General features: G+C 37.1%; 1 long non-coding RNA gene and 1 other non-coding gene across 2 annotated transcripts; one reads left to right on the top strand and one right to left on the bottom strand.

Moving 5' to 3' along the window:
- The first annotated feature begins 27232 nt into the window (after positions 1 to 27232).
- LOC117096661 lies at positions 27233 to 57804 on the top strand. The gene is made up of 5 exons (XR_004442573.1): positions 27233 to 27396; positions 40553 to 40654; positions 40752 to 40866; positions 52579 to 52729; positions 57160 to 57804. It is a non-coding gene; the product is annotated as an uncharacterized LOC117096661 (long non-coding RNA).
- Positions 51690 to 51796, bottom strand: LOC117096828. Its single transcript, XR_004442663.1, has one exon. It is a non-coding gene; the product is annotated as a U6 spliceosomal RNA (small nuclear RNA).
- Positions 57805 to 72089: the final 14285 nt, after the last annotated feature.

Genomic DNA, 72089 nt, shown 5'->3' with positions numbered 1-72089 from the left:
ACAGTCTCCTTTAGAGCTGCACTCCTAATTATACTGCTATTACTACAGCAAGGGGAAAGAGAAGGAATTATCTTGTTAATTTGACAGCTAAGAACTTGTATGCATTTGAGCATTAAAAGAAAATTCACAGTGTCATACGAAAACTGTTTAAATCTGTTTGTGGTAACATTCCAAACAAAAATCTTCATTTAATATGCTAAACTGGGAAGTGGTTTAAAAAGCAGCCTCTGTGTACTTTGCAAAGGCTAAATTCTGCCGATGATTAACAGTCGTCACTGTGATCACTACCATAAAATAACGTGATGAGGCCTGGTGCTGGGTCTTTTAACATTCCTGATCTCAGTTAACAATAGCAGGTTTCAGGCCGAGGAATAGCATGGGTGGGGCTGGGATCAAGAAATTCCCTGTACGGAAAGATTTGAAAACAGCAATAAAATTCACTAAAGTCAGTCTGCTTTTTATTATCACCAGGCATCAGCAAACTCTAAGCAATACCATGGTAAAATACTCCTGCCAGAAAAAGATCTCTGAATTCTAAAAGATCGTTGTAGTAACTGCTGTGTTTTAATAACATGGATGCGAGCTTCCCATTGGCACTGTTTTTTATTGCTTAACCTTTGATGAATGCTATATTCTATGTGAAAGTTACTTTGGATAGATTTGCCTCTCCCTAAACACACACACACACACACACACACACACACACACACACACACACTGGTGGGTGCAGTTCTCTCTCTAACTGCCATGGTAACACATGTTCTTCTAAACAGAGGATCAAAATAAATAATGACAGCACATTGTAAACATGAAGAAACAGAACCTGATTTACTTCAATTCTTTCATTCTATGTGGCAACTTATAGTTTTACTTGTATTTACATATCAAAACAGTGAAAAAGTATGAACTGCACATTGTAATATACAGTTACATTATTTGGTAAGTGCCTATTTTAGTTTATATGAAATATTTTACTAAATCTATCTAATGCTTTTTTTTTTTTAGTTTGAACTTTTATTTTTACTTTCAGTAAATAAATGGTAATTTTAAAATGTCAAACTGGACTCTCCCATTCCAGGAGAGAGAATAGAGCACTTCTATTCCTGAAATTTAAGCCATTTTTAAAATTTTTAATTTTTATGGGTACATGACAGTTGTATATATTCCTGGGGTATGTGAGATATTTGATATAGACATACAATATGCAATAAACACATCAGGGTAAATGGGGCATCCGCCACCTCAAGTATTTATCCTTTGTGTTACAAAACAATCCGATTATACTTTTAGCTATTATTGCATGTACAATTAACTTATTATTGACTGTAGTCATCCTGTTGTGCTGTGAAATGCTAGATCTGATTTATTCTTTCTAATCATTTTTGTATCCCTTAACCACAAATAATGTTATTAATATTAAAATGTGTTCCTTTTAATTGCTTAATTATTTTAAAAACAAAAAACAAATCAAGAAAACAGAAACTGCAATGTTATTATTTACTACAGTTCTCCTTTGTTTCTAAAAATATATTAATACAATTAAAATTTTTAATTAATTGCCTTTGCTCCTTTTTATGCTGCCATTTTGGTATTTTTTAAAAAATGATGTCTTCTAGTGAAGCGCAATAAATTAAAAAATTTCACTGTCTGCATTTTTAATGGCTATTGTTATGGGCTAAGAATCTTGTTTAGAACAAAAACTCAGATTTTACAGAAATGTAAGGTGCTCTGTTGAACACTAAGAAGCTGGACTTCATGGCTCCTTGATAGCTGGGAACAAATCATAAGTATCCTTATATTCATTTCCTTAGGAAAATAGTTAAGAAATACAATACCGCCTATCTTTTTGGAATTTACAATGACATCAGAGATGGTAAATATAACAAATGATTATCATAAAATGAAGTATCTGAATATTGCAGACAAATGTTAGAAAATTTCAGAAGAGAGAGAAGTGGGAGATCTTGTAATCAGAGTAAAAGTAAGTCATGGATGATTATTTAAACTGCACCTTTAGTAACTTCTAAATAATTTATGATGAAGGAAAATGCTTAATGGGGCAAAGATAAGACTTAATCATAAATAGAAGTTTCGGTTTCCTCTGTCAGGTTTTTAAAGTGCTAGTGAATTGGATTTTAGCTAGACTCTGAAAATATTTTTTTGACTAACAATAATGAATAATTTATTCAACATTGCTTCATTTAGAAAAGTTATAGAGCTTGATGCCAAATGAACAACAATATGGCATGAAGTTGTTTTTTCAAGATACTTGCACACATATGTTTATTGCAGCACAATTTGCAATAGCAAAATTATGGAATCAACCCAAATGCCCATCAATCAACAAGTGGATAAATAAACTGTGGCATACACACACACACACACACACACACACACACACACACACACAGTATACAGTGGAATACTACTCAGCCATAAAAAGGAATGAATAAAGGGCATTTGCAGCGACCTGGATGAGACTGGAGACTATTATTCTAAGTAAAGTAACTCAGGAATGGAAAACCAATCATCATGTGTTATCACTGATAAGTGGGAGCTAAGCTATGAGGACACAAAGGCATAAGAATGATACAATGGACTTTGGGGACTTGGGGGAAAGGGATGGAGGGGAGCGAGGGATAAAAGACTACAAATAGGGTGCAGTGTATACTTGGGTGCTGGGTGCACCAAAATCTCACAAATCACACTGAAGAACTTACTCATGTAACCAAATACCACCTGTACCCCAACAACCTATGGAAAAAATGTTTTTAAGTGGGCTTAGCTATTTGATTATCCTCTGTGCTAAAATCGACTTCTCCCTTCGGAGCTTCATTCTCCCTTTGGAAAGCTACTATGTAGATGAGATCAGAGATTTAGAGGAGAGAAACTACCTGCAGAACTATGGACACTGCACAATCTTTATACATCTGTTAAGCCTCCCAGTGAAAAGAGATGGTGGCAAACTCTGCCAAATGCAACTGGGACTGTGTGGGCAACATAATATTCTTCTTTTATTTATAGCTCACATCCCTTGAGATTTAGAACGAGGCTCGTATTGTTAGATCCGAGTAGCAGTGTATTCAAATTTGAAATTTGTGTAAGATACACTTTTAGCCTATTCTATCTAAATATGCATATTGTTTTCTAAAAAATTAGTGTTTTCTTTCTAACCAAGGCCAAAACTAAATATATATTTATAATATTCTTTATTCTGCAGAGTGTTATGATTCACAACCAGTTTGATTTTTAGAATTCAATTTACATCATGTTTTCATTACTAACGTTTTTCTGGATACTGTTAATATTCAGGTTTAATTTTGGTGAAGTAGCCGAAATACCAACACCAAAACCATAAGCCCGGACTGGACATTTGGTTTCTCTTGTTCATAACATTGTAAGTATTTCTGAAGTTGGATACCTCTCCAAGAGCGTGCCTCTTTCCTACGCCTCTGGAGCTATGACTTTTGATATCCTTATTCCAGCCTAGCCCTAGAATTGTGAGGCCCTTGAAGTCATTTGAACTTTTGAAAGTTCTTGGCAGTGCGAAGTGTTAAGTAATTAACTCACAAAGAACAATGTATTTCTTCCAATTTATTTTGGACAATTAAAAACCAAATGGGGCTGGGCTCAGTGGCTCACGCCTGTAATCCCAGCACTTGGGGAGGCCTAGGGGGGCAGATCACGAGGTCAGGAGATTGACACCATCCTGGCTAACACGGTGAAACCCCGTCTCTACTAAAAATACAAAAAATGAGCCAGACGTGGTGGCGGCGCCTGTCCCAGCTACTCGTGAGGCTGAGGCAGGAGAATGGCGGGAACCCGGGAGGCGGAGCTTGCAGTGAGTGGAGATCGCGCCACCGCACTCCAGCCTGGGCGACAGAGCCAGACTCTGTCAAAAACACCACCACCAAAAAAATCCCAATGGTATTATAGAAACTTAATAAATATTTAAAACTTGAGGCTAAAGTGTTTCCAAAGATACTCTGGAGTATTCAAAGTAGCCTTGGAGTTCTTAGTTCAACTGATATTCAGAAAAAGCTCAAAATATCTTCTTGTTAATTACAGCAGGATCTTCTGTCTCAGATTTGTGGGACTTGAGATCTGGCATAGCTATCTATGTCTGTCCATGACCATGGATACGTCACTTTGCCCACCTGAACTCCAGTTTTGCCTGTAAAAGGGAGATGAAGAATTCCTGTCTCAATGGGATGATGTTTTTGGGTCTTAAATGAGCAAACACAGGAAAGGTGCATGATTCATATTAGTCACTCAACTGAAAACATTGTAAATATGTAGTTGTAATGCAAGCTACATTTTTCTAAAATGCATCTGACTCATTTTGAAACTCAAAATTGATTTAAAATCTCTATTTATATAATTAATTTATTTTAACTAACACGACAACATCTCTTTAAACGTTTACTGTGATTTTTCTAGTTATTTACTATAACTTAACCAGTTTTTCCGTTTTGGCACTAGATTCAATTTAATTTTTATTTTAACATTTGAAAAAATCATACTATGGGAAACTTTCTATTTAGATTTTATTTTGTGAGATAAAAAACTTTGTATTAAAAAATCTTCAGTGTACTAACTGCCAATTATTTACTTTGAGACAAATTTTCTAGTGTAATTTTCCCCAGTTTTATTAAAGTTTGTTTCTTAAATCTCCACTTTCTTTGTGGTGAGTTTACGTTAAGCATATTTCAGACATTTAACAATTTATCTATAGAAAAACCGTGGGTTGGCTGGGTGCGGTGGCTCATGCCTGTAATCCCAGAACTTTGGGAGTCCAATGCGGATGGATCACTTGAGGTCAGGAGTTTGATACCAGCCTGGCCAACATGGTGAAACCCCCTCTGTACTAAAAATACAAAAATTAGCTGGGCTTGGTGGTGCATGCCTGTCGCTCCAGCTACTCTGTAGGCTGAGGCAGGAGAACGGCTTGAACTTGGTAGGCTGAGGTTGCGGTGAACTGAGATTGCACCACTGCACTCCAGCCTGGGTGACAGAGCAAGACTCTGTCTCAAAAAAAAAAAAAAGCCTGAGGGTTTTCCCATGTGTAGTTAATATTTGATTTCCAGAAAATCTAGTGATAAAGTGGTACCCTATTTAACATCTGTGAATTCAAATATCCCAATTGTAATGGGGAAAATATCTAATTATGCAGATAGCTTCATCTTTCCCCCATCTTATGAAGTACTAAGAAATACCTGCACCTAGATTGTGAATATTTGGACGAAACACTTTGCGGACCAAGTCCTGGGATAATTGTATCAATTTGGTGTAGGAGGGAACCTGAGAACGAATAGAAGGAAAGAACATGTACATATGCTCCAAAAATAACTTGAAACTTGTAAAATACATGGTTTTACTTTAATATATGGCTTTTGGAATATAAATTCTGACTACGGTTTATGAAGAACATTATAGCAATACTCATCAAAATATGTAAAATGTACATGTGTACTTTTTTTTTACTCAAAAATTCTACTTCAGGACACTTATTCTATAGATAAATGCTTATGTGCAAAATGATGTGCATACAAAGACATTCACTATAATACTGTTCATAAAAGCAAAAGATTAGAATCAATCTAAACTTCATCAACATGGTGCAGGCTAAGAAGTGGTCAGCAGCATACATTTTATTATGAGAAGCAGTTAAGAGTGAAGTCTCTCTTGCTGCACTGGTTGGATTCTCATCCTGCTTCCACAGTGTATTGCAAAGTGGGTTCTAGTTAGCCTCGTTGTTTCCATTTGTGTGTCTGCAAAATGGGATAGTAATAGTACCTACTTCATTGGATTTTTGTGAGGGTTAAATGAGTGCAGAGTGAGTGAAACGTGTGCAGTATTTAGCACAGTGCCAACACAGAGGAAGCACTTAACAATTATCAGTAGATCCTCTACCCTGCTGAAAACATTCGTCGCAGATAAGCACGAAGAAACAGTGATATATCAGTAATAAGTGCTACCATAGAGAAGGAAGATGCATTTTATCTGAGATGTAAAGATATACTTGTTAATGCAGATGATCTTACAATGTGGATTATTTCTCTATAGCATACGGGAGGGTTAACTTTAACCAAGGGCACCAGATAGGGGGAGAAGCAAATAATTCAAATCTTTCTTTCTGTAACCAGTACATGATAATGTGCTGATACTCAGTCTGACTTGTGATCCATTCCCCTTTGGACTATTACCCAAGTTCTTAGGAGGTAAAAGCTGTGATAAAGAGTAAATCAAATAAAAGTCGAATTATCAGTCTTTTTACAGGAAACGATGGGATGGAGTCATGTGGCTGCCACATGACCTGGTAGCAGGATAAAATGATGATGGGGAAATAATTTTTTACTCTACTAGAGTAATTAACAAAGGTCATATCACATGGGTAAGATAAAACTATTTCCTAGAGATAATGAAGTTCTCCAGATGGTGGTGACAGCTGCGTGACAGGCATTCCCAGGGCAACGTCAAGTTATCAGAAACATCAGAAGAAGCCATTTGGGGATGGCTAACAAAATGACTTCAAGAGAGAAAGCCCAGAGGAATACGGACAATGAAAATACTCAAGAATGCTTCCGATTATGGAAGCATTGGATCAGACATTTGAGCAACCTAATTCGGTAGGCACAACACAGTGTTAAAATGCACGAAAAACACATCCAAATAATCAATTTAGATTTCTGAAATATCAGGACAAACAGGATTGAGCCGACCCAGGTGTGTCCTGTGTGTCCTCAAATTTTTACTCCAGAATGTAGCATATTTTATTTTTATACTATAACTTTCTAGAAGCTTCATATTTGGATTTTGGAAACTGATTTTGGCAACAGTCATTTTGCTCAGTAGAATATGGGAAAGATTGATTGACGATAAAAGAAAAGGGAGAATTGGTTTTAGTTTTAACAAACTGCAGAATTAATTGCTTTTTTTCTTTTCCTTGTACCTGCAAAGTTACACTGTCAGATTTCTTTAAGGGTGATGATTTTCAAACATGGTATCCTGAAATCAGAAAAACTAAAACATTAGGCATAATAGCTGTGAGTAAATAAAAGCATTTCTGATGGAGACCCTTTCATTTTTTGTGTGGTGAAATTCCTGAAGAAATAGGCCCTTGAAGTTTTAAAATGATAGATATTGTTTCTTCCTTGTTTCTCCTTTCTTAACCCAACCAATAATTTAATACAAATTAGAAGTAGTAAAGGAAATGTCAACTTTACCAGAACAATGAAACCAGTCAGCCCTGAAATTTAGTGTATGTGCATGAAGAAAAACAACTGGGGGTGGTGAAAGGCTGAGCAGGGCAAAAGACAGCAAGAAACAGATAATGGCTTATGAAATGATTAGTTTGTTTAAGAAGTAAGAAACACAATATCTGCTTTCTTAAAACTGAAAGTCACCATTTGTCTTGAGGGGCTCCTCACCCTCCAAAAATTGAATGGTATCTGTTATTAATACTTGTATTCATTCCTATTCTGTACAGCTGCTTTTATTTTGTTGCAGTGTCAGGTAAATACAGTTCTCCAAAATCAAAAGCCTATTGCTCACCCAACTGATGTCATAGACACAGGCTGCTTGCAAGTTTCTGGGAAGTCTGTTTGAAGAGATGCTATAATAGTTTGCAGCATCTTTTGGTTGCTTCGGTGTTTATAGCATCAACCTTTAACATATTGGCGTCTAACAGAAAGTGGTATTATATAACTTCAAGTGGAGTATGACAACTTTACATTACTACATTTCTATTTTGCCTCTCCCAGCTTTTGCACTGCTGTTGCCATAAGAATCACAGGTAAGAAACAAAGGAGGAAGAGCAGAAATGGAGTAGTAGAGTATAAATTTGCTTTGTGACTATTACATTCGAAGACATAGCTTCTGAGATGTGAATTTGGAGTGTTGAAGAGAAAGGGATGTGTTGGAGACAGATATTTATCAAGTACTATGTATGGACATTAATTGAGATGTGACTGTGAAGAAGTTCATGTAAGATTGTGTAGTGAGGAAAGAAGAGAGAAAAAGATGGAATTCTGTGGGTAAGAGGTGCTACAAGAGAAAAATGAGAAGGGAAAAAAAATCCTGCCAAGAATTAAGAAAGACATTAATGTAAAAGGAAAGAAAGGAAATGTGAAATAGTGTGAAAACTAAAAAAATAGAATCAAATTTAGGGGTTATGAATGAGTAGGCAGCACATGGCAGAGATTTTTTATTCTTATCTGCTATCTTCAGACCCAGGGATCTTGCAACCTGTTGTATGTATGTGTATATGCATATATACACACATATATACACGCATATATATGTATCTTTAAAATTTATATAGACACAAGTTTTCTTTTCTAATTATACCTTTTTGTGCCTTCCCCTGAAAGGCAGGATCCTATAGAAAATAAGCAGATTTTAAGACTGGTGCCCAGGGATATGCCCAGATGTGTAATTCAGTCTGAACATACTGACAACTACTGAACAAGTAATAGGTTCTGAGGTCGGGCTTCACAACAGGAATGATGTGAACCTTGTAAAGATGCCCGTAATTCTTATCCGGCTCAATTAGAAAAGATGTGTCTGCCAGATTTGTCATGATCTGAGAATGCAACATGGTATCTTCGACCCAATTTCACCACCACCTCACTTCAAGATAAATAGATTTGGCCTGTGAGGTAACTTTACTTTTTCAGGAAAATGAAGAAGAAATGGAAGAAAACAAGAATTACTTACTTATAGAAATTGAGATCAGTGGCTTTTCATTGGAAAAACCCATGTCTGGGTTGTTTTGTACAGATCACTTAAATGAAGGGTGGGAAACCAAAAACCAGAGATATTTGGTTAGTGCTTGCAAATAATTTTGGTGCTCTCAAAATGAAAACTTAAAATTAAAATGTTTACAAAACACTATTCAATTAACTAAGGCCAGAAAGCGACTAAAATAAATGATTGTGCAGAGATTGTGTATGTTCCATAGAGACTAATTTTGTCAAAAATAAGAAAGCTGCATAGCCTATTTTTAAGGAGCCAAATTGCATTTCTGTACTTTTAAGTTTAGTGTATCTTAGCAACCAACAGAGCAGAATATGCATGCCTGAGAACAAGAGAAGATTCACACTTCTTTATGCTCTGTTTTACGGAAATGTTAAAACTCATGATTTTCTATTACTTTTGGATAAGATAGTTCCTCTCCAAAATATAACAGAGCCATGTAATCGTATTATATTTCATGAGGGAAAGGTACTTGGAAGTTTTCTTTAGTTTACAGAATGTATATAGTATTTTAGAGGAATGAATTAAAGTTTTGACTGGAAAGCTTATACAAAATTATAGATCCCAAGAAGACACTTATAGGGATGAGAAAGTTTGTATTGCTTAACAAGCTTCACAGCTAGAGCTACCAATTTTTAGGAAGTTAAATATCCTGAACATGGTCATTATAAACACGTAAAGCATTTCATTACACATTTATTAAGTACCATGTACTGTGCACTGTGCAAAGAACTAAAGAGATCTTATAGAAATGGTAGTTTCTGTCTTCAATGTACTAACATTCTAAGAGAGAAAACAAGCAAACAAACAAAAAAATTTTACAATGTAATTAGAACATTAATAAAAAATGTGCATCAGGACATTGTACAAATTGCAATACAAACCAAAGGGAGATACAGACCTATAAGAAATAACTTTTCATTAGGGAATGTATAATACATTTTGAGCTAATAAACCTTAAACACATACAACACATAAACATTTACATGTAGGAGGGATTTAAAACCCCACACTTATGTTGAATTCTGCGTAATCGATATTTGAGTAATGTTTTCACCATACAGTTTGTAGAGTTACCATTAATAATAGAATATTTTCCTGCATATTTTACCTTGGCTGTAAAATGTGCCAAATTATGTTGTAAAAATATGTTTATCCTGGGGGAAAACAAAATATATGCCTGAAATTGAGGTGCTGCTCTTTTTTATCATGAGTTCAGAGTCATAAAATAAATTTACCTGGTTTCTTTCTCCTGTGGTTTAAATGCTGCCTTGGTCTCCAAGATAAAAACTACATGGTTAAACTTTTATTTTCAGAATTCTTTTTTTTTTTTTAAAAACTCTGTCTACAGTATGAGTTGTGGACTTAAGCAGGATACTTTCCTTTCTCCAGATCTTTTATCATCCTTTATATATTATACTTAAAACATTTTTCTGAAAAGTTTTCTCATATTTTCTTGGAAAGTCTTTAAACATCATTATAAGAATTAATTGCTCAATCAAAAAATATTATGAACCATATCCATGTTTTCCAACATGTTGTTTATCTTTTTTGGCTATGGAAGAAAAAGGATAAATGTGAATAGTTGAACATTTTCAAAAAGACAAATTCCACCTATGTATAATACTAAAAATTAGTCCAATCCATGTTTAATGCTAATAACGATAGCAAGTCATGAACATGATTAGTTATTGATTTCTGAAGGTTCATCAGGTTACAAGTGATAATGTTCTCTGTAGCCTCCTGGAGGCAACGGCAGAGCTCGGTGCTCAATTAATAATTTTGCTTCAATAATCTGTAACTTTCATACGTACTCAGTTTTCCTCTTGTCTCATTGTAGAAAATAATTTTAAAGTTTTTAGTATGTCTACCCACTGTTGTTTTATGAAGATGATGACTACTTTCACGTAATTCCCTCCAGACAGCTTTTTGTCTTGTAAATAAACAGGGTTCCAAGCAAATCTTTTTCAAATCTGTTCCCTCATTTCTATTTCCACTTCTGTTATACCCACTGCCTTGGTTCAGACTACCTTCCTTCATCTGGACTAGTCCATCAGTCTCCCCACTTTTATACTTGCTCAACATTTTTCCTTTGGCATACAAAGTGAAGAAGAAATTCTCAAATCTAATACAGAATCCATCATTTTAAAAAGAGGGCTGTATTTCTCTCAGGCCACTTTTTTGGCTTGACAACTGCCTTGAACAAGAAAAGTGAGAAGATGCATTTCTGGCAATGATTGGTCCGATCTGCCTTAGAAATTCTTCCATTACCCCTGCATCAATTCATGGTCTTGGGCAAAGTGAAAAGGAGGAAGTCCTAGGGAAGGAGAAAAAGATAGCCTAGGATCTGGGGATGAATTCTCAGGAGGGACGGCTTACGACAGCATTTAAGGGTCAGGTATGTAGACCGAGACATTTAGAATCTCTGTTGTGACAGTGAGAGAAGGAGGAAGAGGGGACTGTGGCTCCGAGAAAACAGGCATGGGGCACTGTGCATCACAAGAAGTTGAACTAGAGGGAGGAGATCATGATGTTTTACTCCGGTAAATTGGGCCCAGCTAACTTAGATGAAACTTTGATATGAGATAGGAATAAAAGGAGGCAGTGAAATCTACCAAACTAGTAAATTTAGCTCTACCCTTGGGAATCCCTTTGCACACTGGGGTCTCCACGATGTATGAGTATCACTGTGAGTGAAACTGATAACCCACACTCCTTCCCTGTCTCTATCTCTCACCTTTTGTCTTTCTTTCTTCCTCTTTTTCTTTTCTTTCTTTATTTTTATTAAGTAGACATAAAACAATATTTATACCATATTTAGTTATATATACAAACACCCACAAACCCACCATCCAGTTAAAAATGGAGAACATTGTTTTATTTTTGTTCCCTAGGCACTGCTCCTCTAAGCCCTCCATAGAAGTAGTAGCTGTCAGAATTATTTTTACCATTCTTTTGCTTTTCTTTATAGGTTTCTGTTTGAGTCTGTTCAAGCTTCTATAACAAAATATGTTACATTGGGTAATGTGTAAACAGCAGAAACTTACTGCTCAGATACTGCTCAGAGTTCTGGAAACTGGAAGTCCAAGATCAAGGTGCCAGCAGCTTCCATGTCTGGTGAGGGCTTACTCTCTTCTTCAAAGACTGTGCCTTCTTGCTATATCCTCACATGGCAGAAGGGCAAAGAGGGGCCAATAAGCTCTGGCAGGCCTCTTTAATAAGGACACTAATTGCATTCTTGAGGGCTTCATCCTCATGGCCTAATCACCTCCCAAAGGCGCCACCTGTTTATAACATTTGGGGGATTAAATTTGAACATACGCATTTTGGAGGAATGCAAACATTAATACCATAGCACTTTCCCACAGGTTTGCAATCCTAAACACTAAATTGTTTAGTTCCACATTTTAAAATTTGATGTAAAGAAATGCTGTATGCATTCTGCACCTTCCTCTTTCCCTCCAAATTATATTATTGTAATTCATCCGTGTTTCACTCATTATTTTTGTTTTATTTTCATTGCTGGATGGTATTATGTTGTGATAGATATTGGGGTTGCATCTGTTTTGTTTTTCTTTTTGTTTTTGTTATTATAAACAGAACTTCTGAGAGTCCTTTGGTGCACGTTTCCTGGTTCATATATACAAGAGTTTCTCTAGGCTATATACCTAGGAGGGCAGTTGCTTTGTCGTACATAGAATAGACACATCTTTAACGCTAGATACTGCCAAATTGTTTCCAAAGTGGCAATAAAGTCTTACACTTCCACCTGCAGTGTATAAATGTTTTGGCTTTCCACACTCTTGATTATACTTGATATTCTCAGTCTTTAAAATTTCCAAGTGAGCAAACATGAAATGATATCCCACTGTGGTTTTTTCCTCAACAGTAATATGGTTGAACATCCTCTAATATACTCATTGATCTTTGAGATTGCCTTTTTTCTGAAATTCTATTAAAGTATTTTCCTCACTTGTCCATGGAGCTGCTTATCTTTTTTCAATTTGCATTGCAAGAGATCTCTGTCATTTCAATGTATTTATTGCAAATACCTTCTCCCTACTTGTGATTTATATTTTTACTTTCTTTGAAGCTTGGTTTGATGAACATTCTGGAATTTAACGTAGTTAAATTTATCAATATTTTCTTTTCATCAATATTTTTCTATACTTTTTTCTTGCTTAAGACATCTTTATCTAAAGAATATAAAGATATGTTGATATGTTTATTTTAAATCTATAGTCTTTTTAAATACATTTTTTACTTTTGAATAATCTTATATTTATAGAAAGGTTGCAGCAATAGTACAGAGATTCCTCGTGTATCTCGTTCTCAGTTTCACCCTTTGTTAACATCTTACATTACCATAGTATATTTGTCCAAGATAAGAAACCAACATTAATACATTACTGCTAATTGAGCTCCAGATTTTATTTGGATTTCACCAGGTTTCTTTTCTTTGTTTCCAGGATTCAATCCTGGGTCCAGATTGTGTTTCTTTGTCATTTCTCCCACGTCTCCTCTGGTCTATGACAGCTTTTCTTTCTTTTCCTTGTTTTTCATCATCTTGGCAGTCTTGAGGAGTACTGGCCAAGGAAGCTGTAGAATTGCCTTGGATCTAAATTTATCTGATGTTTTTCTTATGATTACAGTGAGCTTATGGGTTTTTGGAAAGAATATGACATGCGTAAAGTGCCCTTCTCATCCCAGAATGTCAAGGGGGATATCACACCTACACGACATCACTGAAGATGTTAACTACCTGGTTAATTACCTGGTTAATCACGGCTTGCCAGATCTTTGCACTGTAAAGTCACTCATTTTCTCTCTCCTTACTCTAGTCCTTGGAAGCAAGTTACTATGTCTAGCCCAACAACAAGGAGAAATATGGTGGTGATTGAGCATCACGCCTTTGAGGGAGGAGTATCTGCATATTTTAAATGGAATTCCTCTGCAAGAAATACTTGTTTTTCCTTTCCAATTTATTTATTTAACTATTTACCTTTTTCAGTACATATTTGTGTGTGTGTGTATATATATATATGTATAATATTTTAAGTTAGTCTTGTAGCTTTTTTTCACATTTAAGTATTTTTGTGTGTCTGTAATTGATTTTTGAAAATGGTGTGATGTAGGGCACTAGTTTTATTCTTTTATAGACAAATGGTTAATTGTCCTAATGCCTTTAATTTAGCTCCTTGCCCCCACTGTAATGACAGTCTGTTGATAAAAATATTCTGTTAAAAATTATTGCTAATCTCGGCCGGGTGCGTTGGCTGACACATGTAATCACATAACTTTGGGAGGCCGAGGCAGGTGGATCACGAGGTCAGGAGATCGAGACCTTCCTTGCTAACATGGTGAAACCCTGTCTCTACTAAAATACAAAAAAATAGCCAGGCATGGTGGCGCACGGCTGTAGTCCCAGATACTTGGGAGGCTGAGGCAGGAGAATCGCTTGAACCTGGGAGGCAGAGCTTGCAGTGAACTGAGATCATGCCACTGCACTCCAGCCTGGGCAACAGAGCGAAACTCTGTCTCAAAAAATATATATATACACACACACACATTATATATAATATATATATTATATATGTAATCTAACAAACATTTTTATTGATTTAATTTTCATATCAAGAATTTTTGAAGTTTAACCTTTTTTGTAATCTATTAGATGTTTCGTGTATTCCTTTTGGGTGTTAAGAACTGTTTATAGCACATGTCAATTAAACAATCTGTTAAGAGACACAGTTTTTTGTTTGTTTTGAGATGGAGTCTGGTTCTGTCGCCCAGGCTGGAGTGCAGTGGTGCAAGTGGTGTGATCTTGGCTCACTGCAACCTCCGCCTTCCGAGCTCAAGTGGTTCTCCAGCCTCAGCTTCCCAAGTTGCTGCGTTTACAGGTGCGTGACACCACACCAGGCTAAGTTTTGTGTTTTTAGCAGAGATGGGGTTTCATCAAGTTGGCCAGACTGGTCTTGAACTCCTGACCTCAAGTGATCTGCCCTTCTCGGTCTCCCAAAGTGCTGGGATTACAGGTTTGAGCCACAAATTTTTTTTTTTAAAGCAAAACTAGAAATGTCTAGGTAATAAGAGGTACTATTTATTAGATGCTTATTGTGAATCCTATGCTAGAAATTTAGCTACATTCTCTCATACAGTTTTCACATCATTCTCACAAGGTCTATATTTTCCAATTACACACATGACAAAATTGAGGTGCATGTTTCAAGTCTTAGCTAATCAGTAGCAGAGCCAAATTCAATCCTAGGTTTGATTTCAAAGTCCATAGCCAATATTTTTCAGAAGCCATAGGCTCCACTCGCTTTACAACCTAATCCTTTTGATTCAAACATACTTTCAATGAACCACTAATGTTAATAGTCCAAGGAACATATATTGGTAACAGTGGCTTCTACTACATCTTGCCTCAACCAATATTGATTATTAACAATGGTAGTTTCAAATGGAAACGAATACGCAATTTAAAAACCAAACCTAGCCCAACTGGCAATATAAATATTAAATTATGCTTCAGAGAGAAAATGTGACTGCTTATAAATGAAACTATTAGAAAGAATCAAATTTACAAGCCTATTTAAGCGATGAAAACTAGTTTAGGCAAAGCAATAAACCAAATGAAACCAGCGAGAGCATCCCGCTATTAAAACCATGGAGAATTAAGATAAGACTAGAAAAGAGAATGAGAAAGCAATTTGCAAATGCAATTTAACACCTCTGAGGTAATAAGGCACACTCACCTCTTTGATAGATATTTGATTTTGAATTTTACTTTGCAGAAGACATTTTATTTTAAAGGAAACAATCCAAATTTTAAGTAAAGGATTATAATTCCTTTTCAAGAATCTATGTTGTTGATAAATTCCATAATTGGAGAAAATCTTATTAGCCAGACCAAATTATCATAGAAAATAGGGAACTGGAGAAAAAAATTAAAATGACAGTCACTGAAAATAAGAGTGTTAGAAGGCATTGACTTCTAAAACAAACCAGTGTAGATAGCGTTCAAAATTTTTGCCAATAGGTTAGCAGTTCTTACAAATTACATTTCCTAATTACTCAGGAAACATTGCAGTGACTTTGCTCTAGACAGCCATATTATTTCCCCAAATTACACTTTCTGCAAGTTACGCATCCTTATAAATTATCAAACTGTTCTTCACTGGTTTAGAATTTGGTACCTTCTACTTCTATTTCTCTAACTCATTACTCTAAGGTTTACTAACTAAGTAATGTTAAAAGTTAGAACAATTTTAAATTTCAGTATGAAAATGTGGGTTGTTACCTAAATTTCAACAAACTCTCAAAAGCAAGGATGTTAAAATCACTAATGGTTAGGTGTTACTTTCTTGGCCCATGTTCCCAAAATCGTATGAAATCAGAAAACAGGTTTTTAGGAAATGATCTGCATAACCACATCTATAAGTCAGGTAACATGAACATTATCCAAAATGCTTTGCAAATGTTCTCTGCTTGGATCACTTCTTAGGCAATACAGTTGATGGGCATGGTAGGCAGAATAATGGCTTCCAAAGAAGTCCAAGTTCTATTCCTGGAACTTGTGAATATTAAGTGGCAAAAGGGAATTTGCAGATATGGCTAAATAAGAACTTCAAATGGAGAGGTTATCTGGGATTATCTTTGTGAGTCCATTGTAATCAGGAGGGTCCTTATAAATCGAAGAGGAAGACAGGAGCGTCAGAGCCAGAGGGGGAGATGTGGCCATGGAGGCAGAGGTCAGAGGGCTGTGCTGCTGGCTTTGAAGATGGCGAAAAAAGTCATGAACCAAGGAATTCCAGAGGCATCCAGAAGCTGGAAAATCTCCTCTAGAACTTCAGAAGAAAGCAGGCTTGTGGCTCTGTTGACTTTAGCCCCGTGAGACTCATGTCAGATGTCTAGTTCATAAAACTATAAGATAGTAAACATGTTGTTTTAAGCAACTACACTTGTGGTAATTTGTACAGCAACAACAGGAAATTGATACAAAAGGCACTGGAATACATTTCTCCAGAATAAGTAATTGCTGGTTTTTAACATGCAGAACACTGAGACACAGAACTATAAAGATTTACAGGAGAGATTGTCTATAATTACAGTTTTCTTCAAAACAGAGCAACAGAGAACATTTCTATGCATTGGTTCTACAAATATCAATTACACATGTTCTGTTTCAGATTCTGCAAAAGGTTTAAATGTCAGTTTCATCTTACAGTAAAATTTGTCTTAGCAGAAGAAAACACGTTATTCGTATTCAAACATTTACTGACCATCTAAACATATACTAAACACTGGGGTTAGCAACATAAATAAGACAAGGTCTCTTTGAAGTATACAACCTAGTATAGCATTTTTCTTTTTGTTCTTTTTGACCATGAGCCACAGTAGGAAATATGTTTTACATTATAACTCAGTATATATACCTTTATAAGCCTGAACCAAAAACTTGATACACTTTAATATTTTCTATTCTTTTCTGGCCTTTTTTACTTAAAAATGCTATGTAGAAACTGTTGAATTGATTTCATAACCCACTAATGAGCTTGAAAAGCACTATCTTAGTGAGTAAGTTAGATATGTAGAGAAAGGGCAGAGCATGCCATATACTAATGAAGATAACAACCATGGTAAGTACAAGAAAAGCAGTAATAGATAACATTTGAATGCTTACTATATTCACTGTTCTAAGGGAGTATTGAACATCTGAAGTACCCTAATCAGGTATTCACACTTCAAAGGTAGCTACATAAAATCTTTAAATATTATAGGAATCTATACCAAAGAGTTTTTAATTAGCATACAAACATTAGTAAAATGAGCTGTGCTTGAGTTACATGACTGGATAGAAAGAGTGTACAGGCATCAACACCCATGTATGAACTTGATATAAGGATATTGCAAATCCAGCAGCAACTAATATCTCTGGAGCAGCATGATAGGTTCACATCTCCACTTTCATTTCAGAGATGACAATGTTGCTTGACCCAAACTAGAAGGTTGGCTTACCCTGCTTTCAGAATGTCTTAACAGCCTTAGCATTCTAAGCTTACAAGAGCAGTTGAGGTTACTATTTTTGCTTCTTGTTAATACATATTAGACAAGTCTTAATCTATTATACAATTTGTTTTCATTATTGACATACCATGGGGTAGCATGGTTACATGGGAGAGGATTGTCATCCAATGCCTGCTAGCCTACTCTAATTGCTGGGAGCTCTCAATATTTGCCAAAAGAACCTGATGATTATTAAATGGTCAACTTGGCTTTTCTCAGTTCCAAGAGATTTTGCATTCCGTTCCAAGAAACTCGTATTTCATATTTTAACTGGTATTTGTCAAAAAGAGGCATACTGTCAGAAACACTTAAACAGAGCTCAACATTCTGCATATTGTACTTAAGCAGTAGCTCTCCCACTTTTAATCAGTGTTCTTCATATCTGTATGGAGTGGATGAGAGGGGTGCTTGTTGAATCTGCAGAATATTGAGCTCTGTTTAAGCAGTTCTGCTACAGTGTTACTCCTTTTTCTCTCTCTACTCCCAAACTGGAAAGTCAATATGTCTTGATCATTGCTTTGAAGACCATGGCATGTTCCCTTCTCGCCACACCTGGAATTCCCATGGCATGTTCCCTTCCCACCACACCTGGAATTGTTCTTGATTATTTTTTCCTCTCAGTCTGTGGCCTAAAATTTGTCCTCACTCTGGCAGTCTCATAAGGACAGAATTATAGAATATGGGAATAAAACAGTCATAAGTAGTACTTATTAGTCATACATTAGTTATTATCTGCAGCCTTTGTATAAGAAAGGATAAAAGGCCACATAAAAGTGCTGAAAACGTAACCTATCTCCTTCCCAATCTGAGTTCTCATTTCTCAGGTTCCTTCCAGTGCTATCTATAGACAACTTCCTGTGTATTAGTCCGTAATCTTCAAACCTCCTCAATCACCACGGAAATGCCTAACTGTACTTCCTCTGAAATGTCATGAAACTTATAATAACCATAAAAGAGTGACTCCTAATAATTGCGTCGTTTTGTTTTTCTTGGAGGTCTGAGATTGAAAAGCAAAGAGTGAAAGAGAGGGAAGGAAGGAAGGAGGGAAGGAAGGAAAGAGGGAGGGAGGGAGGAAGGAAGGAAGGAAGGAAGGAAGGAAGGAGGGAGAGAAGGAGAGATGGAAGGAGGGAGGAAGAGAACAAAAAAGTTCTAGAGACTTCAGAGAGTAAAACAAATTCTTCCTATAATTTTGATGATTAAAAATTAAAAACAGGCCAGGTGCTGTGGCTCATGCCTGTAATCCCAGCACTTTGGGAGGCCAAGGTGGGTGCATCACTTGACCCAGGAGTTTGTAACTAGCCTGGGCAACATGGTGAAACCCAGTCTCCACAAAAGATACCAAAATTAGCAGGGCATGGTGGCACGTGCCTGTAGTCCCAGCTACTTGGGGGCTGAGGTGGGAGAATTGCTTGAGCCTGAGAAGTTGAGGCTGTAGTGAGCCATGTTCACACCACTGCACTCCAGCCTGGGTGACAAAGTGAGGCCCTGTCTCTAAATAAATAAATAAATAAATAAAAACAAGCTAAACTTTAGGATACAAGACTGCTTGCCTCAGGGACTCCTGGAAAAATTCTCCTTCTCTCCTAATTCCAATTTTCAGCATAGTGTCTGAACCACGTGAAAATCAATAATTGTACTGGATTATCTGAAGCAGATTTAAATCTATGTGTATGCTTACGTTATGTAAGCTTAGAACACACAAAGATTTTGATAATATAATAATAATAGCTAAATTTACATAGAACATTTTTTGACACTGCTTTAGAATGTTTCAAATTTCAATTTCTAAAATCTCCATATTATCTATTTACAAGTATTCACCTCCTCTGAGAAGTCCTCCCTCACCCCCCTTCTTTGTTTGGAAGTGCATCCTTGTTCAAGGTTTTCAGAATACCCCAAGATTCCCTGTTTTTAGGGCCCTTATGAGAATTATCTTTCACTCTTTCTTTGCCTAGATAAAAATCTGGCATACAATAGGTGTTCAGTAACTGCTGGATGGAGGAATAAATGAATTATTACCACTACTATGGATTTATTTTTTTCCACTAATGACTAATTTCCCTTTGTTTTGGCATTAAGGCACTTTTCACAGAAATGTAAAAACATTACTTAATATGAAACACCACTATTATGATCTATTACAATCTTCACTCCAAAATAGAAAGGAACAAATTGTCTTTTGCAGCTACCGTCTAAATTGCAGATTAAAAGTTTTGGTTTCTAAATGTAATTGCTGTGCAGATCTATTCATTTTGTTCATTTTGGATCTCCCTGAAGCATTCCTTTAGCCTTCTACCTTTGAGTTTTGTTTTAAGAACACCCTTGTCAGTTGAGATTAAGATAACATTTCTGTGTGAACATAAAAGCTGAGAAAGAATTCCAGTCATGCTGCCAGAGGAACCAGCTGTGCTGTTTAGCTCCTCTAGACAGAGTGCTGGCTGTGCCTCAAACATCGAAGGGAGTCATCAGGTACAATTCCTGGGTGAGTAACGCATTGCACAACATTCCCTCCAAAACAACAAACCTGACAAGCACCAGGAATAAGGCTAGGCTCCTATGCTTCTGTTACACATTGTGGAAAAACCCGACGTTTAAAGTAAGTATTTTAGGGTACTGGCTGGGCTCCTGCTGGGCTTTAGTTCCTGTGAATCCAAAGTATCTGAGACAGATCTCAGGCACTTCAGAGAGTTTATTTTGCCAAGGTTAAGGAGGTGCCCGTGACAGTCTCAGGAGGTCCTGATGATATGTGGACATGTGCCCAAGGTGGTCGGGATACTGCTTGCCTTTATACATTGCAGGGAGACATAACACATCCATCAATACAGGTAAGATGGACATTGGCTTGATCTGAAAGGACAGGATAACTTGAAGCAGGGGGCTTCCAGGTCACAGGTAGATTTAAATATATTCTGATTGGCAATTAGTTGAAAGTTATTATCAGTAGAAAGGGATGTCTTTGCTATGATAGGGGTTTTATCATAAAGATGAAGCCTCCAAGTAGTAGGCTTTAGAGAGAATTGTAAATGTTTCTTATCAGACTTAAGGTTGGCATTGATGTTACTGTTGAAAGGATATAATGAGGCATGTCTGAACCACACTTCTCATCATGGCCTGAACCAGTATTTCAGGTTACATTTTAGAGTGCCCTGGCCAAAGAGGGAGTCCATTCAGACTTTTATTCTAATGTTTTGGGTTTTTAAAAAAATTCCTGAAATACCATAGCCCAAAATCCTGAACAAGTTGCTTCTCAGATTCTACTACACTGTATTTTTTCAGTGTTCCCCAGATGGTTTCTCTCAGTCAGGTATAAGACATCTTTATAAGAAATCATATTTGGTAAAAGTTTGGATTCTCAGCCTGTGAATCCCAAGAGAGTCTGTTTTGGTAGCAGGATTAACCCAGGAAGTTTTATTACTGAAAAAACTTCTAAAGTTTTTTTTGGGAGGCAAACACTAAAAAACCAGAAACATTTTGTAATAGCAGAAAATGTAAGTGACTATGTAATGGAAAAGCATTTTTAATGTTGATTTGGTAAGCCCATTAAGTCACATTTGTAAGAAAATTATCAAATACAACTTAACCCAGTGCAGCAGCAATCATGTTGAAGAATGACTAATGCTCTCAAATAACTTGATCATTGAGAATTTCTCCAACTCACGCAGTACAATTTAAAATAAGTCATGCAAATTAGTAAAAATTAATAAGACTTGTGAATGTAAAATGAATGCAAATCTTTTGTTCTGGTTAGATGCTGAAATATGCCAACTATTCTGTCTTTAACAGTGTGCACAAAGCCTCAAAGAACATTTTCTGTAAGAATAGGTACTATAAAAACACCCCATTATTGTGTAATCATATAATGAAATGTCTTCTGCATTGACAGAGCCAAAAGCTAGGATTAAATCTAAGTAATTTTATTTTCTTCTTAGAATCATCCAAATCCTTTTAAGGGTATCTATAGCCAAATCCTTTGTAATCTTAGGTAGAAATTTGACTTACAGACTTTTGTTGATTTTAAATTTTTAATAACATTTGATGTTTGATATATTTTGATTTCCAGAATTTCCATTACTAAAATTAAGGATTCTTCCCAGAAGCCTTTACATGTTTAAAGACAACAAATAAAACAATTACTTATTATCTCGTTTATGGTAACTCTCTAATTTTAAAGTATTTTTTCCTTCATTTTAGATTTGACCCAGTCCTTGCCAAATTAATAAAATATCTTTTATAATTATCCAGAAATACAGAATTCCTAAAGTGAAAGCAAAAAGGACTAAAAAATTATTTATGTTGGAGTGATGAAAATGTTCTAAAATTAAATTGTGGTGATGGTTGTACCACTTTGTGAATTATTAAAACCACTGAACCGTATATTTTAAAAGGGTAAATTTTATGGTATGTAAATTATATCTCAATAAAGCTGTTAGAAATAATTTATTAGGTTTATGTTAAATGCTTGTGATGGTTAATACTGAGTGTCAACTTGATTGGATTGAAGGATACAAAGCATTAATTCTGGGTGTGTCTGTGAGGGTGTTGCCAAAGGAGATTAACATTTGAGTCAGTGGACTGTGGAAGCAGATCCACCCTTGATCTGGTGGGCACAATCTAATCAGCTGGCAGCGAATATAAAGCAGGCAGAAAAACATGGACACAAGAGACGGCCTAGCTTCCCAGCCTACATCTTCCCCCTCATGCTGGATGCTTCCTGCCCTTGAACAGCAGACTCCAAGTTCTTCAGTTTTGGGATTCAGACTGGCTCTTCTCGCTCAGCTTGTAGACAGCCTGTTGTGGGACCTTGTAATCGTGTAAGTTAATACTTAATAAACTCATATATATATATATATATATATCCTATTAGTTCTGTCCCTCCTAGAGAACCCTGACTAATACAGATTTCAGGACCAGGAGTGGTTCTAGAGGAGCAGAATATTAATGATGGAGTTCTTTCATTGGTTTTGGGGATTCTGAAGTTGGCTGCTTCGTATGATTAGACCCCAAAATGCCAAGGACTCTACTTCTAATAGTGTGGAGAACTCTGATAGTCCTTGTTGAAAACTGTTTAAAGAGCTATGCGAAATAAATGCGTTTGAGACTCCTGATTCACTGCTCATGAGAGGCAAGGGGTTTAGTGACTCTACACATACTACCTTTGGCAATATGTGGAGAACCAAAGAACATGGTGAAGCTGGTTGATTGCTCCTAAGTTCAGTGGACAAAGTGATGAAAGAAAATGATGAACTCAGGGATTCTGTCTCCCAGCTTCAGAAGCAGATACCGAGCCACAGATATGCTGAGATTGCCCTGAGTGAGAGTCGTATCTCCTGTAGAGAAAGAATTGAAATTGTGGAAAAACAGACACAAGCTCTTATCATGTGACTGGCTGACCTGCAAAGAAAGATGCATGCACAGCCTCGCCCTGTGTCTACTGTTAAAGTGAGGGCATTGATTGGAAAAGAATGGAACTCTGCCACTTGAAATGGGATCGTGTGGGAGGCCCCTGATGAAGCCGGGAACACTGAGTTTGTAAACTCTGATGAATCTTTTTGCCAGAAGGAACAGCTTCCCCATCCCCAGTAGTGGCAGCATCCCCTCCACTACCTATGCTGCCATCAGCCTTTCCACCTGTGCCTGAGGAGATAAACCCTGTGCTGTCTGAGGCAACAGTGATGGCCTCCCTGGAGGCAGATGCCAGGCAAGATAATGTGGACTCTCCTCAGCAGTCACCCTCAACACCTCTGTTTGCTTCTAGACCTGTAACTCCACTCAAGTCCCAATGGGCCCCCTAGAGGGGAGGTTCAGAGTGTGACCCGTGAGGAGGTACATTACACTCCAAAAGAACTGTTTGAGTTCTCTAATTTATGTAAACAGCAATCTGGAAAACAGTCATGGGAATGGATATCAAGGGTATGGGATAATGGTGGAAGGAAGATGAGAGTTGGATCAGGCTGAAATTAATGATTTGGGCCCACTAAGTAAAGACTGAATTTAATGTTGCAGCTTGGGGAGTTAAAAAAGTTTCTAATAGTTTATTTTCTTGGTTAGCTGAAATGTGGATTAAAAGGTGGTCCACTGTGGGTGAGCTGGAAATGCCTGATCTCCCTTGGTTTAATGTCAAGGAAGGGATCCAAAGGCTTAAGGAAATTGGGATGATGGAGTGGATTAGTAACTTTAGACCTATTCATCACAGCTGGGAGGGTCCAGAAGATATACCCTTGACCAGTGCCTTGTGAAATAGATTTGCAAAAGCAGCACCTGCATCTTCGAAGAGCCCTGTAATTGCTCTTCTCTGTATGTCAGATCTAACAGTGGGAACTGCAGTCACTAAATCAAAAAATGTAAATACACAGGGAATAATTGGATCCCGAGGTAGCAGGGGCCAAGTGGCAGCACTCAGCCATCAAAGCCAAGGTGGGCGTAGCTACCATAATGGACAGCAGAGGCAAAGCGACAATCAGAATAGTCTGACTGATTTAGAGCTCTGACATTGGCTAATTAATAATGATGTTCCTAGAGGTGAAATTCATAGGAAGCCTACTGCATTCCTACTTAAATTAACCAAACAGAAAACTTCTAGGTTGAATGGACAAAAGACTAATTTGAATTATAAAAACAGAGAATCACGGCCCCTTAATCAATTTCCAGACTTGAGTCAGTTTATAGACCCAGAACCCATTGAATGAAGGGGAGGTTGGGTCCCCTTGAGGAAGGACTTCATTACACTACTGATAATTTATGCAGTGAAGCTTTCTCCCATCCTTCCCCAAGGAGACATTTGGCCTTTTACCAGGGTAACTGTGCACTGGGGAAAGGGAAATGATCAGACATTTGGGGGACTACTGGACACACTGGCTCTGAGCTGAAGTTGATTCCAGGGGACCTCAAGCATCATTCTGGTCTCCAGTTCAAGTAGGGGCTTATGGAGGTCAGGTAATTAATGGAGTTTTAGCTCAGTTCCAACTTACATTGGGTCCCTGGACTCATCCTGTGGTCATTTTCCCAGTGCCAGAATGTGTCATTGGCATAGACAGACTCAGCAGCAGGCAGAACCCCCACATTGGCTCCCTGACTGGTAGTGTGAGGGCTATTATGGTGGGAAAGGCCAAAGGGAAGCCATTAGAGCCGCCTCTACCTAGAAAAATAGTAAATGAAATACAATATCGCATCCCTGGAGGGATTGTGGAGTTTAGTGCCACCATCAAGGACTTGAAAGAGGCGGCGTTGGTGATTCCCACCACATCCCCATTCAACTCTCCCATTTAGCCTGTGCAGAAGACAGATGAGCTTTGGAGAATGACAGTGGATTATCATAAGCTTAATCAAGTGGTGGTGACTCCAATTGCAGCTGCTGTACCAGATATGGTTTCATTGCTTGAGCAAATTAACTCATCTCCTGGAGCCTGGGATGAGTTGACTCGGAAATGACATTGACTTGGAAAATACCTTTTCCTCCATTCATGTCCATAAGACCCACCAGAAGCAATTTGCCTTCAGCAGACAAGGTTAGCAATATATCATTACGATTCTACCTCAGGGGTATATCAACTCTCCAACTATATGTCATAATCTTTTTTAGAGAGACCTTGATCGCTTTTTGCTTTCACAAGATATCACACTGGTCCATTACATTGATGGCATTATGCTGATTGGATCCAGTGAGCAAGAAGTAGCAAACACACTGGACTTATTGGTGAGATATTTGCCTGCCAGAGGATGGGAAATACGACTAAAATTCAGGGACCTCTACCTCACATAGATAAGTATAACAAGTAAAAATATGTTGGCTGACAATGACTATACATTTTGCTTATTTACCATGTGTTTTCTTGCTCTATCTTTGTGAATATTCAAGCCAAGTTTCCATCCTATTTGTAGAGTATGCTTTAGAAGACATTTCCACACTGAGTGTGAAATTGGGCTTAAGGATTTTAAAGGTCCGTATGATTCTGAATCGAATAAGAACTGTGACATGGTTTAGCTCTGTGTCTCCACCCACATCTCATGTTGAATTGTAATTCCCAATGTTGGCAGAGAGACTTGGTGATTGAATCATGGGTTCGGATTTCCCCCTTGCTGTTCACGTGATAGTGGCTGAGTTCTTATGAGAGTTGATGGCTTAAAAGTGTGTGGCACTTCCCCCTTAGCTCTCTTTCCCACCACCATGTTAAGACATGCTTGCTTCCCTTTCACCCTTCTGCCAAAATTGTAAGTTTCCTGAGGCTTCCCAGCCATGCTTCCTGTGCAGCCTATGGAACTGTGAGTCAATTAATCTTCTTTTCTTCATAAATTACCCAGTCTCAGCTGGTTGTGTATAGCAGTGTGAAAATGGAATAATACAAACTCCAAAACATGGAAAATCAGCCCTGCTGCAATAACTTTTGTTGTGGTATCTGTGGATGTACATTAAAAAAAAAAAAAACAACTTAATAATGCTAGAATCTTTTGCAAGAAGCATACCATTTAAAACATATTAAAATAAGTATATTTCTAAAGCCTGTTTCTTTTGTTCATATAATTTAATCAATTGTATTACTAGTATCATTGTCCTCCCCCTAGGGTAGTCATAACTTTTCTGTGAAAGCAAAGGCCAATCTTGGCTAAGGAGACTATGATCCCATGAGACATGCCAGCATGTGGCAACATGGGAATCTGTACTTTAAGGTCATCTCAAAGAAGTAAGTTTTTGTAAATCTCAACTAGGCCAAGGTCCTCCTCACCATTCAACTTCTTTAATGACTCCCTTCTAGATTGTTTCTCTTCCCATCATTTAAGTAACCCATACCCCATAAGTAGTTAGGGTGTTTTCAGGGGAGGTGAAGGAGTCAGTATTGGTAATTGTCTTTGAGTATCCCGTTTGATGATTTCCTGAGTTTTTGATATGCCAAGTGCATATCACCAATGATCTGTACTTAAAAACTTCTATGTGTGTCAAGACACTGAGTATCCTGAATGTTGCTCAGAGCCATTTACACTTTTGTAAAAATATGCATCAGTGCTAAGATCACAGAGATTGTACAAAACCAAAATGAAGAACACATATTTCCAATGTTAAACTAGACTTTGTCACACAGAAAGCAACTCTACAGCATTCTGACATCAAAGGGCAACGAGGAATGTTAGACAGCAGCAACAATTACCCGAAGTCTCACCTCACAGAGCAACAAGAAAGGAGAAGTATCCAGACCAAACTGGTGTGTGTGAGCTTGGATTATTCACCTTCTTCCTTGACTTCTTAACTTGAACATATAATACACATTCCCAGCTCTTTTTGGCCTTCCTTAGAGTATAACATTTACCTTATTTTGTTATACATGTACACTGCAATAGCAACTCTCAAACCAAGAAGTTGAGAGACTTTTCAGTTAATGTTTTTTGTTGTTGTTGTTTTGTTTTTTAGAGCAAAGTATCAGAAAACTCTCTTTTACCAGGAACACCATATTCGTGGATAATTTTCTCTCCAGAGTCAGACACTGATTTGATCTATTTGACTGCCTGGAAGATTTTAAATACAGAGGAAATTTACTCCAGAGGCTGTGAACATGTGAACATCATCACAGAATGAATCCTGTAAGTTGAAATACTCATAATCTGACCTGATAAATTATTGTATATAGGAACAAAAATATTAAACCGTATAAGTTTGCATGTACTCACATAAGAAAGTAGACAATAGTGGCTATCGTTGCTATTAGTAGAAAATGGACAAAGATAACCACGTTCTAATTTTGCTTTCAACAATACCCAAATATCTAAGGATCACCTTCGATATCTGCTTGATTTCAGTCTTTGTAACAAAGAATATGTAATTTTAATGAGAAAAATCTGTTTATAATGATTTTAAGAGAATCATCATATTGAGCGTGGAACAAGCCTCTTGGAAACATGTAATAAAGACATTTCATGACCGTGTGAAATTCCCACATTGCATGGAAAAGTTTTTGAAGTAAAAGTAAACATTTTGAAGACTAAAACTATAACTACTAGTCATAAGATAGTTGATTTTGATAGGCATTTTCAGACTCTGAAACTCAAACCTGCTCACAGATGCCTTCTTAGATAATTTCAGTAATTTGTAATTCCTGAGTAACTGTAAAATCCATTTATATTTTGAAAGGAGAAGAAATAGCACAAATGTTACCATTTCACTCTATAAAACAGGAATACTGTATGCCAAACAGTTTTCTACATGAGTCATCAAGATCAACAAGCAGGTCTCCATGGAAACACAGACATTTAAAAAATCCTAAACCTTGTTTCTAATATATCTTTTACTTTATATTATTTTATTATTTATTTTTTAAATTGCAGTAAAAGATGTGCAATACAAAATTTACTATTTTAACCATTTTTTTTTAAATTTATTTTTTATTTTTTTATTTTTTTTATTTTTTATTTTTTATTTTATTTTTTATTATACTTTAAGTTCTAGGGTACATGTGCATAACGTTTATATCATGTATAACTCCCCAATGCAATCCCTCCCTCCTCCCCCCTCCCCCTGATAGGCCCCAGTGTGTGATGTTCCCCTTCCCGAGTCCAAGTGATCTCATTGTTCAGTTCCCACCTATGAGTGAGAACATGCGGTGTTTGGTTTTCTCTTCTTGTGATAGTTTGCTAAGAATGATGGTTTCCAGCTGCATCCATGTCCCTACAAAGGACGCAAACTCATCCTTTTTGATGGCTGCATAGTATTCCATGGTGTATATGTGCCACATTTTCTTAATCCAGTCTGTCACAGATGGACATTTGGGTTGATTCCAAGTCTTTGCTATTGTGAATAGTGCCGCAATAAACATACGTGTGCATGTGTCTTTGTAGTAGAGTAATTTATAATCCTTTGGGTATATACCCAGTAGTGGGATGGCTGGGTCATATGGTACATCTAGTTCTAGATCCTTGAGGAATCGCCATACTGTTTTCCATAATGGTTGAACTAGTTTACAATCCCACCAACAGTGTAAAAGTGTTCCTATTTCTCCACATCCTCTCCAACATCTATTGTTTCCTGACTTCTTAATGATTGCCATTCTAACTGGTGTGAGATGGTATCTCATTGTGGTTTTGATTTGCATTTCTCTGATGGCGAGTGATGACGAGCATTTTTTCATGTGTCTGTTGGCTGTATGGATGTCTTCTTTTGAGAAATGTCTGTTCATATCCTTTCCCCACTTTTTGATGGGGTTGTTTGTTTTTTTCTTGTATATTTGTTTGAGTTCTTTGTAGATTCTGGATATTAGCCCTTTGTCAGATGAGTAGGTTGCAAAAATTTTCTCCCATTCTGTAGGTTGCCTGTTCACTCTGATGGTAGTTTCTTTTGCTGTGCAAAAGCTCTTTAGTTTAATGAGATCCCATTTGTCAATTTTGGCTTTTGCTGCCGTTGCTTTTGGTGTTTTAGACATGAAGTCCTTGCCCATGCCTATGTCCTGAATGTTACTACCTAGATTTTCTTCTAGGGTTTTTATGGTATTAGGTCTAACATTTAAGTCTCTAATCCATCTTGAATTAATTTTCGTATAAGGGGTAAGGAAAGGATCCAGTTTCAGCTTTCTACTTGTGGCTAGCCAATTTTCCCAGCACCATTTATTAAATAGGGAATCCTTTCCCCATTTCTTGTTTTTGTCAGGTTTGTCAAAGATCAGATGGCTGTAGATGTGTGGTATTATTTCTGAGGACTCTGTTCTGTTCCACTGGTCTATATCTCTGTTGTGGTACCAGTACCATGCTGTTTTGGTTACTGTAGCCTTGTAGTATAGTTTGAAGTCAGGTAGCGTGACGCCTCCAGCTTTGTCCTTTTGACCTAGGATTGTCTTGGCAATGCGGGCTCTTTTTTGGTTCCATATGAACTTTAAAGCAGTTTTTTCCAATTCTGTGAAGAAACTCATTGGTAGCTTGATGGGGATGGCATTGAATCTATAAATAACCTTGGGCAGTATGGCCATTTTCACGATATTGATTCTTCCTATCCATGAGCATGGTATGTTCTTCCATTTGTTTGTGTCCTCTTTGATTTCACTGAGCAGTGGTTTGTAGTTCTCCTTGAAGAGGTCCTTTACATCCCTTGTAAGCTGGATTCCTAGGTATTTTATTCTCTTTGAAGCAATTGTGAATGGAAGTTCATTCCTGACTTGGCTCTCTGCTTGTCTGTTACTGGTGTATAAGAATGCTTGTGATTTTTGCACATTAATTTTGTATCCTGAGACTTTGCTGAAGTTGCTTATCAGCTTAAGGAGATTTTGGGCTGAGACGATGGGTTTTTCTAAATATACAATCATGTCATCTGCAAACAGGGACAATTTGACTTCTTCTTTTCCTAACTGGATACCCTTGATTTCTTTCTCTTGCCTGATGGCCCTAGCCAGAACTTCCAACACTATGTTGAATAGGAGTGGTGAGAGAGGGCATCCCTGTCTTGTGCCAGTTTTCAAAGGGAATTTTTCCAGTTTTTGCCCATTCAGTATGATATTAGCTGTGGGTTTGTCGTAAATAGCTCTTATTATTTTGAGGTACGTTCCATCAATACCGAATTTATTGAGCGTTTTTAGCATAAAGGGCTGTTGAATTTTGTCAAAAGCCTTTTCTGCATCTATTGAGATAATCATGTGGTTCTTGTCTTTGGTTCTGTTTATATGCTGGATTACGTTTATTGATTTGCGAATGTTGAACCAGCCTTGCATCCCAGGGATGAAGCCCACTTGATCATGGTGGATAAGCTTTTTGATGTGCTGCTGAATCCGGTTTGCCAGTATTTTATTGAGAATTTTTGCATCGATGTTCATCAGGGATATTGGTCTAAAATTCTCTTTTTTTGTTGTGTCTCTGCCAGGCTTTGGTATCAGGATGATGTTGGCCTCATAAAATGAGTTAGGGAGGATTCCCTCTTTTTCTATTGATTGGAATAGTTTCAGAAGGAATGGTACCAGCTCCTCCTTGTACCTCTGGTAGAATTCAGCTGTGAATCCATCTGGTCCTGGACTTTTTTTCGTGGGTAGGCTATTAATTGTTGCCTCAATTTCAGAGCCTGTTATTGGTCTATTCAGGGATTCAACTTCTTCCTGGTTCAGTCTTGGGAGAGTGTAAGTGTCCAGGAAATTATCCATTTCTTCTAGATTTTCTAGTCGATTTGCGTAGAGGCATTTATAGTATTCTCTGATGGTTGTTTGTATTTCTGTGGGGTCGGTGGTGATATCCCCTTTATCATTTTTTATTGCGTCTATTTGATTCCTCTCTCTTTTCTTCTTTATTAGTCTTGCTAGCGGTCTGTCAATTTTGTTGATCTTTTCAAAAAACCAACTCCTGGATTCATTGATTTTTTGGAGGGTTTTTTGTGACTCTATCTCCTTCAGTTCTGCTCTGATCTTAGTTATTTCTTGCCTTCTGCTAGCTTTTGAATGTGTTTGCTCTTGCCTCTCTAGTTCTTTTAATTGTGATGTTAAAGTGTCAATTTTAGATCTTTCCTGCTTTCTCTTGTGGGCATTTAGTGCTATAAATTTCCCTCTACACACTGCTTTAAATGTGTCCCAGAGATTCTGGTATGTTGTATCTTTGTTCTCATTGGTTTCAAAGAACATCTTTATTTCTGCTTTCATTTCGTTATGTACCCAGTAGTCATTCAGGAGCAGGTTATTCAGTTTCCATGTAGTTGAGCGGTTTTGATTGAGTTTCTTAGTCCTGAGTTCTAGTTTGATTGCACTGTGGTCTGAGAGACAGTTTGTTATAATTTCTGTTCTTGTACATTTGCTGAGGAGTGCTTTACTTCCAATTATGTGGTCAATTTTGGAATAAGTGCGATGTGGTGCTGAGAAGAATGTATATTCTGTTGATTTGGGGTGGAGAGTTCTATAGATGTCTATTAGGTCCGCTTGGTGCAGAGATGAGTTCAATTCCTGGATATCCTTGTTAACTTTCTGTCTCGTTGATCTGTCTAATGTTGACAGTGGAGTGTTGAAATCTCCCATTATTATTGTGTGGGAGTCTAAGTCTCTTTGTAGGTCTCTAAGGACTTGCTTTATGAATCTGGGTGCTCCTGTATTGGGTGCATATATATTTAGGAGAGTTAGCTCTTCCTGTTGAATTGATCCCTTTACCATATGTAATGGCCTTCTTTGTCTCTTTTGATCTTTGATGGTTTAAAGTCTGTTTTATCAGAGACTAGGATTGCAACCCCTGCTTTTTTTTGTTCTCCATTTGCTTGGTAGATCTTTCTCCATCCCTTTATTTTGAGCCTATGTATGTCTCTGCATGTGAGATGGGTCTCCTGAATACAGCAGACTGATGGGTCTTGACTCTTTATCCAGTTTGCCAGTCTGTGTCTTTTAATTGGAGCATTTAGTCCATTTACATTTAAGGTTAATATTGTTATGTGTGAACTTGATCCTGTCATTATGATATTAACTGGTTATTTTGCTCATTAGTTGATGCAGTTTCTTCCTAGCCTCGATGGTCTTTACATTTTGGCATGTTTTTGCAATGGCTGGTACCGGTTGTTCCTTTCCATGTTTAGGGCTTCCTTCAGGGTCTCTTGTAAGGCAGGCCTGGTGGTGACAAAATCTCTAAGCATTTGCTTATCTGTAAAGGATTTTATTTCTCCTTCACTGATGAAACTTAGTTTGGCTGGATATGAAATTCTGGGTTGAAAATTCTTTTCTTTAAGAACGTTGAATATTGGCCCCCACTCTCTTCTGGCTTGTAGAGTTTCTGCCGAGAGATCTGCTGTTAGTCTGATGGGCTTCCCTTTGTGGGTAACCCGACCTTTCTCTCTGGCTGCCCTTAAGATTTTTTCCTTCATTTCAACTTTGGTGAATCTGGCAATTATGTGTCTTGGAGTTGCTCTTCTGGAGGAGTATCTTTGTGGCGTTCTCTGTATTTCCTGAATTTGAATGTTGGCCTGCCCTACTAGGTGGGGAAGTTCTCCTGGATGATATCCTGAAGAGTGTTTTCCAACTTGGTTCCATTTTCCCCCTCACTTTCAGGCACCCCAATCAGACGTAGATTTGGTCTTTTTACATAATCCCATACTTCTTGCAGGCTTTGTTCATTTCTTTTTCTTCTTTTTCTTTTGGTTTCTCTTCTCGCTTCATTTCATTCATTTGATCCTCAATCGCTGATACTCTTTCTTCCAGTTGATCGAGTCGGTTACTGAAGCTTGTGCATTTGTCACGTATTTCTCGTGTCATGGTTTTCATCTCTGTCATTTCGTTTATGATCTTCTCTGCATTAATTAGTCTAGCTGTCAATTCTTCCACTTTTTTTCAAGATTTTTAGTTTCTTTGCGCTGGGTATGTAATTCCTCCTTTAGCTCTGAGAAGTTTGATGGACTGAAGCCTTCTTCTCTCATCTCGTCAAAGTCATTCTCTGACCAGCTTTGATCCGTTGCTGGCGATGGGCTGCACTCCTTTGCAGGGGGAGATGCGCTCTTATTTTTTGAATTTCCAGCTTTTCTGCCCTGCTTTTTCCCCATCTTTGTGGTTTTATCTGTCTCTGGTCTTTGATGATGGTGACGTACTGATGGGGTTTTGGTATAGGTGTCCTTCCTGTTTGATAGTTTTCCGTCTGACAGTCAGAAGGACTGTCTGTTGGTCTGTTGGAGATTGCTTGAGGTCCACTCCAGACCCTGTTTGCCTGGGTATCAGCAGCAGAGGTTGCCAAAGATAGAATATTGCTGAGCAGCGAGTGTACCTGTCTGATTCTTCCTTTGGAAGTTTCCTCTCAGGGATGACTCCACCCTGTGAGGTGTGGGGTGTCAGACTGCCCCTAGTGGGGGATGTCTCCCAGCTAGGCTACTCAGGGGTCAGGGACCCACCTGAGCAGGCAGTCTGTCCGTTCTCGGATCTCAACCTCCGCGTTGGGAGATCCACGGCTCTCCCCAAAGCTGTCAGACAGAGTCGTTCGCCTCTGCACCGCCCCCGCTGCTTTCCCTATTGGACCTCAGCTGTGGGCTGTCCCCAGAGGTGGAGTCTACAGAGACAGGCAGGTTTCCTTGAGCTGCTGTGAGCTCCACCCAGTTCGAGCTTCCCAGCGGCTTTGTTTACCTACTTAAGCCTCAGCAATGGCGGGCGCCCCTCCCCCAGCCTCGCTGCTGCCTTGCGGATAGATCGCCGCAGACGGCTGTGTTAGCAGTGAGGGAGGCTCCGTGGGCGTGGGACCCTCCCGGCCAGGTGTGGGATATATTCTCCTGGTGTGCCTGTTTCCTTAAAGCGCAGTATTGGGGTGGGAGTTACGCGATTTTCCAGGTGTTATGTGTCTCAGTTCCCCTGGCTAGGAAAACGGATTTCCTTCCCCCTTGCGCTTCCAGGTGAGGCGATGCCTCGCCCTGCTTCAGCTCACGCTGGTCAGGCTGCAGCAGCTGACCAGCACCGATTGTCCGGCACTCCCTAGAGAGATGACCCCAGTACCTCAGTTGAAAATGCAGAAATCACCGGTCTTCTGTGTTACTCGTGCTGGGAGTTGGAGACTGGAGCTGTTCCTATTCGGCCATCTTGCTCCGCCCTATTTAAACCATTTTTAAGTGCATAGTGGCATTAGTACATTTAACATATATATATATATATATTCTGTTTTGGAAACAGGATCTCACTCTGTTGCCCAGGCTGAAGTGCAGTGGTGCCATCATAGCTCACTACAGCCTTCAATTCCTGGGCTCAAAGGATCCTCCCACTTCAGCCTCCTGAATAGCAGGGATACATTTAAAATTTTGTGCAACTATCACCACCACCTATCTTCAGATTTTTTTTTTTATCTTACAAAACTGAAACTCTGTATCCATTAAAAAGTAACTCTCCATTCAACCCTCCCCATAGCCTCTGGAAACCACCTTTCTATGATTTGTCTATGAATTTGACTACTCTAGGTCCCTCATGTAAGTGGAATCATACAGTATTTATAATTTTATGATGACTTGTTCAGTCAGCATAATGTCTGCAAGGTCTAGGTCCCTCATGTAAGTGGAATCATACAGTATTTATAATTTTATGATGACTTGTTCAGTCAGCATAATGTCTGCAAGGTTCATCCATGTGGTAGCATATGCCAGAACTTCCTTCCTTTTTAAGGCTGGATACTATTTCATTGTATGTATATACCACACTTTGTCTATCCAGTAGTCCATTAGTGGGTACTTAGGTTACTTTCACGTATTGGCTGTTGTGAATAATGCTGCTATGAACATGAACGTACAAATATCCATTCACGCTATCAGTTCTTTTGGGTACATACTCAGAAGTGGAAAGGATCACACGGTAATTCCATGTTTAATTTTTGAGGAACCATCGTACTCTTTTCCACAGCATCTGCATCATTTCACATTCCCACCAGCTATGTACAAGGGTTCCAATTTCCTTAAGAACACTTGTTACTTTCTGTTTTTAAATATTAACTATCTTAATAGGTGTACATGGTATCCCACTGTGGTATTGATTTGCATTTCCCTAATAATTAGACATGTTGAACGTCTTTCCATGTGCTGTTGTCCAGCTGTATACCTTCTTTCGAGAAATGTTAATTCAAGATCTTTGACTACTTTTGACTACTTTTAGATCAGGTTGTTTGTTTTTTGCTATTGTTGAGTTTTCTTTATATATTCTAGATATTTACCCCTTATCAGACGGATGATTTGCAGATATTTTCTCCTGTTCATGGGTTGCCTTTCACTCTGTTGACAATATCCTTTCATGCACGAAAATTTTAAAATTTTGAAGTAATCCAATGTATCTATTTTTTATCTTGTTGCCATAATATTTTATTTAATAAAATGGCATTCAGTTGAATTGGTCAAGGTTATAGTTATAGTCAGTTATACTCAGGGAAATTTTCCATACAAACTAGATTAATTTAAGTACATCATGATTGTGTACTCTGTCACCTAGGCATACTGCTGAATTGGTGCAGTTTCATCTAAGTACAGGCAGGTTTTCTTATTTTGGTAATTTTTTTTTTCCATTTGATTTCTACCTGAATTTCCAAATAAAATTACTGTCTTATCTGAAGTCTTAAGTATCAACTTAGGTAAAGGAACTAATATTCGGAATTTTTTTTTTTTTTTTTTTCGAGACAGAATCTCACTCTGTCACCCAGCCTGGAGTATAGTGGTGCCATCTCGGCTCGCTGCAACCTTTTCCACCTACCAGGTTCAAGTGATTCTCCTGCCTCAGACTCCCGAGTAGCTGGGACTATAGTCATGTGCCACCACGCCTGGCTAGTTTTTGTACTTTTAGTAAAGATGGGGTTTCTCCATGTTGGTCAGACTGGTCTTGAATTCCTAAGCTCAAGCGATCTGCCTGCCTCACCCTCCCAAACTGCTGGGATTACAGGTGTGAGCCACTGTGCTCGGCCTGAAAGGTTTTTCTCATTGCCATTATTCATACTTCTTGGACTTACTACATACAAATATCTAGAAATTTTCCTCAGAGGCTGGACAGTATTCAAATTCATTTGTTCTATAGCTACTTCAGTTTCTATTCCTGTGCTATTTACATATAAGAGAGGAATGGAAATATTCTGAAACTCTACTCCGCTGTAAAAATTCCAGTCAAATTTGAAGATCCCATGATAGTTTGAGTTTATCGCATAGTGCTTTGGTTATAAGTAAAGAGAACAGAACCACATACCTGATCCAATGAATAAAGTTGGATAGCTTCCTCATCACACATACACACACATACACACACACACACACACACACACACACACAGTGAGGAAACTAGAAATAACCCAGTACTTCCAACCAATAGGTTATCTACAGATCTTAAACCAAAGTGGTGGATTTCAAGAATGCATTAAAACAAGCAAAACAAGTTGTCCCACTTTCTACTTGGGTGGGTCACCTATAGGGCCTTTGACATTTACAATCATCTAATGTTTGACATTATCTAAATCAGTTAAGATTGTGAGTATGCTCCAAATATGCTAACATTTTACATGTAGGAGATTTTGAAATACGTGTTTTCAGAAAGTCCAAGTGAGAAAAAAAAATCGCTTGTTTACAAGTTGCCTGATATCTAGCCAGTAAGATTTTAGGATTTCTAGGTAGACACTCCATTCCAAAAATATGGAGATATTTAATTATCTTTCGTAATCTAAATATGTTCCTTGTTAGATGTCCAGTCTTTTAGGTCTGAAAGGATTTTGGTCTTCTAATATCCTGTTAAAAAAATGAAAGCTCAAAAAGTTATCATTATCAGCTGAAATAAGCCAGGAGCCAACTGCGAGCTCTTGTGGAAATAATGCATTTGATAGTAGACTTGGAGGTCAAGATGTTCCAAAGTAGAAGAGAGAGACGTTAAGACAGTGTGGATCTGCACCTGTCTCAACTGAAAATTCAGATGAATTGGAAAGTTAAAGTTAAAAACAAAACAAAACAACGCTTTAGAATACAAGTGTTAAAAAAATGCTTTAGGATAGTTATAAAAACCTCCTCTCTCTGTCTCTCTCTCTCTCTCTCTCTCCTCTCTCTCTCTCTCTCTGTGTATGCTTAGGTATCTGAATTCAGATAACTTTCTAACACAAAACAAAAAGTTATTACTACCAAAAATCACTCAAAAAACTACAAGTAAAGTTAAAAAGACAGACTGGGAAAACAATCACCTCAGACATAAGAGTTGATGTTTTTTATATTGATTTAAGCAAGCCTAAGACATGATGTCTTAGAAATAACAAATTTACAGAAGACTAGTATCTTAGTCTTCTAAGATACGTGTATCTTAGTCCTTAACAGAGAGACATAATCATAATCATAGGGAAAAATGTACAGTTTCCAAATAATAATCTTGTGTTGGCAACGAGCAATTAAAAAACAAACATACAATACCAAAGGTTTATTTGATGGCTCATGCCGTTTTCCCAATCAGTATAATCAGTATAATCACTTGACTAGAGGTGTCCTAAGGAGGGCCTTCTCTTCCTGAGCCACTTCTCAAAAGCCATTAGGATTTAGCTAGTAAACAAAGCGTGATTAATGTGGCATGGCTACCGTCACTTTTGTGGCAGTATAAACACATAGCTTTTGCGAAGACCCTACTTTAAAGAGAACATGTATCTATATGCCTGTATTGTTCTGTGTAAATTGCGAAATGATTCTCAGGGATTGACTTATTTTCTGGTGAAGATAAATGCTTTTGTGTTTCCCTTCTTTTGTAGCTTTCCCCCTAACAGCCTGTTTGGCTCTGAACAAATGAGTGGCGTTAACAAAATATATGTGTGCATACTTTCTAAACCTGTACATTAACCTCACGTCAGCTTCTTTCCTGCTTAGTTCACAAGGGTTGTTGTGTTAGAGACTGACCAACATGCCAGTTTTCTCTATATTCTCTAAATTGCATATTGTCTGTTCACTAGACCTCTTACTCTGGTTAAGTCTAGGTTAATTAACTGTGTTCCTTTTTCTAAGGCAATAAATCTCAATCATCTTGTTTTTCTGTTGTCTTAGCTGTAAGTTTGATCTTATAGTTAAAAATTTCTATAAGATCTTATAAAGATCTTACAAAAATCTTATAATGTCTTATAGATCTTATAGTTCCTTTAAAAGGAACTGTAATTTGGAATGCTTTTCTCATAAATAAACACAAATTAGAATTTACTTCAGATGATGACAAGATCTCAGATTGAGGTCTGTAGATAGCATCTTGAGTGTCCAAAATAGCTTTCTATGAATTCTGCATCATCTAGATGCCAGTCTTATAATGGATCACTCAGTCACATCAACGCCCGAGTCTATGCTGGGTGCTGACAGTGTTTGTGCAAAGTGGATGCCAAGTGACTGCACAATAAAGGTTTCTGAGTAGTTGAAATGGCTAAGTCTTGAGTCAGTCAGTGCATCTGGACCACATTCATGTGGCAAATGCTGCTTTATGGAGATGTTTCTAACACTGGCCTGCAATAATAATTCAGCCGAGGTAAGTGAGCTCTAAAAATGCAATAAAGAAATTTGATGCTTTCAGTTTTAGCAATCAATAAATTAAAAATTATTTAATGTTGACTTCAAGAAAGCCACAATGCTAACTGAAACGTTAAGCAAACAAATAGTCTTTTTTGTTTTTCATGTCTTACATTGGCACTTGAAGACTGCTCGTTGGGTAAATTGTGATTATTCTGAGCTAACTGTCTTAACAATTCTGCTTTATATAGTATATAAATTTAAGATGCACTTCTTACATTAGTGGGATTCGTGTAAATATACATAAACAGATCAAACATAAAACCAGATCTAAGGCTATGTCTTTCTGTCATCAAACTCAGTATCACTGATCACATTGAATTATTAATTTGAATATTTAATTTTTTTGCTTGATTATTCTTGGAATTTTACTTGGTTTAATGGATGCAGTTATATTACAAATTTAAAATATTCTTAGTTTTATTTGTACTTAATATTATACTTAAGGGATTTTAGTCTAAACATTTTTTCTTTAAATTGGATCTAAATATTATTGATAAATGAAAGTTTTGCAAAAAATCCTCATGAAAACAACAACAAAAGTTTCCTCTCCTTTATTCAAAGGATCATGAAGAAGAAATTCCAACTAAAAAAAAAATCCTTGAGAAATATTCCACCCATTCAAGCTGTAGTAACACTACTGTTAGCCAGATAAAACATACACTTTTGAAAATAAACATTTTATTTGGTGATTTCCCAATACCATAAGAGTAGGTGATAGAAGCCAATGATTCATTTTTACTGCTTATTTTCAAATGAAAGCTGTAATCTTCATATCTTATTTTAGAGAAGTACTGAAATCTTGCATTATGAAATACATTCATATAACTGCTACACCATATTCTTAGAAATGTTCTTACTATAAGCAGAAATTCTTACTTTTCTTGTCTGCCTTTGGCTATGTTTTCAAAATGTGTGCCTTTTGAGGATGTTGCAATAAGAATACTAATATTATTGCTGCTAATAATGCTAATGAAGTAGAGCTGATAAAGCTTTGGGATTTTGTAGGTTTGAAAACCTTATAAAATGCTTTCTCCTATGTTAATTCTCACAATGGTATTTTGAAGAAGGTCTATGACTCAATTTACGGGTAAAGAAATTGAGGCAGAGAGGCTTACCCAAGGTCATAGAGTTAGTAATTTAGCAAAGGAGACTTTATCTTGGCAACTTCTAACAATTAATTATTGCCTCTTCTTTTGCCCCAAGCCTTTCTAACAGCCCTCCTTCTGTCCTTCCTATGCCCAGTTTCTCTCCCCTTCCAGACGATCCTTCATGAAGCTACAAGAATCCCTTCCTTCCTTCCTTCTTTCCTCCTTTCCTTCCTTCCTTCCTTATGTGCATATGTGCATGTGTGCGTGTGTGTATGTGCACGTGTGTGTGCATGTGTGTGTCAGACTCTCACTCTATTGCCCAGGCTGGAATGCAGTGGTGCAATCTTGGCTCACTGAAGCCTCGACCTCCTGGGCTCAGGTGATTTTCTCACCTCAACTTCCTGAGTAGCTAGGGCGACAGACACACACCACCATGTCCAGCTAATCTGTTGTATTTGTTGTAGAGACAGCGTCTTGCCATATTGCTCAGGCTGGTGTTGAACTCCTGGACTGAAGTGATTTACCCACCTCCGCCTCCCAAAGTGTTGGAATTACAGGGGTGAGCCACCACACCCAGCTACATTGTTTCTTATAGAAATAACCCTGAGTCTGTCTCCCCTTCTCATTAAAGAGCCTCTGCTAGCATTAATTGGCTGAAGGGCAGAATACCACGAGCCTGACATCTCTCTTCTTCCTCACCCTGTAGCCATCTTTCATTACAATCGCTGCAAGTTGCATAGGATGGACAAATAACCCAAGAATATTCCATTGGGTGGGCAATAGGCGATTATAGCATTGAAGAATAAAGGTATTGTCAAAATTAATTGAAATCAATTTCATGTATTGTTGTACTATCTCAAGCAGTTCTTTTTGCTCTCACATAAATTCCTATTTGCTTATTTAAGGTCTTCTTGTGAAGATGCTTGCTGTGATTATGAGCTAATAATGCTTCGGATATTTCAGTCAGGATACGCTTAGGCCAAGTATAGAACACACTGCCATCGCTATGGAAATTACCAGGTACTTTTATTTTTCTATGTCTGGGATGTCCTCTTTGCCACAAATTGCCTGACAAACCTATTCTTAAATTTTAGCTCAACTGTGTTATGATGTCTTGCTAACTTCCTGAGGCAAGGTTAGGGTATTTATCTCATCCTCTTGTCTAGCATTCTGTCCACTCCTCCAGAAGATCAACCATCCTCTTTGGGATGTCTTTAGAAAGCTAATACACATAAGGAAGAGAAACAAAATCACCTATAATTCTATTACTTATTAAAAAATTAGTATAATTTTGGCTTTACTCATCGCAAATTTTTCTAGGATCTAGTTGTTTTTCTCTTTTTGTTTGATAATTCAGTAATCCTACTATACGTATAAGTGTCTTTTGCTTCCTTTCATTATTTCATGTCTTTGAAACCATCAGTTTTAATGTCTGCATACTGTTCAATTATGTATCATCGATTGTTTACCACTTCCCAAATCTTTCAAAATATGTTAATTTTTTGTTCTTCTTTAATCAAATATATCTGCAGCTCCAATTCTGTCACTGAGCTTGGCATGCTAAATATTCAGTAAATGAGTGGTTAAAAAATCTTCTGGCTGTCTGGCAACTGATGCGATTTCCCTATTATCTTACTATTTTGATGATAATCTCGAATACTAATTTGGGGTTTGGGACTAATTTCCCCAATATTAGTTGAAAATTTATGATGAAGTGGGAAATGAAGTGAGAAAGGTAGAAAAACTCTGTGGATATTTTAGTGTGGAAAGATGCGATATTACACTTCCTGTAGTTATCATGACCATTCTAGGGAGACGATTGTGTTTGTAAGTGTTGCTCTTTCCTGAAATATTTCCTTTGACTCTGTCAATAGCAAACATTATTTATCAATGCCACTGATGGAATAGAAAGAAGAAGATGCCAACATCTTTTAAAAAATATCTAATGGTTTATGCATGGATAGATATCAAGCATGTGGCATGCAAATGTTTTTAAAAATATTAAATTAATAGTAAACTGATAAGGTTTACTCCTTCAGAAAGGGGAGAACTTTCTTGTGGCTCAAGGAAATGTCACAGAATGAATAAATGATAGTTAATTATAGAAAGTCTTGCCTAAGTTTTTGGCCTTTTTAACCAACATCAGGATTTGCTTCACCCATCAGTGGACGGTGAGAGTGGGGAATGGGATAACAGGTGAGTGGTTGAAACACCTTCCATTTGACCATATATATACACACACACATACACAAAGGGTATATGAAGCTAGCTGATATGGTTAGGCTGTGTCCCCACCTAGAATCTCATCTTAAATTGTAATAATCCCCATGTGTCAAGGCAGAGACCAGGTGGAGATAACTGAATCATTGGGACCGTTTCTCTCATACTGCTCTCGTGATAGTGAGTGAGTTCTCACGAGACCTGATGGTTCTAAGGGGCTTCCCCCTTCATTTGGCTCTCATTCTCTCTCCTGCCACCTTGTGAAGAAGAATGTGTTTGCTTCTCCTTCTGCCATGATTGTAAGTTTCCTGAGGCCTGCCCTGCCATGTGAAACTGTGGGCCAATTAAACATCTTTTCTTCATAAATTACCCAGTCTCAGGTATGCTTTTATTAGCAGCATGAGAATGGACTAATACACTAGCTGACTCTGACAAATAATTGTTTGCTAAAATAGGTGATGGATTTGGAAAACTGTTGACACTGGTGTTTTACACTTTGGCTTTCATCACATAATAAGAAACATAATATGGAAACAGTCTGGTATAGAGGAAGAAACAAGGAATTTGGATTCAGGCATGGGTTCAAATTTCACTTCCATTTTTGATGACTTATGAGATCTTAGACAAGTTATTTAACCTCTTTGATCTTTAGCTTTCCCATCTATAAAATTGTCAAGTTCATATAAAAGTAAAAAGAGGCAAGCATTTAGCATCTGACACTCAGTGGGCATTCAAAAAGTGTGAGCTATTATTATCATATTTTCTTACTTATTGGCATATAAAAACAAATAAAAAACTTGGATTTTGTCTGAAATAAAAAGCAATTGACATGAGAAACATACTGGAAAGAATAGGTTATCACAGGACTACTGGCATTTTTTAAATAACATTTGGAACCTAGTTTATCTGATATTGTTTTAAATCCATAAACCTCTCTATTTTTGGGCACAGGTCCCATGAAGGACATCTGAAAACTTCCAATGCATCTATCATTGACTGAGTCAATAAACTTTGGGTTTCTGGTCCACAGAAGATAGGAATCTCCAAAATGACACCTGCAGTTACATAAAATTGGGGGCAGTATCTGCTTTGAAATTCTACCCTTGAATTATTCCATCTGAAGGCTCTAATCTGAGTCCAGTAAAAACCTCTTGCAAATGAGATCTACCAACCAAAGAATATAACTGTGCTCAGATTCCCCTTTATACTTAGAATATTTTTCTTCCCAAAGATATCAGTAGAAGGAGCTTTGCTTATTCAAGAGAGAATAGCAAGCTCACAAATAAAGACTCTTCCTCCATGCCCTGTTCTTTTTTTCTGGACAAGATACTAATGAACATATGGAAATGTCAAACCCTTTTGGAAGGAAAGACATATTAATGAAAATGGGAGGAATAAAAAGGGAGGTTGTGGAAAGAAGAGAGGGGAGGTGAATAAAGTCTTCATTTAATTAAAATATATAGGAAGTCTAAATTTGAGGTTCATGAGATAGATATAAATTGACTACCTACCCAAAATGGAATTTGGAGAAAGTAAAATCAAAGTAATTTGGCTGGGGTTTGATTAGTACTGTGTGCATGTGACTGATTCAGGAGAATGGTTCATTAAGTTATGCCCAAGCATAGGCAACATCTCTTTAAGAACTATCGTTTCCTTTTGCAAATTGGCAATTATCTTTCCTAATACATTTATACCAAGAAAGAAGTTTGCTAGCTGGGATACATGGGAAGGTACAAAACATTGATGGATGAATCCTCTGTTTAATTTGAAAAGATAATCAAGTCCCCTTTTCCTGAAGAACGCTTTCTCTCAGATTTTAGTGAACAATTGGTACCGCCCCATCCTGCCCGTAACTTTCCCCCAGAGTAAATAGGAAGGGTGTCATTTTCACTATTACTGTTAGAGTAATAGAGTTCTTCTGTTGTCTTCAATCAAAACTTCTTGTTTGTGGGCAGACAAAGCCTTTTTACACCTGCCCCTCCTAACCATCTGTGAAGATGCTTTTCTCTATTCCATGACTGAACTAAATGAGTTCAAGAGTTTTTAAGTAACCTGTCCGGTGGCACACTATTGGTGAGTAGAATGGAAATGGAGGTCTCAAAAATCCTAGTCTATATTCTCATGAACTCATTGTATCAATTCAATGTCATCTTGGAAGGCCACAGACAACTGTGGCAAGGAATGCAGGCAGGTAGACATTCATATTGGGAGACTGGCAGATAAGATACACAAGAAAAAACTTAGTAGCAACAAATGCTTTATGGCCTAAATTGGTATAGGTAGCCAAAAGGAAGGTAATAATTTTGAGAACGTCAGATCAGGAACGTAGAAACAAGGTGTTAGAATGAGGGAAAGGTCAACTGGAAGAAGTAGAATATAAACAACAGAGAAGATACTTTTTGAAAACACTTCATTTTGGTCTCAGACAGGCATGCAATGAGATAAGAAGATTGCTATGGTCTGAATATCTGTCTCTCCAAAATTCATTTGTTGAAGTCCTGACCCCCAGGTGATGGCATTAGGGGATGGGGCCTTTTTGGAGGTGATTCGGTCATGGGTATGGAGCCCTTGTGAATGAGATTAATGACCCTGTACAACAGGATCCAGGGAGTTCTTTTAACCCTTACCACCATGTGAGACAGTGAGAAGATGCCATCTACAAACAAGAAAGGGGACCCTCACCAGACACCAAACCTGCCAGAGCCTCAGCCTTGGACTTCCTGGACTCCAGAACCATGAGAAATGAATTTCTATTGTTTATAAGCTACTTTGTCTATGGCATTTTGTTATAGCCAGCAGCCTGAATGGACTAAGACAAAAGTTGTATCTATTTTATACTGTGAATGACTGTCATGTAGAGTCTTAGCAGTTAAGATGATTTTGACTCTTACATAGTCATCATTTATTCTACATTGTATTCAAGTTTGAACTTTCTATTGAAGGCCATATTTCACAAACATCAACAATTTTTTACCCCTCCTGGAAATTACCGCAAGAAGTAAAAACTAAAAAGGGAAAAAGTAGAGATGGGAGTGCTAGGTAATGAGCTAGGATTACTCACCAGATATGGGACTGTCTGAATTTCCATTGTGTGATCACATTCTGTTTCTGAAGCACTGGGATATAGCCCTTGTTAAGGTCAAGTTTACTATATAACCATCTAGAATATGCACCAGACATCTTTGGATTTGTTCAATTTATATAAAGCCCTCTCTCTTGTACAAAGCACAGAGACTCCAGGACCTATAGCAAAAGACAGAAATGAACTTCAAGACCCTATGACAAAGTCAAGGACATATCTGCTTTAATGACAATCACCCTGCAGAGTCTATAATGAGGGCTGTATGATCAGGGAACTGAAATTTCTATTAAAAATAGCCTACTGTAGATAACCTATTATATATTAATGTGAAAATTACTTCCTACATCCAACTTAAGTTACTTGGATTCAGAAGATGACTAATTTCTGCTCTCAGTAACCAGACATGCTTGATCACTGAAAGACAGCCTTCCTCCCAGTACACTTCTGATGGATGGCCAGTGGGCTGTGGCCTGACAGTGCCTCCATACGGCCACCTGGACTTGCACTGACCCTAAATGGGTCAAACTGAAGTCTTAGAGGCTTAGAAAACTAGCATATTAAAATGTTTATTCATAGTTTTTATTTGAAAGATCTCTATTAATATGAATAAAATTGAGACACAAGGGACAAGGAATACCTGTTTTCCTAAATTCACTGTGATATAAAAAGAATTTTCTGACATGTTTTAAATCAGAGAATTCCTGTTGGTGAAGTGTTCCCTTAAGATCAAACAGGTGATGGGATTTAGAACACAATACACCCTAAAATACGACACTTTGGCATCTTGATTTTTTTTTTATTTAAGGAATTTGAGAAAGGACAAGTATGGAAAGGATTCTCTGACCTCCCCTGAGCAGACCATGCACGTCGGGAAGCATGTTGTGAAAGCCTGTAATCCCAGCACTTTGGGAGGCCGTGGTGGGCGGATCATGAGGTCAAGAGATCGAGACCGTCCTGGCCAACATGGTGAAATGCCGTCTCTACTAAAAATACAAAAATTAGCTGAGTGTGGTGGTGTGTGCCTGTGGTCCCAGTTACTTGGGAAGCTGAGGCAGGAGAATAGCTTGAACCTGGGAGGTTGAGGTTGCAGTGAACCGAGATTGCACCACTGCACTCCAACCTGGGCGACAGAGTGAGACTCCATCAAAAAGAAAGAAAGAAAGAGGGAAGGAAAGAAAGAAAGAAAGAAAGAAAGAAGAAAGAAAGAAAGAAAGAAAGAAGGAAGGAAGGAGGAAGGAAGGAAGGGAAGAGAGAGAGAGAAAGAGAGAGAGAGAGAGAAAGGAGGGAGGGAGGGAGGGAAGGAAGGAAGGAAGGAAGGAAGGAAGGAAGGAAAGAAGGAAGGAAAGAAAGAAAGAGAGAGAGAAAGGAGGGAGGGAAGGAAGGAAGGAAGGAAAGAAAGAAAGAAAGAAAGAAAGAAAGAAAGAAAGACCCCTTCTCTGGAAAGTTCACCTTCGTCAGTTGTATGCATTGCAGACTTGTTTGAACTCTTGGACCCTAAGATGAAGATGAGGCTGGGTGCGGTGGCTCAAACCTATAATCCCAGCACTTTGAAAGGCTGAGGCGGGTGGATCACCTAAGGTCAGGAGTTCAAGGCTAGCCTGGCCAACACAGTGAAACCCTGTCTCTACTAAAAACGCAAAAATTAGCCGGGCGTGGTGGCACCCTCCTGTAGTTCCAGCTACTCAGGAGGCTGAGGCAGGAGAATCGCTTGAACTCTAGAGGCAGAGGTTGCAGTGAGCTGAGATCACATCACTGCACTCCAGCCTGGGTGACAGAGCAAGACTCTGTCTCAAACAAACAAAAAACAAAAAGAAAAAATGAAGATTATTGTTTTATTGGAGCAAAAACTACTGCTGAATTAGAGGTTAATGTCTCTTCCAGGCATTTCTGGAAGCTTTTCTTCTAGTAACTTCTTTGTTACTTGATGGTGAGCATCAGTTAAATGAAATCTTAACAAGATTCATTTAAATGTTATATGTTTCGAGAGTCCAAAAGCTAAAAGTACCTATTCCTCCTACTGCAAATGTTGACCATGGTTTAGTTCTGTTACCATGTCCCTTTGAATATGAAGTAGGAATGATATGTTTAATGAGATAAACAGGTAGAACGTGATATTTCACTTACTATCCCTGATTCACAAAGTACATGGAATAGTGTCTCTTAACTTTCTATACACTAATCCCAACAAAGCAAAATGACATATTATGAGTCAACTTGAGTTACGTAAGTGTGTGCTCCTTGCAGTGATAATCGTTTGTATCCATGGCATATCTTCTCTCTCAGATTAGAGGGAAAATGCCTTACTCCTAATTTCTTAGCTTATTTTACCTTGTTATTGACGGCAGCAGATGATAATTCCTCAATATTAAAAATAAAGTAAGGTGAGTTTCCTACACTCTTTAGGAATCAAGCTATTGCTATAAAATTACCTGGAAGATTACTTTGAAGTTCAAAAATAGATGGGGCTTTGTGTTGTAAAGGGTTAGTTTTTGAACACTATTTGAACTGAATTTGAACACTATTTTCCTTCATAATGGGTGTGGATGGGAACAAAAACCAACTTCTCATAATGACCTCAAACATCCCAGGAATGCAGTCTGACCCTTCCCAAAGATGGGATGGCCAGCAGGGTGCATGACCATGTGGGATGAGGATTCTTGACTTCCCCAGAGGATATGAAATGAATGGTTCATAGGATTCTATTTTCAAGGGTTTTGTTTGGCTCATTTCAGGGAACTCCCTTGTACAATGATGTTGGCGTCTTTCCAAAAAATGTTGATGTTAAGATAAGTTTATAATATCTCAGGAAGCGATTTATGTCTCCTATATTGTGAAAACTGTCTGTTCAAGTTAACTGCTCCTATGTTGTTTATATGTGGGAAAAATTTTGTAATACTAGGAAAAAATTAAAAATGGTACTTTTGAATAAACAGAGCCTTAAGAAAATCCACAAAATCCCGGTTTTGAGTTCTGTCTGCATAATAAACCAGCTATATGATCCTTAATAAACCATAATCTCTTGACCTTTCAGTATCTAATTTAAAAATGAGAATAATAAAATATACTTAGTAGATGCTGTAAGTAGTCAATAATAAAAGTATGCTAAAGAACCTGTAATCTTTGGGCACAGTATACTCAATACAGCTTGATTACTAGTTTTCCTTCTATCTTAATATTTGTGAATTCATAGTTTATTAACCTATAAGTATGGATTTGGTTGAACAAAGTGGCTCATACCTGTTATCCTAATACTTTGGGAAACTGAGGCAGGAAGATTGCTTGAGGCCAGGAGTTCAAGACTGACCTGGACAACATAGCAGGACCCTTTTTCTAAAAAAAAATTAAAAAATTAGCCGAATGTGGTGGTGCATGCCTGTAGTCCTAGCTACTCAGAGGGCTGAGGCAACAGGATTGCTTGAGCCCAGGAGTCTGAGGTTACAGTGAGCTATGATCGCACCATTGCATTCCAGCTAGAGTGACATAGTGATACCCTGTCTCAAAAAAAAAAAAAAAAAAAGGATGGTTTTATTTTTCACTAGCATTCTCTGACATATTGAGTCATTTTAGATTTCCAAGAAAGTGATGAGGTAAGAAGATATTGAAAATAATATTTCTTTAGAAAGCTAATGTTTTTATTTCTAAGGTTAATACACATTTATATTGGACATCTATGAATAAGCACTAGAGTTATTAAGAAAGATTAGTGCAAGCTTTGAAATTTAGATTCTTTCTGTTTCAAAGAGTATCTGAGCTCAAAATGTGCTGCAACTTCTGTGCATTAATCCATCGCCGACTCCCACAGAAGCCTCCTATTATGCCTTGATAACAGCTTGTCATCCATTTGGCAGAAGATTTATCCTTTGAGAACAACCAAATTCCAAATTGTGGAGGTGTTTTTTTAAAATGGTAACTTTTATTTTATTCTTTTTTCCCTGTGTTCATAAAAGAAAATTCTACTCTTTAAAAGTAAAGAATTTAATGAGGCTAAATTTTATATTAGATTTAGTTATGCCTTTAAAACTTAATATTCAGAGTACATTGATTTACAATCTTCACAACAAAGAGATATTAGATACTGAATTCAAATTGAAAAATCCTTTTTCATGAGCCTGGCAACACGTTCCTCTTTGGGAATGGTTTTGGAATTCCATGGGTTTTTGTGCAATTCTAAATTTTAAATCTTTGGTAATAATATATCACTCACCTTAGTTTGTCTCCAATTATCCTCACTTTTACACTTAAGAATTAAAGAAGCAAACACAAATATAGCAGGATGGTATGGAATAAATAAGAATACCTGGGAACTAGATGACTTTTTAATTAGTTTTTTCCCTGTAGACCAGGCACAAACCTGCAGATCTGAAATTCTAACTTCTGAACTAAATATAGTTCTATATTTTGTCTTTGATTGGTTAATTTCATACCTATGTTACTATCTTAGTGTATTCACTTATTTTGATGCTACTGTATAATTGTGATTTCTTTGAGTAAGAGCCACTGATTTTAAAACCCAAGTTAGGTAAATGGCCTAAGCTAAATGATTGAAGGAAAACATTTCAGAAATACTACTATTTTAAAGGAAAATGGAAAGTATACCCATGAATCTCAGTGTTTGATTTTTGCAAAGAATCACAGGTAGTTCAAATGCCTATGACTGGAATATACTTTGTCAAGGCTGCATTTGTAATGGGACAAAAAGAGCTTTGAAAATAAAGTCCAAAAATCATTAAGTATTAAAACAATTATTTGGAAATCTGGCAATTACACAAACACACCACATTTTTTTTGGGGGGGGCATTTACTTCTTTCACACTTTATTTTATTCAGAAATAAAAATTTTATCTGTCAGTTATTGACCCATCCGAAGTAATATTTTTTTTTAAAGGAGAAAACTGAATTTCTGAGAAATTAACTACTTTTACTAAGGTCACACACTGGGCAGGGGAAGCCCTAAGTCTCATCTAGGTTTGCCTACCCCCATTGCTTTTATTTGTTCTGCATGATCCATACTTTGACATAGACAGTCAAGCTGAGAGCTCTTCCCTCAAAAGACATCATTTAACAAGAAAGACAAACATGTAAACAACCATTTATAATGTACTTGAAAGCAGAATACATTTTACTAGTTTCATTGAAATTCTGTAATGGGACCAACTTAATCTGTCTGGATACCACCGAGGAAGATTTCATTGAGGAGCAGGATTGAGGAGGAACAAACTTTCAAGACAGAGTAGGAATGAAGGCATGAGAACAAGAGGAAATAGCACGTGTAAATGCTTTGAAACATACGGGAACGGCTCAAAGTTAGGGAATCACAAAGATGAGAGTGTGATAAGAACCTAGAAAAGAGAAGGAGGCATGAAGACTTGAAGTCTCAGATACCATGTTAAGGAATTGAAACTCTGCAGTATAAGAAAGTAGAAGCCATAGGAGGGATTTGATCATAGGAAGAAACTTCATTTACTCAGCAAATATTTGAGTGTCTATTATTACCAGGCGCTAATCTCATTCATAACTTGGAAAGATCTGACAGCAATATAAAAGACAGACCAGACATAGGAAAGACTGGAAGCTATTTCGAAACCTTTAGGCAAAAACGATGACACAGAATTGAGGTAGAGACTAAGTCTGTTTTGCCTTTGGGTAAATTATCGTGAGGTGGTAAAATAATAGCAAGTATCATTTTAGTAGCCTTCCCCTCTCATCCCCCTACCTGCAGGTCCCCAGAAGACATCTAAGGATCAAAGAAGTTTGTCTTGAACGTAGATAGTACCACTTGGCTTGCTCCAGTCACCACTGTATTTCACTACCATGCCTAAGACACTGTCTCCAGTGGAAGTCAAATTTAAGAAAGAAACTGTTGAGACAGTTCAGCAGTATAACCCCCGTGGCTTCTGCCTATAGCCCAGGGCTTCAGAGCTCTCCTGCTTCACATAGCGAAATCTTTTCCCAGTTGCTTATGTTACTAAGGAACACTGTAGGTTTGGTTTGGTTCCTGGGCCTTTTATGTAAAAACTCATTAAGAAACGAGGAGGACTCTTCCCTACTTTGCCAAGCATCTTATATTACCAACATTTCAACATATCTTTTCCCCTCTTTCTTTTTGTCCTCTTCACATTCCAGCTGTTGAATGTAAGTTTAGAAACACCAATTTAAGAAGAAAGGTAGAAATAAGCACCTAGGCAAAGTACTTCAAGTAATTGAGTTTTACTATAATGCTAGTGTAATGTATGCAGAATTTGCTTAAAGAAATCTTTATCAATGCCCCCAGGTCTGGAACCATGTTTCACAGCAGAAGGTAGTTTTTAAAATTATTATTTCTACTGGACTTTTTGTTAGAACAGTTTTAGATTCACAGGAAAATTGAGCTGAAGGTACCAAGATTTTCCAAATACTTCCTGCCCCGACACATGCACAGCCTTCCCCATTATCAACATCCCCCATGAGAGTGGTACATTTGTTAAAACTGATGGGCTTACCTTGATGCATCAGCAGCTCACCAGCCAAAGTTTATAGTTTCCATGAGGGTTTCTTCTTTTTATAAAACGTGGAATGCTATATGAATTTGCATGCCGTCCTTGTGCAGAGGTCCTGCTAGTTTTCTCTGTGTCATTGCCGTTTTAGTGTACATGCTTCTGAAGGGAGCATATCATCGGTCTTTTTACTATTTCCATAATTTTGCCTTTTCCAGAATTGAAACCATACAGTATGTAGTCTTTTCAGATTGGCTTTTTCACTTAGTGGTATGCATTTAAACTTCTTCAATGTCTTTTTTATGGTGTCAGAGCTTATGTCTTTTTAGCACTGAACAATATTCCATTGTATGCATATACTATAGTTTGTCCATTCACCTGCTGAAGGACATCTTGGTTGCTTCCAAGGTTTGGCAATTATGAATAAAACTGCTATAGACATTATGTAGAGGTTTTTGTGTGGACATAAGTTTTCCATTCTTCATTAGTCAGAGTTCTTTTAAGAGATAGAACCAGTAGGAGTAGATAGATAGATAGATAGATTCATAACGATAGAGAGAGAGTAGACAGATAGATAGATGAGAGGAATTTATTAGGGCATTTGGCTCATGGGATTATGGAGCCTGAGCTCTACAATAGGCCATCTGGAAGCTGGGGAACCTGGAAAGCCAGTCCAAATTTAAAGGACTAGAGCCGACAATGTAACTCTCAGTCTGAAGCTGAAGGCTTTAGAAACTGGTGGGCCACTGGTGCAAGTCTCAGATGGCAAAGGCTGGAGAAGCTGGAGTTTTGATGTCCCAGGGCAGGAGAAGAAGTGTGCCTCTGTTTCAGGAAAGAGAGAGAAGTCACCTTTCCTTTGCTTTTTCTTCTATCTAGGCCCTTAGTTGATTGGATTGTGTCTGCCCACATTAGGTGAGGGCGGATCTTCCTTACTCAGGTCACTGATTCGAATGTCAGTTTCTTCCAGAGACACCCTCGCCAACAAACCCAGAAATAATGCCATACCAGCTATTTGGACATCCTTTATTTCAGTCAACTTGACACCTAAAATTTACCATCATGAACTCTTTTGGATAAATATCAAGGGACACAGCTGCTAGATCATATGGTAAGCGTATATTTAGTTTTGTAAGAACTGCCAAACTGTCTTCCAAAGTGGCTGTAGAGTTTTGCACTCCCACCAGCAAGGAATGAGAGTTCCTGTTGCTCCTCATCCTTGGCAGCATTTAGTATTGTCAGTTGTCTGGATTTTGGCCATTCTAATTTGTGTGTAGTGGTATCTCATTGTTGTTTTAATTTGCATTTCTCTCATGACATATGATGTGAAGTATCTTTTTGTATACTTATTTGCCATCTGTATATCTTCTTTGGTGAGATATCTGTTAAGGCTTCTGGACGATTTTGTTGTTGTTGTTGTTGAGACAGAGTCTCACTCTGTCGCCCAGGCTGGAGTGCAGTGGCCGGATCTCAGCTCACTGCAAGCTCCGCCTCCCGGGTTTACACCATTCTCCTGCCTCAGCCTCCTGAGTAGCTGGGACTACAGGCGCCCGCCACCTCGCCGGGCTAGTTTTTTTTTTAGTAGAGATGGGGTTTCACCGTGTTAGCCAGGATGGTCTCGATCTCCTGACCTCGTGATCCGCCCGTCTCGGCCTCTCAAAGTGCTGGGATTACAGGCTTGAGCCACCGCGCCCGGCCTCTGGACCATTTTAAAATCATGTTGTTCATTTTCTTATTTGTGAGTTTTTTGTGTATTTTGGATAACAGTACTTTATCAGGTATGTCTTTTGCAAATATCTTCTCCCAGTCTGTGGCTTGCTTTTTCATTCTTTTGACACTGGTTTTTACAGGGTTGAAATTTTCAATTCTAGTGAAGTCCAGCTTTTGATGTCATATTGAAAAAGTCACATATTGAAAAAATCTAGAATAACCCAAGGTTTTCTAGATTGGTATATCTAATCTTTCGGCTTCCCTGGCCACATTGGAAGAAGAATAATTGTCTTGGACCACAAAAAATACACTAACACTAACAATAGCTGATGAGCTAAAAAGAATCCCAAATAGAAATCTCATAATGTTTTAAGAAAGTTTACAAATTTGGATTGGCCCCCATTCAAAGTAATCCTGGGCCACATGCGGTCTGTGGTTGGATAAGCTTATTCTAGATTTTCTGTTGTTATCTTCCAAGAGTTTTATAGTTTTGTGTTTTACATTTAGGTCTGTGATCCATTTTGGTCATTTTTTGTGAAGGCTGTAAGGTTTGTTGTAGATTAATTTTTTTACATGTGGCTGTGCAATTATTTCTGCACTATTTGTTGAAAACATTATCAATTCTCTATTGAACTGCTTTTGCTCTTTTGTCAAAGATTAATTGACTAACATATTTATGTGAGTCGATTTCAGGGTATTCTATTCTGTTCCATTGATCTTTTTGTTTATTATTGCCATACTGTCTTGATTACCATAGCTTTGTAATGCATCTTAAATCAAGTAATGTCTGTCCTCTGACTTCGTTCTTCTCCTTCAATATTGAGTTAACTATTTTGATCTTTTGCCTCTCCATATAAATTTTAGAATCAGTTTAGTGTTATCTACAAAATAACTGATGGAATTTGATAGAGATTGCATTGAATATATACACCAAGTTGGGGAACAGTTGATATCTTCACAATATTGTCTTCCTGTTCATTAACATGCAGTTTGTATTTATTTAGTTCTTTGATTTCTTTCATCAGAGTTTTGTAGTTTTCCTAATATAGATCTTATATATATTTTGTTAGGTTTATTCTTATGTATTTTGTTTTTTAGGTGCTAATGTAAATGGTATTGCATTTTTAATGTCAAATTCATTTGCTTACAGGAAATACAGGAAAGGAAAGCAGGAAATACAGGAAAGCAATTGACTTTTTGTATATCAACGTTTTATCTTGCAACCTTGCTATGATATTAATAGCTTATTAGTTTCAAGAGTTTTTGGTTAAATGCTCTTCGACTTTCTACATAGACAATCATGTCATCCATAAATAAAGATATCTTTATTTATTCTTTTACAATCAATATTCCTTTTATTTCCTTTTCTTGTCTTATTGCACTAAGACTTCTAGTACAATGTTGAAAAGGAGTGGTGAGGAGGGACACTCTTGCCTTGTTCCTCATCTTAGTAGGAAGGTTTTTCATATCTTACCATTCAGAATAATAATTTTAATAGATACTATTTATCAAGTGAGGAAGTTTCCCTCTATTTCTAGTTTACTGAGAGTTTTTAACATGAATAACTGTTGGATTTTGTTAAATGCTTTATCTGCATATATTTATATGCTTATGTGATTTGTTATCTTTAGCCTATTAGTATGATGAAAACATTAATTAATTTTTGAATGTTGAGCCTACAGCCTCACATACCTAGGATAAATCTCACTGGTCATGGTGTATAATTGTTCTATATATTGCTGGCTTCAATTTGCTAATATTTTGTGGAGGATTTCTGCATTTACATTCATAAGAGATATCAGTCTGTAGTTTCTTTTCTTGTGTTGTCTTTGTCTGATTTTACTATTGGGGAAATTCTGGCTTCACAGATGAGTTAGGAATTATTCCCTCTGTTTTTATCTTCAGAAAATTGGTATAATTTCTTCCTTTAAATGTTTGATAGAATTTACCAGTGAAACCATAGTCTGGTGCTTTCTGTTTGGGGATTTAATTTTTTTAAATAGATATAGGCTAACTTAGCATTTTTATTTCTTCTTTGTAAGTTCTGACAGATTGTGTCTTTCAATGAATTTGTTTATTTCCTCTAGAATATCAAATTTATGGGCATAAAGTCATTCACAGTATTTCTTTATTATCATTTTAATATACATGGGATTCATAGTAATGCCCTCTCTTTCATTTCTGGTATTTATAACTTGTGTCCTCTCTCATTTTTAGTAACTTGTCCTAGCTAGAGGCTTATCAATTTTATTGATCGTTACAAAGAACCAGCTTTTGGGTTTGTTGATTTTAAAAAATGGAATTTCTATTTTCAGTTTCATTGATTTCTGCTTTAACTTTTATTATTTCTTTTCTCATGCTAACCTTGAAATTAATTTGCTCTTTTCCCAGTTTCCTGGGTTAAAGTTTAGATAATTGGTTTTAAATCTTTCTTCTTTTGTAATATGTGCATTCAATGCTGTAAGTTTACCTCTAAGCACTGCTTTCACTGTATCACACAAATTTTAAGTTGTGTTTTTTTTTCTTTGAGACGGAGTCTCGCTCTGTCTCCCTGGCTGGAGTGCAGTGGCCAGATCTCAGCTCACTGCAAGCTCCGCCTCCCGGGTTTACGCCATTCTCCTGTCTCAGCCTCCTGAGTAGCTGGGACTACAGGCGCCCGCCACCTCGCTCGGCTAGTTTTTTTGTATTTTTTAGTAGAGACGGGGTTTCACCGTGTTAGCCAGGATGGTCTCGATCTCCTGACCTCGTGAGCCACCCGTCTCGGCCTCCCAAAGTGCTGGGATTACAGGCTTGAGCCACCGCGCCTGGCCTTAAGTTGTGTTTTCATTTTTGTTTAGTTCAAAATATTTAAATTTTTTGTGGATATTTCTTTTTTGATTTATGAGTAATTTAAAAGTATGTTGTTTAATCTCCACATATTTTCAGATTTTTCAGCTACCTTTTTGCTATTGATTTGTAGTTTAATTTCACTGTGGTGTGAGAAAGAAATCGTATAATTTCTATTTTTTGTTAATTTGTTGAGGTGTGTTTTATGGCCCAAATTGTGGTCTCTTGTGGTTTCATGTGCGCTTAAGAAGAGTATGTAATCTACTGTTGTTGAATAAAGTAGTCTATAAATGTCAATTATATTCAGTTACTTGATGGCATTGTTGAATTTTATGTTCTTATTGATTTTCAACTGCTGCGTCTGTCCCTTTTCTGATCAAGGAGTTTTGAAATACATGCCAAAATCTCCCATTGTTTCATATTTTGACACCGTGTTATAGGCAAACACATGTTCAGGATTATTATATCTTCCTGGATAAATGACCCCTTTATCATTGTGTAATGCCCTTCTTAATCTCTGATAACTTTCCTTGCTCTGAAGTCTGCTCTGTCTGAAATTAATAGTGACACCACCTTCTTTTTTTTTTTTTTTTTTTTTTTTTTTTTTAGTAGAGACGGGGTTTCACCGTGTTAGTCAGGATGGTCTCGATCTCCTGACCTCGTGATCCGCCCGTCTCGGCCTCCCAAAGTGCTAGGATTACAGGCTTGAGCCACCGCGCCCGGCCACACACCACCTTCTTTTCATCAGTGTTAGCATGGTTTATCTGTCTCCATCCATTTACTTTTAATCTGCATGTGTCTTTATAACTAAAGTGTGTTTCTTATAGACAACGTCTAGCTGGGTCCTGCTTTCTGATTTACTCTTACCATCTTTGTCCTCTAATTGGTGCATTTAGACCGTTGATGTTTAAAGTGATTATTAATGTAATTGGATTAGTATCTATTGTATTGGTTACTGTTTTTAATTTATTGCTTTTACTGCTTGTTTCTATTTTTGTCTTCCAGTGTTTCTTGACCTCTTGGTGCTGCTATAACAGGATATCACAGCCTGGGTAATTAATAATGAATAGGAATCTATTGGCTTGCAATTACAGAGGCTGATATTGTCTAATATCAAGGCATCAGCAAGTTTAGTATCTACTGAAGACCTGGTTTCTGCTCCCAAAGTGACACCTTGAATGCTGAATTCCCCAGAGGGGAAGAACATTGCTCTTTACACAGCAGAAAAGCAGAAGAGTTGAGAGAAAGCCCATTTCTGAAAACCCTTTGATTAAGACATTAAACCCACCCATTAGAGTGGCACCCACATGGCATAACCACCTCTAAAAGCTCTCGCGTCCTAATACCATCACATTGGCAATTAAATCTCTAAATAATTTAATTTGGAGGGGGACAAACATTCAGTCTACAGCACACTGTTTTTCTGTCTTGTATCATTTTAATTGTGCATTTTATATGATTTTAATTTTTCTCCTTTCCTAGATCATCAGTTACACTTTTTAAAAGGTAGTTTCCCTGAAGTTTGCCATATGCATTTATAACTAATTCAAATCTACTTTAAATAAGACTATATCATGTATTTTGGGTTGCATGTATACACCTTATAATAACAAAATAATCTTAGTTCTTTCCTCCGATCCTTTGTCTGATTGGTGTATTTCATTCAATTTATACATAAGCATAAATAAGCACATATATACACACATACATATTGTTATTACTATTATCTTAAAGACTGTTATCCTTTAGATCAATTAAGAATGAAAAAATTAAAAAATTTAATTTTGCTTTCATTTATTCATTTTCCTATGCTTTTCCTTTATGTAGATCTGAGTTTCTGACCTATGTACTTTTTTCTTTTTGCTAAAAAACTCCTTAACATTTCTTGCAACATACACCTATTGGAAACACACTCCTTCAATTTTTGTTTATCTGAGAAAGTTTTTATTTCTCCTTCACTTTTGAAGATAATTTCACAAAGTTCTCGTTTGGTTGCTTTTTCTTCCCTTGAACATGTTAAATATTTCACTCCACTCTCTTTTTTCCTGCATGGTTTCTGAGGAGAAGGTGGATGTAATTCTTATCTTTCCTTCTCTGTGGGTAAGATTTTCCTTTCTTTTGGCTTCTTCTGGGATTTTTTCTTTATCTTTGATTTTTTGTTTTAAAATGATATACCTAAGTGTATTTTTTTGCCGGGGGTTGGGGGGAGGTGTATTTATCTTGCTTAGTGTTCTCAGAGTTTGCTGGATTGGTGGTTTAGTGTCTGATATTAATTTGGGGAAATTTTCAGTCATTATTGTTTCAAATACTTATTCTGTACCTTTCTCTCTTTCTTCTTCTTCTGGTATTTGCATTACGCACATGTTATACCTTTTGTAGTTTTCCTAGCCCTTGGATATTCTGTTCTGTTCCTGTCAGTTTTTCTTGTCTTTGATTTTCAGTTTTGGAGGTTTCTATTGAGATATCCACAAGCTCAAAGATTTCTCTATGGCCATTTTTAGCCTACTAATAAGGCCATGAAATACATTCTTCAATTCTGTTATAGTATGATTGATCGTTAGTATTTCTTTTTGGCCCTTTTTTAGGATTTCCATCTCTGTGATTACATCATCTGTGTGTCCCTGCGTACTATTTACTTTATCCATTAGATCCCTTAGCATATTATTTATTGTTGTTTAAACTTACTGGTCTGATAATCCTAACATCCTGGCCATATCTGAGTCTGGTTCTAATACTGTCTCTGTCTCTTCAAATTCTGCTTTTTGCCTTTTAGGACAGCTTGTAATTTTTTCCTGATAGCTAGACATGATGGATAGAGTTAAAGAAATTCCTGTAAAGAGGACTTTAGTAATATGGTGGAAAGATGTGAAGGGAGGAGAAGTGTCCTATAGTCTCATGAATAGGTGTCAGTGTTTATTGAGCTTTTACCTGGACTGTGAACTTCACAAGGCTTTTCAGTCCCCTTCCCTTTCTCATGAGGCACGATGGCTGGACTGGGCTGGCGTTGGGTTTCTCTTTCCCCCTGTGGAAGCTAGAGGGGACTGGGATTGGGTATTTCTCTTCTACCAGGTCACGCAGGCTCTTAGAAAACCACATTAAGTTAGGCTCTGGTTAAATAGCTTCTCCCAAGGGCAGCCTTGTTCAGTAGAATAGAATGCTCTGGTGTATTTCAAGGTAGTAACTTTTCCCCTCCCCATGCTGGAAGAATGAGATTTTTCCTCACTATTCACTGAGAGAATCTGTTAGGACTCCAGGAGGCAAAACTCACAAAATTGTAGGGACCCTACAATGATTCAGTTGCCCTAGAGATTTTATCTATCATGTTTGTCCATACTGAGCCTTCAGCAATCCATAAATTACAGTTCAGGTTTTCCTACTGGTTTCCAGGGAGATTTTTGCTCTGGTAAGCTGTGCTTCTCTATAGTCACTTGTCCATCTCTCCAATTTTAGGAGCAGCGATTTGCTCTGTGACCTCACTTTGCTTACAGACCTGACAAGAGTTGTTGATATTTTCAGTCTGTTTAACTTTTTACTTGTTAGAATGGAGTGGCAACCTCTAAGCTCCTTACCTGGTATTGAATCAAAAACTAGACACCTCAGATGAGAGTTTTTTTTTTTTTTTAAGTGAATTTTATTAAGCAATATCTTAGGAGTAAGGAATTAGAAATACGTGTACAATTTAGTATCATTTGATACCCCCAAGCACCTTCAAATTTCTAATTACTTGAGAAGGGCAAGATCATATCATAAACCATACCACCTTCATTCTTTTTTCTAACTCCCCTTTTCATATTCTTCCAAAAGACCACACTACCTCCTCCCCTGGATGACCCACTCCATGGCAATCAGGGACAAAGAAAATGCAGTGTAGGTTTCTCCTCTTACTAATGCTATTGCTATCAAAGAATAGTGCCAAAAATTCTGGGAATTCTGTTTCCTTCACTTTGTTACTCCATGGCATTTTATGTTTAAAGGCAAGTCTTGCCAGGAGTCGTGACTCACACTTGTAATCCCAGTACTTTGGGAGGCAGAGGCAGGCAGATCACTTGAGGTCAAAAGTTCAAAACCAGCCTGACCAACTAGGTGAAACCTCATCTCTACCAAAATATACAAAAAAAGAAAAAAAAATTATCTGGACCTGGTGGCATGCACCTGTAGTCCCATCTATTCTTTATTTTATTTATGAATAAACAAATTTTATTTATAAATTTTATTTTATTTATGAATAAATATATTTTATTTATAAATTTTATTTTATTTATAAATTTTATTTTGTTTATGAATGAATAAATTGTACTTTATAAATTTTACTTATACATTTTATTGATAAATTAATAAATAGAAATAAAGGAAAATCTTTATTGTACTGTGGATTTGACAGAAAAAATTACAGATGATGCTATATTGTAGGATTCCAGAAGTTTTTTTTATGAAGTTGTTATTTAAGAAAGGAGTTTCTAACCCCATGAGAGGAATTCAGGGTTTGTAAAATATTTTGGAAAAGTCCCTTCCTTTCCATACTCATATACCCAGAATATGCGTAGATAGTGTGTGACACTGGGGAATACTCCAATGTTAGTGTATTTCAAACCTGTCAGGTGCTGTGGATTTGTGTGAACCAGTCCAACAGGACTTCATTGTCTGTTCTTTTAAACTTGTAAAACCAATTCAGGAGGGATATAGGAAGAGTAACTGGAGTTTAAACTGGGAAATCCTATAGCACCATTTTATTAAAAAGATTATTTCTTTCTCTGTTTGTTTAACGCTACAATTCTGCCTAAGCCACGGGCAGTCCCCTACAATCATCCATTGTATAGGGATATTAAGTTCCAGATGGAAGTTGGTCTGAAAACACATGCAGGTCCTCTCAGGGCCTGGGCAAAAAGACATGATGCCCCATGTCACATTCCTAGACATTTTCCCTTGGACATAGCAATTCAAAGATCTCCCCCTCAAGATCTAACCTTGGGTTCAGTGCAAAGTTATACATATTTAAGGCTGCCAACCTAGGGATCACATGATTCAGGCTTGGGGTCCAAGTCTTTACTTTGGGTTTGAACAGTTATTTGGGGTAGTAGTGGAATAAGTTTATGCATTAGTATCTTCTCCTAGGGGAATGGAGGCAAAAATATTTACCTAGTAGTAGTACAAATTAAAAGAATTTTTTGGTTGATTTATATCTGAACATAGAACAAATTAAACCTGTTCTCTGTGATGCAGAACTTTGGGGAAAAGGATAGCTCGCCATTCCCACTGCCATGATCGCCACGAAAGTTCTTTCTTATTCCCTTTTCTGCCTATACTATTCATTTAGTTTTTATCATTTTTTTTATTATCACTTGACTTCTCAATCATATGTTTCTTCATCTTTATCAGGGACGCGTGAAGAACAAGATTCACTCGGTATTCTATCTTGTGGTGAGAAAACTTCATTCTTAAAATGTCAAAACCAAGTAAACAAAGGTGCTTTAGTTACTTACACATTTACTAAACATAACACATAAACTGAAGCCCAGAGTTCAAAATTTTCCCACCCTTCATGAGGGCGTATATGAAAGAAGCTTAGCAAAATGTCATCACTCAGTTTCTGGAGTTAAAACAACTGAGCTTTTTGCCACACCCCACAGCTTGGCATGCAATCAGGAATTCAGGAATGTCAGGCTCCACTCAAATTAAGATGATGCAAAACAATTGCATTAGATGGTGAGGCGGTCTGCCCTCCTCCTACTCAAAATGCCTGGGAAGCAGGAAATACAAGTTCAATTAAAATGGCCTTTCTGTAGTAGAAAAGTAATTATCTCATGCCAGAGACAAATGAATAAATATTATTGATGATTCTACAATCAAAGGAGACTTGGCTTTTGTTATCGTGACAGTCATTTGGCTGCCACCTTGCAAATCAACACAAGTTAATAGACTGACGATGACTGAATGATTACAATGAAAAAAAAAAAAAAGCTTGCTTTTGATCCTTTCTAGGGGGAAAAAGAAGCCAAGACATGTCCAGGGTGGAAGCAGTTCAGAGTTCTCTAAGAGGCAAATACAAGTTATCTACATTAGAGGGCATTTTAGTCAATGGTGAAGATTATGCTGAGTATAAGGATAACAACGTCTAAGGATAAGGAACTTCAGTACCCACTTGTATTTTGAGCTGGCATGGTGTCCTATTTGCAGGTAATTTCCCACCATGGATAATTCCTTTTGGAAGGCAGTATCTTATTTCCCACTGCAAAGGGCAAAGAGAATAAGGAATAGCCTGACGGCCAAGCAGTTACGATGATTTAGTTCTCTCAACTGGATTTTCCATACATAGTTTGGAATCTTTACTTCGTGATGCATACAAGAATGATAGCAATTCATTCTCAACAGCAGTGCCCACATCTGGGCCAGATGAGATGCTAAGAGATGCCACTTCAGACAAGCCTTCTATTAATATAGTGAGATTTGATATCCTTAAAGTATGTGTATTGAAGTATGTTTCTGTTACTTAGCGCAAAACAACGTCTTAACTGATACAGAAAGCAAAGCAGATAGACACAAACAAAATATTCCTGGGAAAATACAGAGAAAATGGGATTGGTTATCTGGTCTGAATGCATCCAGTTGAAGTTCCCTAATATTTTGGTTTTGGAATTCAGCAATCCATGACAAAGAGTCAGCATTGTCACCACCAAAGTATGGTGGCAAATATGGAAGACCTGTATGGTGGCATGGCTCTTTCTAGTAGCATTAGACGGTGTAAAGAAAGGGAATTATAAACCCAAATATCTAAATTCAAGAACTGGAAATCAGATCTATAGGTAGTTTTCGCCCACCTTCCACGAAGCATCTCCTACCCTCAAAAGTAGATTTCTTTCTCTTGTCTGAGAGTTCTTTCTCCATTGCTTGAGGATTATTTTGTTACCATCTCACCATAATGATTTCCTTAAAGAAACAGTCCATTACCCACACATCTCTCCTTATCCCTACTTTGTCCACACCTGTCACTAGAGTTAGGTGTCAGTGTAGCAAAGGGGATAAACTACAAATTAAAAACTTGCAAGTTTGGTTGCTGTCGTATACATAAAAAGAATCAAAGACTTGCCAATTTATATTGGGAAAAATCTGGAGGGCATGTGTAAGAACAGATTTTAGGGTGCTCATACAAGGGTGAAACATTTTTAGATCACTAATACCAGTTGCTGAGATAAAATTCTCCTGCCATACTGTGAACACTGGTACTTATATAACTTCGTTAAAACGTTCCCAAGTGTGTTTTGAAGAAACTAATACAGTTAATCATCATCTCCAAGTGACTATATAAAGAAAGACATTTGAAAAATTATAAGTTTAATGTACGATGAAATTTTGGATATTTTATCAACTATTCTTTTTTTGTTTCTTTTATCTCCTTCCCTTAGCTGCCTACACTTTTTTTTCTTTTCCATGACAACTATTTGTGATATAGTCAGTCTGATTAGATTATGAGAAAAGATTAAGAAATTCTTAAATGTACCTTTTAGAATTCTTCCATGTGATTGTCTGAAACTGAAGTCTTTTCTCCTACTTCCAAGAAGAGAGAGCTGAGAACGAAAATGTCAAAATTAGTCTTCATATACTCATTGAACACTTGTCTTCTGGACTTCTCCATGACTAACTCACTAGTCTTCATATACTCATTGAACACTTGTCTTCTGGACTTCTCCATGACTAACTCACTTGTCTTCATATACTCATTGAACACTTGTCTTCTGGACTTCTCCATGACTAACTCACTAGTCTTCATATACTCATTGAACACTTGTCTTCTAGACTTCTCCATTACTAACTCTTCTTCTGTAACAAATTAGTTTTATTTCCTCCCAACTAGTTGTTGCCCTGAGCAATGGCCCTAACACTCATGCCTTTTCGTAAATTGCGCTTAATCATAATTCTCTGGCAACTGTTTTATAAAAATCAGCAGTATTTTTTCCCGTAGATTTAAATAACAGTTGTTTAAATAGTTTCGTGCCAATAGTTGTTTTCATGAAAGGAAAGAAGAAATTGGCCTAAAATCCACAAAGGGCCACAAGATGACATAACTATATTGCTTTTATTTACTCAGGGAGGAAAAGAATAAGCTTTTATGCTCTTTAAGGATTAGAATGAAAGCAAAAGTAGGGTGAAACTATGGGAAGAAACCTCGGAGGGTCAAAAGAACATAACCTCCTGGAAAGTATTAAAACAGCTATACATAATAAATGGGTTATAAGTGTCTACTATCCATTTGGTTTTAAACAAAATGCAAAGGCAATATTAAAATGTCACTCTAAAATGTATGTTAGATGCATTGAGATATTTACATGGAATGTTACAAATAACCATTGGAAACTTATTCCTTCCTTGGAAGGTGTAAGAATTAGGGTTCTCCAGGGAAACACACACACACACACACACACACACACATGAGAGAGAGAGAGAGAGAAAGAAAGAGAGAGAGAGACCTATTTTAAAGAATTGACTCAATTGTTGGGACTGGTAAACCTGAAATTCATGGGGCAGGTGGAGAAACTGGACTCAGATTTCAGATAAGAGTTCATATTGCATTCTTGAGTCTGAAGGGTGAAAATTCAGGCAGAATTTCCATGTGGCAGTCTGGAGACAGAATTCTTCTACTTAGGGAAACCTCAGTCTCTACTCTCAAGGCCTTCAACTGGTTGGATGAGGCCCACTCACATTATGGAGTGTAATCTGCTTTACTTAAAGTCAGCCAATTGTAGATGTTAATCACATTTAAAAAATACTTTTCAGCAACATGCAGACTAGGGATTTACCAAACAACTGGGCACCATAATCTAGCTAAGATGATACATAAAATTAATTACCATGGAAGGTTTGGAGGAAGAGAACATTTTGTTTATGATGTGGTTATAATTGCTTCCATTTTTTTTATTTCGAGGTTATTCTCTGCTGATTTTACTAAAAATTTAAAATAATTTTGAATATCTTAGACACAGATTCCTGTTTAATATGTTGTACTATAAGACTTGGCCATGGCAAATTTTACGACTGGATTTACTGGAGTATATTAAGTTCATTTTTTTTTTCCTGCAAGTCAGCATCTGGTGGCTCAGGCTTTGCTTAGTCACTTAACAAAGTGGCCCACATGTAAAAATACTGTAAAGAACAGAGTAGACAAGTGATAATTAAAATTACAGAAATAAAAATTGTGTCCCCCAAAATAAAAGAAGGAGGACATCTTGTTCTGATATATTGGGACTCAGAGAAATTAATTAAACAGGAAGATGTACCAAAACACTTAAAGTTGAATAGTAGATTATACACCTCCAAAAATAGCACCAAAGCCTACTTTTAGTTATATCTTGAGACTATGTATCAAAAACTGAAAACATCCATATCCCACAAAAATCAAACTCCATCAGAGCCAGTGGTACAAGGCTAACTGTATTATTTCTTCAGAAACTGGATTTAGTTCTTTTAGCTATGACTTGATAATTCACATGTCACTCAGAATTATTTTTGTTCTAAATCTTGCAACCAATTTCCACACATAGCACATTGGAAAAGCCTTCTAAATGGATTTTCAAGTAAAGGAGATGTCAAAAGACAGCCAAATATATGAATGATCCTTGTTTGGCCACCAATAAAAAAGTTTAACTTTAACTTTTATTATTTTTAAAAATAAACAAAGCTGCAATGTTTTCCTCTAAATTCCTTAGCATCATAAACAAAATTCCCTTTTGCAACATGCATGGTACATCATTTTATATTTTCTTAATAGTCTCATGAATATCTTTTCTCATTGAGATTCCACCTGTGTCCAGTAGAAGGAAAACTTAGCTGAAAGGAACACGAAATAGGCTGAAAAATAAAATTTCTAAATTGCTAGTAGCCTTAGAACACCTTAACTCAATTTCAGAGATTGAGCTGCTTTGAAGCTGGGCTGTATTCTATGTGAGGGCAGTGCTACTTGAGATTGATTCAGAACGTAGTCTGTAGGGCCCCAAGCTTAAAATGTGGGCCTAGATTCCACCGTCTTTATCCCTGAGAAGCCGTCAAAAGTGCTGGCCAGGCCCTCAGCAGCTAACGTCCCCAAGGGAAAAATTACCCTCTCAGCTGGATTCACTTTTCTGGACTTTAATCTTCTTTTGGATCTTCACCTGATAATTTTTCACCATTTTTCTGAGCTTTTTAGTGTCATTAGGCTAATGACTTTGATGAAATGTCCGTTTTATCACCTTCTCTTTAGTAGGAATATTGGTTCAAAGTATGCAGCCCTACCTTACCAGAAGTAGAATTCATCCCCATTTCTCAACTCTTTATATATTTCCTGTCTCTCTTAATTTCGGATGTGCACAATGACCATCATATTGATGACCAAAACTAAGTATTACATAATGTCATTTACATACCATAATGTGAATAATGTTGGTTTTAACATTATGTATCTAATTTTACTAACTTCTACCTGTGGTTTTTTAGTTATTGTCTTTGAGCCTTTAGCCAGGGCTTCTTTCCAATTTAAAAAGCCTCCCTACCTTAAGGTTATCTATTCTTCTCCTACCCACATTTGAAGGTCTAGCTTGAAGCCAGTTCAGTCCATGATTCCTTCTTCTATCCCTCCTTTCCATTTGATCACCTCCTTTTCCAAATACCACTTTACTTATTCTTTGTATGATAGAGATAGGGTTTACATTCCTTATGGATTGGCTAGTGTGATAGTGGGCAAGATGATTCTGTTGGGCACTCTGCATTGCAAACTCTCCTAAAACAGGTTTTAAGTTCTTAGTCTTTTCACCTGCATTTATTCTAGTGCTGTGGACACAACAGGGACTCTAGCACTTGTTAGAGAGATCATTTTTACTATCTCACAGCATGCTAGAGAATTTCCATCAATCTCTGAATCTCGTACAAACTTCTGAACGCTACCTTATTTAAGTATGTGGGTAAGTTTTTTTCCTCAATTTTTAATAGTTATGACTTCTAATGCACATAAAAAATTTTAACTTTAAACCCATAATTTCATTTATGGTTATGGTAATGTAGACCTCATGAATAAATAGAATGTTAAAGAGTTGGTAAAGGAAGTTTTGCAAAATTCATAAAGATGGTAGATAAATACGGTAGGCTGATTACAAAAATCATTCCCAGTTCTTCACAATGTGACTTTAAATTTCTTCCCATCAAGAAGTAGTGCCCACCTGCTCTCCTCTGAAGCTAGGCTAGCCTCAGAACATGTTTTGGCAAATCAAATGTGGCAGGAGTGACAAGATGATGGTTCCAAGCCTAGGCTTCTGAAGAGTTGCACATTTTTGTGCAATCCCTTGCACAACCCTGCTAAACAATTAGAAAAGCAGAGGCTAATTGGGAAGAAGAGCCAATATTACAGTGAGAAGGCTACCTATCAGGAGAATTTGCTCTCACCTGAGTAAGGATCAGCCTTTTGTTCTATTCAGTCCTTCAACTGATTAGATGAGGCCCTCCCACATCATGGAGGATAATCTGCTTTATCTCATTTCTACTGATTTAAATGTTAATTTCATCCAAAGACATCCTCATATAAACACCCTGAATAATGTTTGATCAGATATCTGGGCACCCTGTGAACCAGTCAAATTGACACATAAAATTAACTATCACATTCCTCATTCTTAAGTGAAGATCTAAGACCAAGAAAGCTATAGAGATTTACTTAAGATATAAGTAATGACACTCAGGATTAGAAGTGTAGATGTGCTGACAGAGGTTTAAAAACCAGATCTCCTTTTACCATGTAAAAGCTCTTTAGTTTAATTAAGTCCTAGCTATTTATCTTTGTTTTTATTGCATTTGCTTTTGGGTTCTTGGTCATGAAATCCTTGCCTAGGCCAATGTCTAGAAGGGTTTTTCCAATGTTATCTTCTAGAAGTTTTATAGTTTCAGGTCTTAGATTTAAGTCCTAGATCGATCTTGAGTTGATTTTTGTATAGGGTGAGAGATGAGGATCCAGCATCATTCTCCTACATGTGGCTTGCCAATTATCCCAGCACCATTTGTTGAATAGGTGTCCTTTCACACTTTGTGTTTTTGTTTGCTTTGTTGAAGATCAGTTGACCGTAAGTATTTGGAAAAGTCAGCAAAGTAAATAGACAACCCACAGAATGGGAGAACGTCTTCACAATCTATATATCTAACAAAGGACTAATATCCAGAATCTACAATGAACTCAAACAAATTAGCAAGGAAAGAAACAAACAATCCCATAAAAAAGTGGGTTAAAGTCATGAATAGACAATTCTCAAAAGAAGATATACAAATGGCCAACAAACATATGAAAAAATACTCAATTGTCACTTATGATCAGGAAAATGCAAATCAAAACCACAATGCAATACCACCTTACTCCTGCAAGAATGGTCATAAACAAAAAAATAAAAAAATAATAGATGTTGGCATGGATGTGGTGAACAGGGAACACTGCTACACAGCTGATGGGAATGTAAACTAGTACAACCACTATGGAAAACAGTGTGGAGATTTCTTAAAGAACTAAACGTAGAACTACCATTTGATCCAGCAATCCCACTACTGGGTATCTACCCAGAGGAAAAGAAGTCATTATAAGAAAAAGATACTTGCACATGCATGTTTATAGCAGCACCATTCGCAATTGCAAAACGTGGAACCAACCCAAATGCCCATCAGTCAATGAGTGGAATAAAGAAACTGTGGCATACACACACACACACACACACACCACACACACACACACACACACTAGAATACTACTCAGTGATAAAAAGGAATGAATTAACAGCATTTGCAGTGGCCTGAATGAGATTGGAGACTATTATTCTAAGTGAAGTGACTCAGGAATGGAAAACCAAACATCACATGTCCTCACTCATAAGTGGGAGCTAAGCTATGAGGATGCAAAGGCATAAGAGTGACACAGGGGACTCAGGGGGAAAGAATGAGAAGGGGGTAAGGGACAAGAGATTACAAATTGTGTGCTGCGTATACTGCTCGGGTGATGGGTGCACCAAAACCTCACAAATCACCACTAAAGAACTTAATCATATAATCAAACACCACCTGTTCCCCAATAGCCTATGAAAACAAAGACCAAAAAGCAGATTTCTGAAAGAAAAAAAAAGAGAGAGAAAAAAAAAAGACCCCTGAGGTCTGTCTGAAACACACTGCTCCACTGCCTCTCGTGGTTGCTTATGCCTAATCATGCCTTAGCCCAGTCTCCTACTCCAGACAGCAATCTCTCGAATTGTGGTTAGGTGTCTTATAACACTCACGTTTAACTCAATTATGGTACTTTATTCATTCATCCAGTAACATGTGGGTGTTTACCATGTGTGAGGTGCTTGCTGACTTCTAGAGACACACATATGAACAAGGAGATATTGTTCTTCACTTATTCCTTGCAATGCCATGTAGGTGAAAAGAAATATCTTTCCTTCTCATCTTAGGTTCATGGCCAAGACCATGATAACAAAAGACATATTAACAACAACAACAAAAAAATGCAATTTATTATTTTTTTAAATTTTACTTAAAAATTTTGTGGGTATATAGTAGGTGTACATATTTTTGGGGTACATGAGACGTTTTGATACAGGCATGCAACGTGAAATAAGTACATCATGGAGACTTCCCTCAATTGTTTGAGTTACAAACAATCCAATTATGTTCTTTAAAGTTATTTAAAAGTTATTTAAAAACATAGAATTATTATTGACTATAGTCACCCTATTATACTATCAAGTAGTAGGCCTTATTATTCTTTCTATCTTTTTTTGTACTTATTAACCATCACCACCTCCCTCCAAATCCCCCACTACTGTTCCTAGCCTCTGGTAACCACCTTCAAATCGTTATGTCCATGAGTTCAGCTGTTTTGGTTTTTAGATCCCACACATAAGTGAGAACATGCTATGTTTTTCTTTCTGTGCCTGGCTTATTTCACTTAACATAATGGTCTTCTTCAGTTCCATCATGTTGTTGCAAATGACTGGATCTCATTCTTTCTTATGGCTGAATAGTACTCCGTTGTGTATATGTTTCACATTTTCTTTATCCATTTATCTGTTGATGCGCATTTAAGTTGCTTCCTAATCTTAGCTATTGTAAACAGTGCTGCAACAAACATAGGTGTGCAGATATCTCTTTAATATAGAGATTTCCTCTCTTTTGGGTATATACCCAGTAGTGGGATTGCTGGATCATATGGTAGCTCAATTTTTAGTTTTTTGAGGAACTGCCAAATGCTTCTCTATAGTGGTTGTACCAATTTACACTTCCACCAACAGTGTACAAGGGTTCCCTTTTCTCCACATCCTTGCAAGCATTTGTTATTGCCTGTATTTTGGACGAGGGTGAGATGATTTCTCATTGTAAGGTTTTTTTTTTTTTTTTTTTTTTGCATATATCTGATGATCAGTGATGTTGAGCACCTTTTCATATTCCTGTTTTCTATTTGTATGTCTTCTTTTGGGTAATGTCTATTCAGACCTTTTGCCCATATTTTGATAGGAATATTAGATTTTTTTTTTCCTATAGAGTCGTTTGAGCTCCTGGCTATTATAATAACCTGGTATTCTGGTTATTAATCGCTTGTCAGGTGAGTAGTTGTAGTTTGCAAATGTTTTCTCCCCTTCTGTGGGTTGTCTCTTTACTTTGTTGATTGTATCTTTTGCTATGTAGGAGCTTTTTAACTTGATGTTATCTTATTCATCCATTTTTGCTTTGGTTGTCTGTGTTTGTGGGGTATTGCTCAAGAAATCTTTGCTTAGATCAACGTCCTGGAGAATTTCCCCAATGTTTTCTTGTAGTAGTTTTATAGTTTGAGGTATTAGACTTAAATCTTTAATCCATTTTGATATGATTTTTGTATATGGTTGGAGATAGGGACCTAGTTTCATTCTTCTGCATCTGTAAATCAAGTTTTCCCAGCACCATTTATTGAAGAGACTGTCTTTTTCCCAGTGTATGTTCTTGGTACCTTTGTCAAAAATACTGTAGGCATGTCTTACTTCTGGGTTCTCTATTCTCATTGGTCTACGTGTCTGTCTTTATGTCAGTATCATGCCATTTTGGTTACTACAGCTCTGTAGTATAATGTGAAGTCAGGTAATGTGATTCCTCCAGTTTTGTTATTTTTACTCGGGATTTCTTTGGCTATTCTGGATCTTTTCTGGTTCCATATAATTGTTAGGATTTTTTTTTCTTTTTCTGTGATGAATGTCAATGGTACTTTGACAGAGATTGCATTGAATCTGTAGATTGCTTTGGGTAGTAGCGATATTTTAACAATATTGATTCTTCCAATCCATGAACATGAATATTTTTCCATTTTTTGGTGTCCTCTTCAATTTCCTTCATTAGTGTTTTATATTTTTCATTACACAGATCTTTCACTTATTTGGTTAAGTTAATTCCTGGGTATCTAATTTTATGTATTGCTATCATAAGTGGGATTACTTTTTTATTTCTTTCTCGCATTGTTCACTGTAGGAATATAGAAATGCTACTGATTTTCGTATGTTGATTTTATATCCTGCGACTTCACTGAATTTATCAGTAAATTTAACAGTTCTTATGGTTTTCTTGTGAAATCTTTAAGTATTTCCAAATACAAGATTACATCATCTGCAAACAAGGATAATTTGATTTCTTCCTTTCTAATTTGGAGTCCTTTACATATTTCTCTTGTCTGAATGCTCTGGCTAGGACTTCCAGTATTATGATGAATAACAATAGTGACAGTGGGCATCCATGCCATGTTCCAGATCTTAGAGGAAAGGCTTTCAGTGTTTCCCCATTCAGTATGATACCAGCTGTGGGTCTGTCATATACGGCTTTTATTATGTTGAGGTAAGTTTCTTCTATACCCAGTTTTTTGAGGGCTTTTATTATGAAGAGATGTTGAATTTTATCAAATGCTTTTTCCACATCAATTGAAACGA

The sequence above is a fragment of the Trachypithecus francoisi genome, unplaced genomic scaffold (assembly GCF_009764315.1).
Source record: "Trachypithecus francoisi isolate TF-2019V2 unplaced genomic scaffold, Tfra_2.0 Lachesis_group14, whole genome shotgun sequence".
Taxonomy (NCBI): domain Eukaryota; kingdom Metazoa; phylum Chordata; class Mammalia; order Primates; family Cercopithecidae; genus Trachypithecus; species Trachypithecus francoisi.
Note: the sequence above shows the minus strand (reverse complement) of the source record. Positions and strands in the feature narration are given on the sequence as shown.